The 56,892-nt window shown below is 41.3% G+C and overlaps 1 protein-coding gene and 1 pseudogene across 1 annotated transcript; one reads left to right on the forward strand and one right to left on the reverse strand.

The window, feature by feature from the left end:
• Positions 1-22,617: 22,617 nt before the first annotated feature.
• LOC118855207 (steroid transmembrane transporter SLC22A24-like) lies at positions 22,618-45,315 on the forward strand. The gene is made up of 11 exons (XM_036765292.1): positions 22,618-23,019; positions 25,161-25,264; positions 26,018-26,172; positions 26,269-26,437; positions 32,387-32,504; positions 34,807-34,922; positions 39,989-40,005; positions 40,116-40,319; positions 42,442-42,544; positions 44,367-44,573; positions 45,249-45,315. Exons 1-11 carry the CDS (start codon positions 22,618-22,620, stop codon positions 45,313-45,315), a joined length of 1,662 nt encoding a protein of 553 aa, XP_036621187.1.
• LOC118853250 lies at positions 28,612-30,087 on the reverse strand (annotated as a pseudogene).
• Positions 45,316-56,892: the final 11,577 nt, after the last annotated feature.

Here is a 56,892-nt window from a genome sequence, read left to right on the forward strand (position 1 = left end):
AGCAGCTACCAGCAGCCATAACATCTCTCTCTCTCTCTCTCTCTCTCTCTCTCTCTCTCTCTCTCTCTCTCTCAGCATTTTCTGTGATATAAGTTCCTTTTCCTGTCAGGAAGCTCCTCCCACCACATGTGTCTCAGACTTCCTGTGATGTAATCAGGTCACATGGCCTATGAATGGGCTCTACTACAATTGCAGTAGTAGAGGGTTTTTGTCACCTGGGAGTTCCTTCTCACAGTGAAATCCTAGGTCCAGTCCTTATCTCTAAATTTCACAGGCTTAATTACATAAAGGGGGGCATTTTTGGAGTTAGAAGATCTGCTTTGGATTCTACCTGTGGGTCTCTAGAAGGCTGCCCGCACACAAAAAACCCGAGGACCATTGATTCTTTTTATGGAGACAGGCATGATCAAAATACCAATTTGGAAGAGGGTAGCAAAGACACTATACCCACATCTGATACCTCAAAAAGGAATGTGAACTGGTCTCAAGCCCAAAAAACATTGCTGGAAGAGCTAAAGGAGGATTTAAAAAACCAAATTAGGGATGTGAAAGAAAAAAATGGAAAAAAACCAAAAAAAACATCCACTGATGTAATCAAGTCCCTACAGAATAAGATTGGCAAAATGGCTATGGAGATTCAGAATCTAAATAGAGAAAATGACACCCTGAGAGGTAAAATCAAGCAATCGGAAAAGGAGACTCGAAGGCAAAATGAAGACAGTAACTCGTTAAAAATTAGAGTTGAGCAAGTGGAAGCTAATGACTCTATGAGTCATCAGGAAGTAGTGAAACAAAATGTAAAAAATGAAAAAATAGAAAAAAAATGTGAAGTATCTTATTGGGAAAACAACCGACCTGGAAAATAGATCCAGGAGAGACAATTTAAGAATTATTAGTCTACCGGAAATACACGATGAAAAAAAGAGCCTTGACAGTACTTTCGAAGAAATTATAAAAGATAACTCCTAGAACCAGAGGGCAAAATTGTTGTTGAAAGAATTCACCAATCACCTCCTGAAAAAGACCTCAAACTAAAAACGCCGAGAAATATTATAGGCAACTTTCAGAATTACAAAGTCAAGGAGAAAATACTGAAAGCAGCCAAAAACAAACAATTCAAATATCGTGGAACCACAGTCAGGATCATGCAGGATGTCTCAGCTTCTACATTAAAAGACAGGAGGAATTGGAGTATGATATTCTGAAGGGCAAAGGAGCTGGGACTACAACCAAGGATCAACTACCCAGAAAAATCAAACATAATTTTCCAGGCAAGGAGATGGACATTCAACAAAATAAGGGAATTCCAGACCTTCCTGATGAAAAGGCCAGAACTCAATGGAAAATTTGATCTTCAAATACAAAACCCAAGAGAGACATAGAAAGGTAAACAGGGGGAAAACCCCCCCACAAACCTTATTAATCAATAAGGGCAAATTATTTGCATCTTTATATAGGATTATGTCATCTTCTGTATGTTATACATATATATATATGTATAATATATATATATACATATACATACACATATATATGTCAATCTTAAGAACAGTACAGGTATTATGACAATCGAAAGGGATACACATAGACTGTGAATGTCTGTGTAAGATAATGGATATAAGAATAAAAAGCATAATTAAGAGATGTAAAGGGAGGGTTATGGGAGAAGAGATGAGGAGGTAGTAGAAAAGGATAAATTACACCAAATGAAGAGGCACAAAACCACATTATAGTAGAGGGAAAGAAGGGAGGGAGAAGAGCAGTATTTGAGCTTTACTGTCATCTGATCTGGTTCAAGAAGCAAATAACATACCCTGATAAGTATAAAAATCTAACTTGTTCTACAGGTAGTAGGAGTGGAAAGGGGGAAAAAAGGGAGGGGGTGGTCAGAAGGGAGGGGAGAAGTAGCAAGTGGGAAATGGTAAGATACGGGAGAGGAGTCAAGAGGGAAGGTAAACTGAGGAAGGCAGCGATCAAAAGCAAAACTTTGTTGAGGAGTGGAAGGGGAAAGGGAGAAATTAAAGCATAAATGGGGGGAAACAGGATGGAGAAAAAGACACAGATAGTACTCATAACTGTGAATGTGAATGGGATGAACTGTCCCATAAAATGGAAGCACATAGCAGAATGGATTAAAAACAATAATCCTACAATATGCTATTTACAAGAAACTCATTTGAAACAGGGGGATACACACAGGGTAAAGGTAAAAGGCTGGTGTAAAATATATTGCACTTCAGCTAAAGTAAAAAAAGCAGGTGTAGCAATCCTCATCTCAGACAAAGCAAAAGTAAAGATAGATTTAATTAAAAGAGATGAGGAAGGACATTATATCCTGCTGAAAGGCACCATAAACAATGAAGCAATATCATTGTTTAATGTATATGCACCAAGTGGTATGGCATACAAATTCTTAGAGGAGAGGTTAAGAGAGTTACAGGAAGAAATAGACAGCAAAACTATAACATTGGGAGACCTCAACCTCCCCCTTTCTGAACTTGATAAATCTAACCTCAAAATAAATAAGAAAAAAGTTAAGGAGGTAAACAGAATTTTAGAAAAGGCAAATATGATACACCTCTGGAGAAAACCAAATGGGGATAAAAAGGAATATACTTTCTTCTCAGTGGTACATGGCACATACTCAAAAATTGACCATGTACTAGGGCATGAAAACCTCACAATCCAGTGCAGAAAGGCAGATGTAGTCAAAGCACACTTTTCAGATCATGATGCAATAAGAATTATTTGTAACAAAGAACCATGGAAAAATAAGCTAAAAATTAATTGGAAAGTAAATAATCTAATTCTAAAGAATGAGTGGGCCAAAGAACAAATCAGAGAAACAATTAATAACTTCATTCAAGAGAATGACAATAATGAGACAACATAACAAAACTTATGGGATACAGCAAAAGCAGTTCTTAGGGGAAATTTTATATCCCTAAATGCCTACATGAATAAAATAGGGAAAGAGGAGATCAATGATCTGGGCATACAGCTGAAAAAGCTAGAAAAAGAGCAAATTGAAAACCCCCAATTAAATACCAAATTAGAAATACTGAAAATCAAAGGAGAGATTAATAAAATTGAAACCAAGAAAACTATTGAATTAATAAATAAAACAAAGAGCTGGTTTTATGAAAAAACCAATAAAATTGATAAACCTTTGGCCAATTTGATTAAAAAAAAGAAAGAAGAAAATCAAATTACCAGTATCAAAAATGAAAAGGGTGAGGTCACCTCTAATGAAGAGGAAATCAAAACAATAATTAGGAATTATTTTGCCCAACTGTATGCCCATAAATTTGACAACCTTAGAGATATGGATGAATATCTACAAAAACATAAACTGCCCAGGCTAACAGAGAAGGAAGTGAAATTTCTTAATGACCCCATATCAGAAAAAGAAATTGAGCATGCCATCAATGAACTCCCTAGGAAAAAATCTCCAGGGCCAGATGGTTTTACATGTGAATTCTATCAAACATTCAAAGAACAACTAATTCTTTGTAGACTATTTGGGAAAATAGGTGAAGAAGGAGTCGTACCAAATTCTTTTTATGACACAAATATGATACTAATACCCAAACCAGGTAGAGTTAAAACAGAGAAAGAAAATTATAGACCAATTTCTCTAATGAATATTGATGCAAAAATTTTAAATAAAATATTAGCAAAAAGATTGCAGCAACTCATTACGAGAATAATACACTATGACCAGGTAGGATTTATTCCAGGAATGCAAGGCTGGTTCAATATTAGGAAAACTATTAGCATAATTGACCATATCAACAACAAAACTAGCAGAAACCAAATGATCATCTCAATAGATGCAGAAAAAGCCTTTGATAAAGTACAACACCCATTCCTATTAAAAACACTAGAAAGCATAGGAATAAGTGGAACCTTCCTCAAAATTATAAATAGTATCTACCTAAAACCATCGACAAGCATTATTTGTAATGGGGATAAACTAGATGCATTCCCAATAAGACCAGGGGTGAAACAAGGATGTCCATTATCACCCCTATTATTTAATTTGGTACTAGAAACATTACCTGTAGCAATAAGAGAAGAAAAAGAAATTGAAGGAATTAGAATAGGAAAAGAAGAAACTAAATTATCACTTTTTGCAGATGATATGATGATTTATCTAGAGAATCCTAGAGAATCAAGTAAAAAACTACTTGAAATAATAAACAACTTTAGCAAAGTTGCAGGATATAAAATAAACCCACATAAATCCTCAGCATTCCTATACATTACTGACAAAGCCCAACAGCAAGAGATAGAAAGAGAAATTCCATTCAAAGTTACTGAAGGCACTATAAAATATTTGGGAGTCTATTTGCCAAGACAAACCCAGGGCCTATATGAACATAACTATGAAACACTTTTCACGTGAATAAAATCAGATCTAAATAAATGGAGAAATATCAGTTGCTCATGGTTAGGCTGAGCTAATATAATAAAAATGACAATTTTACCTAAATTAATCTATCTATTCAGTGCTATACCAATCGAACTACCAAAAATTTTTTTTACTGAGCTGGACAAAATAATAACAAAATTAATTTGGAAAAACAAGAAGTCTAGAGTATCTAGGATATTAATGAAAAGGCATGCTAGAGATGGTGGCTTAGCCACACCAGATATTAAACTGTACTACACAGCAGCAGTCATCAAAACTGCCTGGTACTGGTTAAGAAACAGATGTGTGGATCAGTGGAATAGGATAGGTACACAAGTAGGTGAAATCAACAAGTTTAGCAATCTACTCTTTGATAAACCCAAAGAGGCCAGCTTCTGGGCTAATAACTCACTATTTCAGAAAAACTGTTGGGAAAATTGGAAAATGGTAGGGCAAAAACTGGGCATAGACCAATATCTTACACCATATACCAAAATAAAGTCAAAATGGGTTCATGATTTAGGAGTAAAAGCTGATACTCTAAGTAATTTGGGAAAGCAAGGAATAGTTTACTTATCAGATTTGTGGAAAAGTAAAGAATTCATGACCCAACAAGAGATAGAGAGCATTACAAAATGCAAAATGGATAATTTTGATTATGTCAAATTGAAATGTTTTTGTACAAAAAAAGCCAATGCAACAAGAATTAGGAGGGAAGAAGAAAATTGGGAGAAAATCTTTGCAACTAGTATCTCTGATAAAGGCCTCATCTCTAAAATATACAGGGAGCTGAGCCAAATATATAGGAATACAAGCCATTCCCCAATTGAGAAATGGTCAAAGGATATGAACAGGCAGTTTTCAGAGGAAGAAATTAAAGCTATCTACAGGCATATGAAAAAATGCTCTGGATCACTACTGATTAGAGAAATGCAAATCAAAACAACTCTTAGATACCACATCTCTCCTGTCAGATTGGCTAAAATAACAAAACAGGAAAATGATAAATGCTGGAAAGGATGTGGGGAAATTGGAACATTGTTGCATTGCTGGTGGAGTTGTGAGCTGATCCAGCCATTTTGGAGAGCAGTTTGGAACTATGCCCAAAGGGCTATAGAAATGTTCATACCCTTTGACCCAGCAATACCACTTCTAGGGTTGTATCCCAAAGAAATCACACAAGCAGGAAAAGGACCCATATGTACAAAAATATTTATAGCGGCTCTTTTTGTGGTAGCCAAGAATTGGAAATCAAAGAGATGCCCATCAATTGGGGAATGGCTGAACAAGCTGTGGTATATGAAGGTGATGGAATACTATTGTGCCATAAGAAATGGGGATGATGCAGACTTCATAACAACCTGGAAAAACCTACACGACATAATGCTGAGTGAGCGGAGCAGAGCCAGGAGAACGTTGTGCACAGCCACAGATATATGTATTCCGTGAGGACCAACCGTGACATACTGCGCTCTTCTCAGCAACCTAAGGGGCAAGGACAACTCCAGGGGACTCACGATGGAGAATGCTATCTTCATCCAGAGAAAGAACTGTGAAGTTTGAATACAGATCGAGGCGCACTACATGATCGCCTTTTTTTTGCTTCTCTTTTGTTTTTTTGGGTTGGTTTTTTTTCTCTTTTTTTGGTTCTGTTTCTTCTTTCTCATGATTCATTCCATTGGTCAAAATTCTTCTCCACGACTTGACTAGTGCATAAATTAATTCAATGCAAAGTTATACATGACAGTTATATGAGATTTCATGCCGTCTTGGGGAGGGAGGGGGGAGGGAGGGGAGAAAATCTGGAACTCAAAACTATGTAGAACCGTGTGTGGTAAACTAAAAATAAATAAAGAAATTTAAAAAAAATTCACTTGCTGCAGTGTAATACAAATGAAGAAACTTTGGACAGAAAGCATCAAAAAAGTTTGCATTTCCAGTAAAATGGTTCTGAAACCATAGGAGTGAATTCCTGGATTAGCTGCACATTTGGTTTCTGGAAGTGATATTCCAAATCTTTGATTACATCTATTCTAGATCTCCTTTGTCTGGACAACATGCCCTCCCATGCCTCCTTTTGTTTCATTATTTGATATTTCTTGTCAGCCTCCAACTCCTTCAGACTGTGATAGAGCTCCCAGAACTTCTTGTCTATCTTCCCCACAATGAGTTCCTACTGGGCCTTCTCTTTACTCCATAGGTATTGTAGTACTGTAACAGCTTTATTACAAAACATTTGCCAGGTTGTAGTGTTGGGGTCACTCCATATCACACCCCATGTTACAAATGTCTCTTTCTCTCTCCTAAGTCTCCGAACATTCTTTAGACCACGATGAAAAGTTTTCAGCAGTGTCAGGATGTTAGTCCTTAAGTTTAAAGCAGCCACTGCAATGGGCCAATGTTCATGGTACCTATGATCCACTGACTCATAGCAGGTCTCACAGAGTAGGGTATCAGTGTCATTACAGAACAGCTTCTGGTATTCCCCATGTATCTCACACCAACCTTCTCCTTCAGGATACATGACAATGGCAGCCTGACAAGTTCTCAGCTGGGAGAATTTCCAGCATAGAGTGCAGTATGAAGATGCAGAAGCTTTGCTCTTGAGACAAGTTGGCCAAATGAAATGTCCACATTCAAGGGTGATTGCTTAGATACCAAATTGAAGCAGATAGAACATATAAGATACTCATTTTCCCTAAGCCTTTCGTATCTTTCAAAGTTTCTTTCCCGTGGGAGACAAGCTAGGGGAAACATCTCAGCTAAAAGCAGAAACATTTTTGGCCCAACACACTACTTTTCTCTTTTTATTGTGCCAATTTTGAGAGAGATGGGTGGGTGAGGGACAATAGAGTCTGCAAACTATAGGTCAGTGAAGTTGACTCCAATTCTTGAACTGGGCACAAAGAAAGCAGCTTCACTGGTAGAAGATATGGCAGGCATGAATAGAGAGCAGTTGACTTGGACAAAGATCTGGGGGTTTTAGTGAACCAAAAGCCCTACATGAGTGAGGAGTGGGATAAGGCAGCCAAAAAGGTGAACGTAATTTTGGGCTACATGAGATGTTTGTAGCTCTCAGGAATAAAGAGGTGATAGTCCTGCCCTTGGCAGTAGCCAGAACCCATCTGGAGTACTGTGTTTAGTACTGAGCACCTGGGTTCAAGAAAAGCAGAAATAAGTTAGAAAAGATTTAGAAGAGAGTATGCAGGACCTTGAAGGGCCTTCAGTCCATGGCACATGACTATCAGTGGAAGCAACTGACCATGTTTACACTGAAGAAGTGAAGATTCAGGGGAGAAGGGCTAGCTGCATATAAACATCTGAAGCAGAAGCCTGTGCAGAAAGAATTAGTCTTGATCTGTGTGGTTCAAAGGAGAGAACCAGAAAGAGTAGAAGCAACCAAGAGACAAATTTGGGCTCAATGTCAGGAAAAGCTTCCTCCAGATTGGGGCTGCCCCAGGGCTAGTGACTCCCCCTGCGGGGAGGGCTTCAAGCAGAGGTTCCATGATGACTTAGCTCTAAGGGCATTCCTTTCACAGACTGAGATTCTCTTCCAGCTCTCACATTCAGGGATTCAGGGACATGAATGATTTATCATCACACCCATACCCAGAATGCACTCCCTCCTCCTTTCTGCTTTCTGGGCTCCTGGGCTTCCTTCAAGTCCCAGCTAAAATCTTTCATCATACCACATGTGTGCCTTACACACTATTATACTCTGAGGTTGTATCTTCTTCCCTCTGGTGCTGTGTGCAGCCATGGGAGAGTGTGTCCCAGCTTTATGGTTGGTGTGAGGAAAAGTTCAGTCTGTGGAGCCCAGGATACAAAATGCACAGGCTTTGGCTGGGTCTGCACTCATACGGCATAAGACTGGAAACTATTTTATGAATGAGGAAACTTAGGGTAACCCCATAGTGGCTTGTTTAAGGCAACATACTGGAAGAGAAGCCATGACCTCATTCAGGTCCCTTTTTCCTTCTCCCCAAGGAATAGAGGCCCTAGGAAATGCTTTCTTCCTCTGTCCAGTGTTCTGAAGCCTTCTAAAGTGAGATTCTGGGCTCTGGAGAATAGCTCTTCAGGTGTCCCAAAGACCTTTTCCCAAGTTGAGATCAGAGATGTGAGAGCAGAGAACATGAAACAGGCCTTTGAAACATAGTCACAGGATGACATTACCCAGGAGAATTGCCACTAGGTACTTGGACTAATAAATCTGCTTTAGGTGACTGGGAGTCACATATCAGGTTCTACTGGAAGAGAAGGAAAAAATACAATGAAGCATGATATTACGTGGTGGGAATGATTATAGGAAGGTGTATGTGTGTGGCCTTGACTGAGAGAGATCAGAAACCAGCCCAGCTCAATGTCTCGACCATCCCTTCTCCTCTCCAAGCACCTGGAGCTGATGCTTGAACCTCCTAACTCAGTGACAATGGCAGAGGTGAAGACACTTGGATTATAAATCTAATAGTCAATATAATCATTCATATCTCACCCACTGAAATTTAGCACTAAGCCATTTGGCTCTAAGAGCTTCCACTCTGGGTATGGGAACCCACTTGCTTTTTCTGTCTAGTGGGACATTGAAGTTCAGGAGCATTCCAGGCTGAGGTTTCCTGGGCCCTAAAAGAAGACAGTGTCATTCATTGTCAAGAATTTCCATCTCACTGCCTGGGAGCAGTGAAGTTTTCTAAGGGGTAGTTGCTAATGATCAACAGTCACAGAGAGCAGCTGACATCTCCTTAGGCCACCAGCAAGACTATACAGTCCTGCAAATGCCACAAGGTCAGGTGGATTCAAGTAGAAACTTGGCAAAAGCCTTGGCAAAGATGGGATCTGCTTGAAACCATACAAGATCTGCTCGATTGAGAGAACTCACTTTGGTTATCTAAAAGCCTGCTCAGTGAACTGATCTGAGCCCAGAGGCTTCCTGCCACATGCACCTGCTCTCCAGTTAATCAGAAGACACTGGCTTTTGAGACCTTAAGCCAACTCAAGGAAAGGAAAGTTCTTGGATCCAAAGGCAAATATATTCCTCATTCTTCTGGGCTGACAACAAGATTATACTTGGTTTCCTCAGTTAGATTTAATAAAGATTAAGAGATATGGTGCAGAGGTTAACACTGAACTTCGAATTAAAGAGGGTTAAGAGATGACTATTTCAAATGTAGGGGAATTTGTTTTGTAAAATATTGACTTTTGATGACTCAGCTTCTGCTTCAATACTTGAATAGATTAGCTTAAGGTCTTTAGTGACAAGAGGGAGGAAAACTAAGGCTAGCCAGATACTCTAGAGCTGAACTAAGACCCGAGTTCAAATGTGACACTTACTGTCTTTGCGAGTCACTTCACCACTGTTTGACTGAAATGGCAACAATTTCACTCACCTGTGAAGTAAGTACTACAGGTATTGTTGTCCTTGTTTTGTTTTGTTTCCTTTTTTTGAGGGGGGAAGGCAGGGCAATCTGGGTTTAAGTGACTTGCCCAATGTCACAGAGCTAGTAAGTGTGTCAAGTAACTGAGGCTGGATTTAAACTCAGGTCCTCTGACTCCAGAATCAGTGCTCTACTCACTGCACTGCCTGGCTGCCTGTATTGTCCTTGCTTTGCAGATGAAGAGACTGAGGCTCAGAGTGGTGAGGCGATAATGGCAATGGAGAAGACATTAATGTCTTCCTGGAGTATGTGCCAAAATATAACAGAGAATTTCCCAGCATTCATCGAGACAAATGACCCCGACTCCCTTAAGGTGATATCCATGGGACCATGAATGGTGACCAAATAGGTGCCAAAAGTACAAAGTCTTGGACAAGGAAAGGAAGAATATAAGCATACAGATTTGTTCTCATGAGTGCCCACTTGAAGAGGTATTGCCTCTTGAAGGAATTCTGCAAAGCACAGGGAGAGATCTCCAGATGGTTGCCTAGCCCAGGACCAAAGGTTCTCTATGAGTATGCAGGCATAAATCTGTAGCTCCCAAGTCCCCAGAGATGGATTTTTCCCATCAGGATTGAGCCAGAGGACACAATTAGCTCAACAAAAAATACTGACTTGAACAACATATCTAGATTTCATGTAGAACATTTTCTCCCTCCTACCTCCACTGAAGTCAGAGCACATCCTCTTGCAGTCATATGCACCATCCATGAACAAAAGAACAAGTACAGAGATCAGGCAAGAGGGACCCACAAGAGGAGACACACCTGCCAGTAAATGACATCTCTGAAGCTGTGAAGTCCATGGATCCTTTCTGAGATGTCTAGGAATTGTTCTCTCTGGGCAGGATGTGTCAGGCAGGGTTTTCTCTCTGCTGGGCTCACTGGGCCTCTGAAGACTCCATTGCTGTGCTTGCTGGGTGATTGTCTCTTTAGCCTCCAGCTTCTGTGGAGCAGAAATCTTTGGCCAGAGCCTCAGTAGAAAACTAAAGTCCAATGGCCCTAATGAACATCGACCCAAAAATCTTAAGTAAAATGCTAGCAAGGAGAGCACAGCAACATATCACCAAGATCATACACTATGACCAGGTGGGAGTCATACCAGGAATGCAGGGCTGTTTCAATATCAGGAAAAGTGTCAGTGTAACTGACCACATCCACACCAAAACCAACCAAAATCATGGGATTATCTCAATAGATGCAGATAACAAAATGCAATATCCATTCCTATTTTTAAAAAAATGCTAGAAAAATAGGAATGAATGGAGCTTTCCTTAAATTGTAGTGCCCCTTATATGTCTATATCCCAAAGAGATCATAAAAATGGGAAAAGGACCTACGTGTACAAAAATATTTATAGCAGCTCTTTTTGTGGTGGCCACAAATTGGAGATTTAGGGGATGCCCATCAATTGGTGAATGGCTGAAAAAGATGTGGTATAAGAATGTAATAGAATACTATTGATACGTGATAAATGACGAGCAGCAGACTTCAGAAAAACCTGAAAAGACTTACATGAATTGTTGCTGAGTTAATTGAGCAGAATCATGAGAACATTGTACACAGTAACATCCACATTGTATGATTACTACATAGTACAATGAGTTGATAGTTGACGGACTTAGCTCTTCTGAGCAATACAAGAATCTAAGACAATTCGAAAAGACTCATCATGGAAAATGTTATCCACATCCAGAAAAAGGACTGTGGAGTCTGAATGCAGATAGAATCATGCTGTTGGCTCTCTCTCTCTCCCTTTTTTTTGGTTCCTCTTCCTTGTGGTTCCTCCCATTGGCTCTAATTTTTGTTTGCAACATGACCAATGTAAATATATGCTTAATATGAATGAAATGTATATCCTGTATTAGGTGAGATGCTGTATTGGGGTGGACAGAGGGCTAGAGATTTTAGAACTTGAAATTTTATGGAAAAGAATGTTGAAAAAATAATTAATTAATATTTTAAAATTATTTGTAGTATCTATCTAAAAACAACAAAAAACATAAATGTTAAAGGGGATATGGGAAAATTGGGACTCTGATTGACCCTCTTGGCGGAACTGTTAACTTTTCCAGCCTTTCTGGAGAGCAATTTGAAACCATGACTAAAGGGCTATAAATCTGTGCATACCTTTTGACTCAGCAATACTACTACCAGGTCTGTTTCCCAAAGAGATTTTTTAAAAAATAAAAAGGATCTGTATGTACAAAAGTATTTATAGCAGCTCTTTTTTGTGGGTGCAAACAACTAGAAAGAGAAGGGAAGTCCATCAACTAGGGAATAGTTGAACAAGTTGTAATATTAGATTCTGATGGACTCCTATGCACTACAAAAAAGGGCAAGCAAGGGGGCAGAGCCAAGATGGCAACTGGAAAGCAGGGACTTGCTTAAGCTCTCCTTCAAACCCCTCCAAACACCTGTAAATGTGACTGAACAAATTCTAGGGCTGCGGAACCCGCAAAAGAGCAGGGGGAAGCAGGTCTCCAGTCCAGGACAGCCTGGATGGTTGCTGGGAAGGATCTATCACATGGTGCTGGGAGCAGAGTGCAGCCCAGTGTGGGCCATGCCAGGGCAGACCAGAGCTGGAGTTGGCCCAGAGCCATTGAGCTGTGGCAGTTACCAGACTTCTCAACCTACAAATGCCAAAAACCAGAGCAGGTTACTGGGTAAACTGCTAGATTGGGTTAGAGAGCGGTCTGCCCACCACCCCTGGGGATGGTGGAGGTGGTGCGGTGGTGGAGTTCCAGCATCAGCTGCTTCCTGAGTCCCTGGCTCACATGATGGGAGGAACCAAGCAGCAGACCAGAGGGGGAGTACAGGGATTGCTTTGCCCTGCTTGGATCTGGGTCGCACTCCTGGTTGGTGGTTCTTGGTGGAAGAGGAATGCTGCTGTGTCAGAGCTTGCTGTGACAGTGGAGCAGAAGTAGCTCTGAAAATAGCAGCACAGTCCCTAAAGCTTGGGACAAAGCACTCTCTACTCTACAAGCAGTCGTACCCTGACAAAAAAGCTCGAAGCTCAAGGAGTTGGCTGGGAACATGGCCAGGCAGTGAAAAAGGATGCAGACTCAATATCAGACTCTTGAATCTTTTTTTGGTGACAAAGAAGATCAAAACATACAGCCGAAGAAGTCAACAAAGTCAAAGAGCCTACATCAAAAGCCTCCAGGAAAAATATGAATTGGTCTCAGGCCACGGAAGAGCTCAAAAAGGATTTGGAAATGCAAGTTAGAGAAGTAAAGGAAAAATGGGGAAGGGAAATGAGAGAGATGCAAGAAAACCATGAAAAACAAGTCAACAACTTGCTAAAGGAGACCCAAAAAATACTGAAGAAAATAACACCATTAAAAATAGACTAATGCAAATGGCAAAAGAGCTCCAAAAAGCCAATGAGGAGAAGAATGCCTTGAAAGGCAGAATTAGCCAAATGGAAAAAGAGGTTCAAAAAGACCATTGAAGAAAATATCACCTTAAAAATTAGACTGGACCAAGTGGAAGCCAGTGACTTTATGAGAAATCAAGGTATTATAAAACAGAACCAAAGAGATGAAAAAATGGAAGACAATATGAAATATCTCATTGGAAAAACCATTGACCTGGAGAATAGATCCAGGAGAGTTAATTTAAAAATTACTGGACTACCTGAAAGCCATGATCACAAAAAGAGCCTAGACATCATCTTTCAAGAAATTATCAAGGAAAACTGCCCTGATATTCTAGAGTCAGAAGGCAAAATAGAAATTGAAAGAATCCATTGATCACCTCTTGAAAAAGATCCCCAAAAGAAAACAACTAGGAATATTTCTGGGCTTTGGAAAGTAGCTCTTTGGGTGCCCCAAATACCTCTTCCCAAGTTAAGATCAAGGAACTTGGAAACTGAGAACACCAAAACAGGCCTTTGAAACAGCCACAGATAATATTGCCCAAGAAAATTACCCCCAGGTACATGATCTGCTAAATCTGCTTTGGGTGACTGGGAGTCACATATCAGGTTCTACTGGAAATGAAGGGGAGAAATTCAGTGGAGAATGATGAGAGCTAAGAATGGCTATGGGGGTGTCTATGGGTGTGGCCTCGACTGAGACAGGCCAGGAACCATTCCAGCTCAATGTCTTGACCATCCTACCTCCTCTCAAAAGACCTGGGGTTGATGCTGGAACCTTTTCCTTCAGTGACAATGGCAGAGGTGAAGACACTTGAATTATAAGTCTGTCAATATAGCAGTCCAAGTCTGCCCCATTGACATCCAGTGCTAAACTGTTTTGTTCTAAGGGCTGTTATTGTGGGTATGAGAACCCCCTTGCTTTTTAAGTCCAATAGGGCAGAGATGCTCAGGAGCATTCTAGGCTGACATTTCTAGGATCCTAAAAGGAGATGGTGTCACTGGAAAGAATTTCCAGGCCACTGACTGGTAGCAGTGAAATTTTCCAAGGGCTTGTTGCTAATGATCAACAATCAGGGAGAGTAACTGACATCTCCTCAGACCACCACCAAGACCAAAGAGTTCAGCAAATGCCACAAGGTCGGGTAGACCCAAGTAGAGAAATCTACTTTGCACAATCCTTGGCAAAGATGGGCTCTGCTTGAAACCTTACAAGATTGTGCTTGATGGGGAGAGCTGGCTTCGGTTGCCTGATGGCCTGCTCAGTGGACTGATCTGAGCCCAGAGGCCTCTTTCCACCTGCACCTGATCTGCAAGTTAACCAGAGAGCACCAGCTGTGAAATCTTAAGCCACATCAAGGAAAGGAAAGTGCTTGGACTCAAAAGCAAACACCTTCCTGATTACTCTGGGATGACAAGTAGAACACGGTTGGTTTCTTCAGTTATATATAATAAAGATTAATTCCTATGGTGCAGACGTTGACACTGAACTTCAGATTGAAGAGGTTGAAATGATGATTATTTCAAACAGGGGGGAACGTGTCTGGTAAAATTCTGACTTTTGGTAAATCAGCATCTGCTTCCATGCTTGAATAGCTTGAATAGCTCAAGGTGCTCAGGGACAACAGACAGGAACAGTAGGATTCACCAAATACTCTAGAGGTGAGGTAAGACCTGGGTTCAAATCTGACACTGTGTGACTCTTTACAAGTCACTTCACCTCCATCTGCCTGAAATGGTAATAATTTCACTTACCTGTGAAGTACATACTACAGGTATTGTTGTCCTTGCTTTACAGATGAGGAAACTGAGGCTTAGAGTGGTGGGGTGATAACAGCAATGGAGAAGACATTAACATCTTCCTGGAGCACGTGCCAAAATCATAGCAGAGAATGTCCCAGCATTCATCAAAACAAATTACCCTGACTCCCTTAAGGTGAGATCCATGGCACCGTGAATGGCATCCAGATAGGTGGCCAGAGTACAGTCTTGGAGAGGGAAAGGAAGAAGATAAGCATACAAGTTTGTCCTCCTCATGAGTGCCCACCGAAGAGGTATTGCCCTTTGAGGGAATTCTGCAAACCACAGGGAGTGATCTCCATAGGGTTGCCTAACCCAGGACCCAAGGTCTTTTGTGTGTGTGCAGGCATACATTGGTAGCTCCCAAGTCCCCACAGATGGATTTTTACCATCAGGATTGAGCCAGAGGACACAATTAGCTCAAAGAAAAAGTACTGACTAGACTATCATAGCTAGATATAATGCAGAATTTATTTTCCCTCTTACCTCTGGTGAACTTAGAGCACATCCTCTTGCAGTCATATGCACCATCCATGAACAAAAGAACAGCTCCAGAGGTCAGGCAAGATGGACCCACAAGAGGGGACACACCTGCCTGGCAATTTGCATCTCAGAGGCTGTGGGGCCCCTGGGTCCTTTCTGAGAAGTCTGTGAATTGTTCTCTCTGGGCAGGATGTGTTGGGGAGGGCTGCTGCTCTGCTGGGCTCACTGGGCCTCCTCTCTGAAGGCTCCATTGCTGTGCTTGCTGGGTGATGGTCCCTGCAGCCTCCAGCTTCTGGTAGAACAGAAATCCTGGGCTAGAGCTTCACCAGAAAACTACAGAGCAATTTCTCTAATGAACATGGATGCAAAAATCTCAAATAAAGTACTACCAAGGTGATTACAAGAACATACCAGGAAGATCATACACTATGATTAGGTAAGAGTTCTAGTAGGAATTCAGGGCTGATTCAGTATTAGGAAAAGTGTCAGTGAAACTGACCACATCCGTAACAAAACCAACAGAAATCATGATTATCTCAATAGATGCAGAAGAAGCTTTGGACAAAATGCAACACCCATTCCTGTGTTTTAAAAAACACTGGAAAACAGAAATCAATGGAATCTTCCTTAAAATGATTTGTAGCAACTATTTAAACTCATCAACAAACATTATTTTTAATGGGGATAAGGTAGAGTTTCTCAACAAGATCCCAAGTAAGGAGGCCCACTATCGCCACTATTATTCAATATTGTGTTAGAAATGCTAGCTATAAGAATAAGAGAAGAAAAAGAAATTGAATGAATCAGAATAGCAATTGAGGACAAAAAGCATTCACTCTTTGCTGATGACATGAAGGTGTACTTAAAGAATACAAGAGAATCAATTAAAAAACTAGGTGATATAATTAATGATTTTAGCAAAGTTACAAAATATAAAATAAACCTGCATAAGTCATCAGCATTCCTATATACTGCCAACAAAGTTCAGCAGCAAGAGACAGAAAGAGAAATTCCATTTTATGTTACTGTAGACATCACAAAGTATCTGGGAGTCTACTTGCGAAGACAAAACCAGAGCCATAGGAATGCAACAAAACACTTTTCATGCACATAGATCTGAACAATTAGAAAAATATTAATTGCTCATTTGTAGGCTGAGCCAATAAAGTAAAAATGACAATTCTACCTCAATTAATTTAACTATTCAGTGCCATTCCAATCAAAGTACAAAAAATATTTTATGGAGCTAGAAAAAATAACAGCAAAGTCATCTGGAAGAACAAAAGGTCATGCATATCAAGAGAATTCATGGAAAACAAATGTAAAGGAAGGTGGCCCAGCAGAAAGAGATCTCAAACTACACTTTAAGGTTGTAATCCTCAAAACAATCTGGTCCTGGCTAAGAAATGGAGTGGAGGACCATGGGAATGGAGTAGGCACACGGACACAGTAATAAATGACCATAGTAACTTTGGAATCACCTATTATAATCAGGTCAGTTCCAAGTAATATACTGGACCAACATTCATAGTAAATGTAATAGAACCCACCTACGATCTAGCCCAAAATGTGGGTGGACATAATTCCTTCTATCTCTCCATTACTTCATCTATTAACTCAGGTTAGCAAGCCTTTTGCTCCAAGCTGCCTGCTTAAGATTTTCATTCTGCTTTTATCTCAGTCTCTCCTTGCCATAAACTTTAGCACCAAATAGTAAAAATAAATTCTAATTTATCTTAGGCACTAAATTAGGTGTGCCACATTTTCACTTTTCACATTTGTAAATACAACTAGAATTACTTCACTTTCTTTCTGGTTGCGTGCCATTACCAAAAAGCTTTTCTCTTTCAGGTAGGCAGGAAAAGGGTTAAAATGTTTGTCTAACCTGCCTCCCTTTCATCTGAGGGAAAAGATCCTCCCCTCCTTTCTTCCTTATTTCTATAGGATCTGTAACCCTTTCTTTCCTTGAGGCTTCTTTAGTGCAGGGAAATTTAAAAAGAACATTTCACATGCACCTTTAAGTCTTTCTCTGGCCCAGATAACTCTTCCTCTTGAGCAGACGGAATAATAAACATCCAAGACCTGAGAACTTGGTCTAACACTTCTCAGGCTTTCTTTCTTGCATGCCCTGTTTTCTCCCCATTTTCGACACAAATCAATCTCAACCCCCACAACTGGGCTTTCACTGACAATAGCTTGTGGATGTTTTTTTTTCCTCAGAATGATAAACTTTAACTAGACTACAGCACACAAAAGGAAACTGAGTTACCTGCTCTGCTCCCCCACTGTAAAGCCAATCAGTAAGTGAAAAGATCTTTCCTGCCCATTGAGTAGGCTTCAGGTGGGGCTCCAGATGGGGCCAACAAAGGGAGGTCTGATTAGATCTTTGCTCCTAAGTAGGCCCCAAACCCCTACTTAATTGGTGCTAAGCCAATGTGGGTGGGAGGCCCTCAGGGCCCTACTGGGAGTTGCTAAGACCAGAGCCAATGGTAGGTGCCTAAGTTCTGGTCAATCAGATGATGTCTAAGGACTGTATAAAATGAGAGAACAGAGCTTGGAGAACCAGACATGGTGAAAGCAGTGAAAGGAGAAGCAAGAGAAGAAGGAGCAGCAGAAGCAGAACCAGCAGATGCCGGAGAAGTAGAAGCTGGAGGAGCAGAAGCTGAGGAGTGGAAGAAGCTGAAGCAGCAGATGCTGAAGAAGCGGAGAAGGTGAAGCAGCAGCAGAGGCTGGAGAAACTGAGGATGAGGATAAGGAGGAGCAGAAACTGAGGACTGAGGACTGAGGGCAGGGAAGAGAGCCAAGAGTCAGTTTCCAGAGCATACAGACCAGAGGATGCTGAGCAGGGGCTTCAGACTCATGAGTAATCTTCTTACAGGAGGGCCCTAGCATTGGGGGAGCACAAGTATGGCTTGGCTTGCTGCCATAATATTTTTCTGTAACATCCTGGTTACTATTGTGAGATGGGAGTATTGGTTTTGGAAAGTTCTTGCCACATTATTGGATTGGGGGCATTGGTCCTTGGATCTGGTCCTTTGAAATTTAATTAAATCCTTTAATTCCTCTGCCTTCTACTTAGAGAATTCCTTATATCCTGTGATTCCAAACAGTTCAGACATGCTCATAATACTCTTCGGGGTCATGAACTTTGCCTTAATGATATACCCACTAACTCCCTCCTGCTGCCACTGCTCTAGCCCTTCACCTCAGGAATGCTAGTGGGAAGGGAGGGGAAAGGGGGAGTTTACTGACCTCTCCTACTGCTGCTGCTGCTGCTTCTGCTTCCTGACAGACTATACTCTCACTCATTTACACAGACATACAAAAACACAGACAGATAGGTACAGAAATCCAAAACACTTTACCCTTTTTTCCTTCCTCTTTTTTTCTTGCTTTTTTCTTTTTCCTTTTTTTCTTTTACTCTTTTTCTTCCCCTCATCCTGGGAGTGTCCTCCCAGTCTTTCAACATCCTCTCCCAGAGGGTTTCAGGAGGAATGTCTAAGTGTAGATTTCTCTCCCACCCTGGGCCCAGACATCCACCCTTCCACACTTAAGTCATCAATCAATAACCAACCCTGCCACCACTCCCTGAGATATGGCTTCTGCCCCAGCCTGGTGTCAGTCAATCTGACCAACCCTGCCAGCACTCCATGAGTAGTGGCTGCCCTGACCAACAAAGGGTGTTTCTCCCCTTTGCCTGATATATCAACTTATATGGGTTACTGGTCATCTGAGTCTGGCATCAGTCAATGACTGATACACACACACTCCCCCTCCCCAATCCTTTGGACTCCAGGCCAAGACGGCCACCTCAATGTCCATGGTCCAAGTTGAGAGTTCAGAACCTGGTGAGGTTCAACCTCCAGGACTGTCAAAATCAACAGGAGCCCTCTACCTGAGATATCTTACCTTCCTCCATCTGAGATCTGTGAGTCTTTCCTGTGTTTTCGCACCAAATTGTTAGAAATATGCGTGACACTGAAATTCATGTATCAAGGGTAATTTATTATATTGAGGAATCCAAAGGGATTGGTAAACATTCCAGACCAGGAGCAGATTCTGCCCTTCTTTAGGAAGAAGGAGTGGGGAGTACAGGAGTGAGACCAGCTTTTTTCTGTTATACTGACAAAGATTAATGTACCATCAACTCAGTACCTCCCTTCAGAGAAAGGATTGGTCCATTCCAGTCTTCCTAATACATCTCTTCATATGTTCTCTCCTTCATATGTGTAAGCATGTCCCCCTACCCTCATCATAGCACTGTAGTAAGCACCTTAAAAATAGTTATTGACTGACAACTAAGAGAAAATTTTTAGAATACATCTGGCAATTCTATTAAAAGTTTTAAATTGAAAAGGAAGGGAAGGAGGAAGTGACTGAGGACTATCTGCCAAGCTGGACACCATAATAAGTAGTTAAAATGAAGAAGACCAGCAGGAAGGACCCTCATAACTTCACAGCAGACAAAATCCAAGGAAAGGCCAGTAGTAAAATCTTCAAAGGTTTCAGTACAAATGTCCAAAGTTTAGAAAGCAAGAAAAAGGAATTAGAGGTTGCGATGTAAGGAGGCAAACCCAGCTCCCTAAGTGCAGGGCAGTTGGTCTTTGAAAGACCAGGACCTAATGATATCACAGGGTCCAATGAGCAGGTATTAAACTAACTGTAGACTCAACCACTCCTTTCTGATATGCAGCTAAATTCATTGGCTGAAGAAGTCCTAGAGTCAATGAGTTCAAATGAGCCCAGGCAGAAAGCCAGCAGCTTCAAGGGCATGTTGGAGAGGAAGACCCAGGCTGAAGGAAGTCTCAAGGGAAGGAAAGCTCTTTCCACAACATGCCTTAAGTTGTCTGTCTATCCACAGACACCACAATATGGCAGAAATCATAGAATATAGAAAACAGTTCAACTAAACTGAAAAAAGTTTCAGGTCTGATACCCTAAGCAACATTCTCACCCCAAAGTTCCCCTGCCCCCTAAATCTCTATGACTTGGGATCTAGTTGTCTGGGGCCAAGGTTGGTCTTTGAATTCACCTGGGTTTGGCTGCCTGCCAGGGATACTGTCATTTACATTAGTGACTTCATTTTATGTATTGTTGACCTATTCCTGCTCATTCCATTTTGCATTTGGTAAATAACAACTTTTCCCATTTTCTCTGAATTCCTCATATTTTGTTATTTCTTACAAAGTCCAGGGCCCCTGCACAGACACACCTGCATTGAGACAGTGTGCCTGCTGGATTGGGATCAAGTCTTTGCACATAAGCACCCATGCATTTCACCAAGCTGGTTTTTGACCTTCAAGGAACTTCTTCCCAGGAAAGGTGAGTCAGAGAACGCAGGTAGTGAAGTCCAGCAGAGAGATGGCTACATGACAACAGCCTGTCTCATGATCCTCCTTCCAAGCCAAATAGAGTGTGTGAGGTGGGGGTGCAGCCTCATTGGTGATGAGGACAGAGAGCAAGAGAAAAGAATGGGCCAAGCTGTGCAGTGAGGAGCTGGCCACAAATCAGAATGAGAAAGCCATGAGTGGACATGCACAGGGGAACGATCATGATGATGATGATGATGACAGCTATCATTTTTCTAGTGCTTTAAGATTTGTGAAGCACTTTGCAAAAAAATCTCATTTGGTCCTCACAACAACCCTCAGAGTAGGTGCCATTGTTATCCCTATTATAGAGATGAGGAAACTGAGGCAGACATAGGTTCAGTAACTTCCCAAGGTCACACAGCTAAGAAGTAACTGAGGCTTCCTTCTTAACTCAGATATTCTTGAGTTCTCATCTAGCTCTATATCCACTGAACCACTTAGATTCCTCACAAAGTTCAGAAAGAGAGACAGACAGAGAGAGCTGGGGTATATTTCACACAGAAAGAGGGACATGGGCAAAAGCAAACGAGACTGAGACAGGGTGATCAGACAGAGCAGAAGAAAACCAGGACTGAGCTATGTCAGGAAAGCCTTGGTGGGAGACAGCATTCAGGAGGGGGGAGTGGTCAACATGCTTCACAGAGGGAAAGGAGGATGAAGACGGAGAAGTTCCATGAAGAGATCACTGGTGATGTTGGTGGTTAAACTGGTCTTCTGTTTGGACTTAAGCACAATCTGATGAGGCAAATGCAACAGGTATTCTCACCCCCATTTTAGAAATGAAGAAACTGAGTCTCAGAGCATTCAACTGCCTTAATCTTGGTCACAAGCCAGTAATGCTGAGAGGGGGAACTCACAGTCTACCCTGACCCCCTGCTCAGCCACCACATTGCCTGTAAATGCCATAGGACCTGAACCACCATAAATCAGTCAGTGTCTCCTCCTGTGCTTTCCACTACCTCTCAACTAACTGAGCCATGGCAAAGCTACCAATCTTTAACCTGAAGTTGATATTCAACCAATGTGTTCTGTAAATTGATCTTTGTCTGGTTTACAGTGAAAACCCTTCTCTTTCCTGGAAGTATCTGCAGTTCTTTTTATGGGCATTCCTGTTATCACCGTGGACTCTACGTGAGGTTGGAGCTCTACTAGGGATCCTCTGGGCATAGGTGTTCCTATAGACTAAGTATTTAAGTGTCCAAGCTTGGTGCTGATGTATCCTTCCTGTTATGTTGTGCCGAAAAAAAGCGAACGAGATATAAATTTAGATGTGGATTTATTGAAGTGCGGGACTGTTCAGAGTAATTATTCAAATCGAACAGCCAGGAGTAAGGGAAGAGAAAGAGTATTTAAAGGGAAAGAACACAATTAGATTTCTGTGGAGATGGGGACACAAACAGTGGGGTCCGTGGAGATGGGAATACAAAGAGTGGGGTGAGCTGGCGCAAGATGGAGAAACTGGAGGGGGGGGCAGGGCACAACAGTTAGATAGTAAACCTTATGCCAGGTTTTCTTTGTGGATGATCTGAAGGATTTTGGCATACTCAACTGCACAAAGACCTGAGAACACTTCCTAGCTGCATTGCTTCATCAAAGTAAGGATGACGTTTCTGGGGGAGGTGACCTCACTTGTCTAAAAAAAAAAACATCATGTGTTTTGTTGCAGTCAAATGACTACTTTCTTCACTCAGTAGCTCTCAGAAGAAATTCTCTTCCTGGGGCCAGCATTCCAGTTCTGATGGCCTTTGAGGATCTCCTCTCTGAAGTTGGAGATAAGAGGACATTCCAGAACCTACAGGTCTTTTCTTTGGCTATTCCTCTAATATTTATAGCTAGCCATTGTCTTATAGAGAACTTCACTGCCTTTGTCCCTGAGCATTGGTGCTGGGTTCACTTGCTGGACAATACCTCAGCTTCTCTCAATATCAGTGGGAACCTTAATTTTAGTTCCATTCTAAAGCTTTCCATCCCTTTGGATACCAATGGGAAACTAGAGAAATGTCATCGATTCTTTTGGCCACAGTGGCAGTCCTTGGCTCCAAGTGTCACAGGCCAAAACCTGAGCCAGCTGGAGATGGAGCCATGTGTGGATGGCTGGGTTTATGACCAAAGCATCTTCACTTCTTCCATTATGACTGAGGTAAGAAGTTCTTTCTGCTGCCCCTTTCCCATTCCATGAAGATTTAATTTTCCTTTTGAAAAGCTAACACCGATTTGGAACTTAATTGCTTTGGTGAATGACAGAATTAGATTTCTCTCCTCTGCCAGCCCACAGCTCCCTTTGTGATTAAAAAAAATCAGCGAACCACCTCTTGATTAGGACCTGCTGTGAAATACAAATCAACAGTGCAGAGAGTGTTATTCTGCAGATTTTCTTTATGCCAAAGCACAGGCTCACACAGAATAACACAAGATTTAGCAGCTTCTACACTGAAGGATCATAGGGCCTGGAATACGATATTCTGGAGGGTAAAGGAGACAGGAATGCAACCAAGAATCACCTATCCAGCAAAATTGAGCATAATCCTTCTTGTTGAAAAATGAATATTGAATGAAATAGAGGATTTTCAAGAATTCCTAATTAAAACACCATGGCTGAATAGAAAATTTTACTTTCAAATGCAAGACTCAAAAGAAGCATGAAAAGGTAAAGAGAAAAGGGAATTCATGAGGCTCAATTAGATCAAACATTCCAACAGGGGACAATGATATTTGTAACTCATAAGAACTTTCTCATTGTTAGGGCAGTTAGAAGGAGTAGCTATATAGAAAGAGAGCACAGGTGTGAGTTGAATGTGATAGACTTATATCTAAGTAAATAAAAGTAAGGGGTGAGAAAGAGGAACGCACTGGAAGAAAGGGAAAGGGAGACGTAGAATGGGGTAACTTATCTCACATAAAAGAGGCAAGAAAGAGCTTTTACAGTGGAGGGGAACAAGGAGGTGGCAAAGAACCTTTGAACCTTACTCTTATCAGAATTGGCTGGAAGAAGGAATAACACACACTCTGGCATAAGGAAATTAGCTTACCCTATAGGAAAGTAGGAGGGAAAGGGGATAAAAGAAAGGGGATGGGACTGACAGAAGGGAGTGCATATTGAAGTAGGCAATAATCAGAGGTACATTTTGTTGGCTAAAAGCTGCCTCATTAACTTGAGGTTTACTGACTAGATTTCTTTCTCAAAGACCAAGCTTTAAATCCAATTCACTCTGAAGCTCATAGATTGGATAATAGGTCCCTGCCCTCCTAGCACAGACTGAATACAAATAGTAAATAGCAACTGTTTCTCTTTCAGTCAGCAACCCTGAGGATGTTCCCTTTCCAGTTTGATTTTTTTTATTAAGGGCGCCATCCCTTGACTCACTTCTTAAAGAGGTATTCATTCACTGAATGAATACCTCACTCAAAGTAGAAACCTAGAAAGGCCTGAGCCCCAAAGGGCCGGGGTCTCCCATTGCATCCTGGGCCATCTCCAGTCATCCTGATGAATATCAGGCCACTGGACCTAAGTGGCTCTGGAGGAGTAAGTGAGACTGGCAACCTTGCACATTGCTCCCACACTCAAATCCAAGTCTACTGCAAGTCATGTCATCATTCCCTGATGTCACGGTCCTCTCCAAGAATGAAGGACAAACACAATCAGATTTAAGACACTTTGGAGGAGAGATAGGATAAAAGGAGAGAGAGAATAGAATAAACAGGGAGTAAATAGAATAGAGGGAAATATAGTTAGCAAACATAACTGTGAAAAAAATTTGAAGCAAGTTTCTCTGATAAAGGCCTCATTTCCCAAATATGTAGAAAACTGAGTCAAATTTAGAAAAATAAGAGCTATTCCCAAATTGATAAATAGTCAAAAAATGTGAACAATCAGTTCTACTAATTCCCTTTTAAATGTGCTTCTTTTCAGTGTTTTACTCTCTGTAGAAATAAGGAACATTTTAAAAAATTTAAAGCACAGGCTCATTTGTATGGGCAAAAAAAAAAACTGAGAGCCCCAGACCTTCAATGACCTTAGCTGGAATATGTCTGCATCAGGATGGTCAGGGTCAAAATGAGCTTGAAGTTGACATCCCAAGCTTGAATGTATTGATGTACGATATACAAGTATAAGAATGTATGATAGAGGCAGTGTCCTCTTTTTACCATAGTGGAGCAAGAAGCCTGAGCCAGAGTCTCTTCCCTATCATAGTCTTTCTCTTGTCATATTGGCAGCAAGAGTCCTGAGCCCAAATTCTCTTGCCTCACTTTAAGATCTGATGCTCTCATCTTCTCTTTCAGTGGGATCTGGTGTGTCACTCCTGGAAACTGAAGTCCTTCTGTCAGTCAATATTCCTTGCTGGGATTCTGGTTGGATATCTCCTATTGGGCTATGTTTCAGACAGGTCAGTTTCACCTGGACACAGATGTTTCTGAAACCCAGCGAGCCAAGGGCCATGGAGCTAAAAGTTGGAAGATGAAATTATAGATCATTTAGTCCAATCCAGTCATTTCAAAAAGGAGGAAGCCAAGGCCCAGGGAAGGACAGAGACTTGCCCAAGATCACATACCAAGAGCCAAAGCAGAATTTGAACCAATGTCCATGTTATGCCAAAAGTCCACAAGAACAGGGAGAAGATTCATAGCTAGATTTGGAGCTTTGGGTGGAGGTGGGTCTAAGCCTAGAAAAGACCCAGTAAGAAAGGCAAGTTGGTGATGAGTTTGACGTGGGATAAAGGCCAGTCAGTCAACCATCAGTCAACAAGCATTTTTAAAACACTTAGCATGTGCCAAGAACTGGGCTAAGAGCTGGGGACAGGAAACAAAAAAAAGAGTCCTTGCCTTCAAGGATCTCACATTCAGTGGGGGAGACAACATGCAAACAACTCTGCCCCTTCATGAGACAAACACAACAAACTGGGGGTAGTCTGAGGAGGAAGGTGCTGCCCTGGCTTTAAAGACTGAGGAAGGCTTCCTGCTAAGGTGGAATTTTAGCTGAAAGTTAAAGAAGCCAGGGATGCTAGAAGGAGGAGATGAGGGGGCAGGCATTCCAGGGACAGGGAAGGCAATGAAAACAATGCCCAGTGAGGGCTGCAGGTGGGGAGATGACTTTATGCCTCTGCCCTGGGATCACAACCACGTGGTTTCCCATGATGTAGGTTTGGGAGAAAACGGATGTTGCCTCCAAGTTACCTCATGCTGGCTATCTCCAGCACTGGGGCGTCCTTTGCCCAGTCATTCCCAGTTTACTGTTGTCTTCGCTTCCTGCTTGGGTTTTCAATATCAGGAATCATACTTTTCGGTTGGAAGCTTGGTAAGTCTTCTCTGTGGGGCTTCTTCAACATTTGTACATGTTCTTTGAGATCTCACCTGTGTCTGGAATTAACCCTTTGCCGGGGTTTCCTTTCAGTTATAGAATGGACCACCAGCCAGCACCGGCCTCTGGTAACAATTATATTATCTCTGTCTATCAGTCTGGAACATCAGTTTCTTGGGATTCTGTCTCATGGCATCCAGGAATGGCGCAAACTCCAGCTAGTAGTGTCTGCTCCCTGCTTTGCCTTCTTTCTGACCTCTTGGTAAGTGCCCTTGGGTTTCTTTTTCTCTCTCCGAGAGGCTGCAGATAAATGCTGAAGAATCTCAAGCGTCTTTATATTAAAAGCTCATTTCAGGATGTTTCAAATGTCATAAGAGAATAGGAAAGTTTCCCATCAGGGTCTTGGGTGCCAGTCAGGAGTTGAAACCCATGCTTGGATGAGAGAGACCTGAATCTAGATATCTTCATCAAATTATCTCAAGGTTATAAGAAGTAAAGAAAATAAAATGAAAGTTATTAGTGATGAAAAGACTTTCCCCAAGGTACCATGAAGAGTGTCCCAAGACACAGGAGGTGAGATAGAAAAATCCTTAAATTTCAAATCAGAAGTCAGGTGTTCAAATCCCCCCTTTGACCCCTATTAGATGAGTACACATGGACAAATCACTTACCCTCCCCATACCGCAGTTTTTTCCACTGTGAAATGAATGGGTCAGACTAAGTGACCTTTAGGTTCCCTTCTAGCTCAGGGCGGAGGGGGTGGGTAGGGGCTACCTGATGCAGTGCATAAAGTATGAACTTGGAGTCAGGAAGACTCCTCTTCATGAGTTCAAGTTTGACCTCAGACACTTATTAACTGTGTGACCCTGGACAAGTCACATAGCACTCTTTGCTTCAGTTCCTCATCTGTAAAAATGAGCCGAAGGAGGAAATGGCAAACTGCTTCAGTGTTTTTGCCAAGAAAATTCCAAATGACATCAGGAAGAGTCAGAAATTACCAAAATGACTGAACAACAAATATATCCTACTGGAGGAAAAAAATGAATTTAGAATAGAATAGAATAGAAGATTCTCAAGGATTTCTGATGAAATGACCAAAGCTGAGTAGAAATATGTTTATATCTATATATAGGCATTTATGTAAATATATTCTTATCTTTATGTGTTGGCTCCCCATTAGAATATGAGCTCCTTGAGAATGTGCACTGTTTTTGCTTTTTCCCTGTATCAACACTATTAGCACAGGGCCTGTCACATAGCAACTATATTACAAACACTTATTGATTTATTAAAGATAAAGGTTTAAAGAATTATGCCCAAAAAGCCTCTCCACCATCTTTCTGTCTTCTTCAGCTTTGATGGAAAAACAGTCTCTTCAATTGCTCTCAAACCCTCCCACTCAAGAGTCTTTCTCTAGACTCACTCCTCATCCAATTACCTCTATAATGCTGCTTTATAAAGTAACATTTGAACCAAGTTCAACAACAAAGTCGTTTCTCCTCGTCTGATTTCTATCTTCTCCATAGTTTATTTCACAGATGCTCATATATCAAAACTGAACTCACATATGATCTCCCAGACTCCATAGGGAGAAACATCTCCTAGGATGACAATTGCAGCTGTTACTACATATTACATTCTCTGCAGCTAAAGAGAGTTTCAGTTTCTACAGTCTATGTAGGAGATGCTTTTGAAATGGCCTCCCATGAATCCTATAAACAGCTCAGGAGGACTTCCTCTCTGGCGACAGCTTGGCACGATGTTGGTTCCCATGCATGATGCAGGCATCCGACACGTTATCCCTCACTTATGCTACATAACTTTTCTGGTGATACTTTTTGGACCAACTCTTCAGTCTGGGCCCACAATCAATATCTCCATAGCTTTCTGAAGGACTCACAATTTTGATTCTTAAGATGTTATGCCATTCCATACTCTGTATAACATCATGTGCAGAATAACTACATTAAATATGTTAGGTCTTGGTTTCAGAGAGTGTTTGTGTTTATGTAGAATTTTGAAAATCAATTCCACTTCTACTCTGGAAACTATTGAGAAACACATATTCATGGGGCCAACAATGGTGGCAGGAAGCAGGATTCTGGCTTTTTAATGTATGGAGACAGGTAGAAAGGGTAAGGTAGAGCAAACACGTGAGGGGATGAAGGAGTGTGAGGAGAGTTAGGACTCTCAGGGGAATGTGGAATAAAGGTCTTGTCCCCACTTTTTAAAAATAAGTTTGATTAATGCATTTTCTTTTTAATATCATTAATCACTTCCTCCCTTCCAAACCAGAATTGGACCATCCCTTGTAACACACAATCCAATCAAAAATTTCTATTCTTTTCACATTAAACTCTTTTAATGATCTCAAAATTCTGCATTAGATTTTTGGGTTTTTCCATTTAAAAATTACTGATTTTAAAAACTAATAACTTAAACTGCCATGAAATTAATGGTCCACAAAAATATTCCTTTCCTCCTGAAGCTCTTACACTGCTCTGTAATCACTAACCAACCTTTTACTATGAAGCCAAAATTGCCATTTGAGACAAACATTTCTGAGTCCGTTCTTCCATCGCTGATTAAGACTGGGGTGGGAGGTGTTGTACAGAATATCCTTTTAGCCTTCTGGACAGATTTTGTGAACTTCCCAGCTCCAGCAGCCTCCTTGTCAACTGCCTTGATCACACCAACGGCAACAGTCTGCCTCATATCAGGAACAGCAAAATGACCCAGAGGAGGATAATCAGAGAAGCTCTCTGGGCTTGCCTGGACCCATGTCACTGGATTTCAGGAATTTAGGGCCATCTTTCAGCTTCTTACCACAAAGGCCATCAATCAATGTGAGCAGTGTGACAATCAAGAACAGGTGCATGTGGGTCAGGATAATGACCTGTGCAGTGAATCGAGCCATTTCCATAAGTGGGTCATTCTCACTATGCCAGCCATATTACCATGGCAGACATCATGGACAGACACACTGTTGACATAGAAACCAATGTTATCCCCAGGCAGAGCCTCACTTAAAGCTTTATGGGGCATTTCAACAGAATTTACTTCAGTTGTGATATGGACTGGGGCAAACAAGGTTTTAGAACACCAGTGTCCCTTCAGCCAACAGGTACGGCACCAATACCACCAATCTTGTAGACATCTTGGAGGGGTAGGTTCCAAGGCTTGTCAGTTGGTCAAGTTGGTGACAGGAGGCAATCCAAAGCTTCAAGCAGTAGAGTTCCATTAGCCTTGCCATCCTTACAAGTGACTTTCCATCCATTGAACCAAGGCAGATTAGAGTTTTCCTACAGCATGTTGTCACCACTTCAACCTGAAATGGGTACAAAATCTACCGTGTCAGGGTTATGGCCAATTTTCTTAATGTAAGTACTGACTTCCTTGACAATTTCCTTATATTTCTTCCAGCTGTAGCGGGGCTCGGGCAGAATCCATTTTGTTGACACCAAACACCAGTTGTTTCATACCGGTATGTAGGCTAGAAAGCATGCTAAGGAGCCTGTCCATTCTTTGAGATACCAGCTTCAAATTCACCAACAGCAGCATCAACAAGCAGGAAAGAACAGTCAGCCTGAGATGTGCCTGCAATCATGTTCTTGATAAAGTCTCTGTGTCCTGGAGCATCAGCAATGGTCCCATAGTACTTACTGGTCTCAGATTTCCGCAGAGAAATATCAATAATGATACCATGGTCATGGTCAGCCCTCAGCTCATCTAAAAGCCAGCCATGTTTGAAGGAGCCCTTTCCCATCCCAGCAGCCTCCCTCTCGAACTTCCCATTGGTTCTCTTACCAATTTTACCACATTTGTAGATGAAGGGGCCAGTAATGGTGGACTAGCCAAAGTCTATGTGTCCAGTGAAGACACAATGTTAACATGAGTCTTCTCCTTGACCATTTCTGTGGAGGTTTAGTGATGGTTATTACATCACCTGTTTTACGGTTGCAAACCCATTCTGAAAAAAGCCATAAGCTTCTATTTTAGGGGCTAGTCACTCTACTAGGCTAGAAATACAAATACAAAAATTAACTTGCCTTGCCTTCAAGGAGCCAACACTATCAGGGGAGATAAAATGTACATATAAAAGTATATATAAAGCATATATGAAAGACAGTCCTGCCTCTAATAAAACTGTGTGTGCCTGGACAATTCACTATACTTCTCAATGCACTAGGCAACCCACCATGGCAAAATTGCAATGGTAAAGAGATTTTCACCTCTTGGCAGTATCTTATTCCAGTAAAATCATAGATTTAGTACTTATCTCTATCTTTCACAGACTTAATTACGGAAAGGGGGCATTTGGGGAGTCAGAAGATTTGGGTTAGAACCTTAACTGTGGGCTCCAATAAGGCCACCCACCTCCAGGCACCCTGGCTTCTCCTGCCCACTCTCATGGTCAAGTTGGTTACTGAGTGTGCTGGATGGCAACTCCTACATGCAGCTGGGCCAATAGTTCACCCAGTACTTCTGAGTAATGACATCAAGAGAAGTTATTGAAGAAATGCTTCACCTTGTATGTTGGGACCGTCTCCTTTCACACAACTGAGGAAAAGATATATGAATTCTTTGGCAAGAGTGGTGACAAAAAGGAACTCATCATGAGAGTGAAGAAAGCATGTGGATACTGGTTTGTTGACTTCTACTACAAAGCAGATGTCAAAAATTCCACGACATACTTCAATGGAGCTTACTGGGAGAATGGAATCATCTGCACAGATGAGGCTACAAGTTCCTAAGAGGACAGACAGGACAGACAGGGAAGATCCAGGGCCAGCAAGCCACAGGGAAATGGACAGAATCAATGAGTGATGAAAGGCCATCATTTAAACAAGAAAACTTTGGCTGGTTGACAGATCCTGCAAAGAGCAGCACTGAAATTCTGAACACAGTTTACTTTTAATGAGCTCTGCCTCTGCACAAGAATTAAGCCTGAGACTTTGGTTTGGCTTTCCACTCTGTAAATAATTCGATGTCAGAACCTAAGGCAGTGACTTTGGTCCTAATATCGAAGCCTTGAGATCTTGTCTGCTTGTCAGGACTTCCTGTCACATGAAGAACAGTTAGTAATGGAGCAGAGCTATTCATAAATGTTAATGCAATAAAGCACAGCTTTTCTTGCAGCGAGATTAAGAAAGTCATTTTGCATGATTATGATATTGTTTACAACTTCACAAATTGGGGTGACCATTTCATTTGTATGAAATTAATTTAATGATCAATGCTCTAGGATCAATAATCTATAAATTAGAATCCTTTTGTTTCTAAGTGTTTTTACTCTATCTTATCTCCAAGGAGACTTCTAACTCACCAGGGTATAAAAGTTTGTTAGAGAATTCTTAAAATGGTTCTGCCTCAGCACTAATGATCTCATGATTCAAAGGAGAGTCCTTTACTCTGGTGCTCTTTATGGATGGTTTAGAAAGAAATTTGTATTTACAATGTTAAGGGGGATTATTAACCACTTCCTTAATCTATCTAGTAAAGACCATGAAGATGAAATGTTGAATTCAGGAGGTATTTGTTTTAACCTTGAAATTGTGACAAAGTGATGCAAGACTTGCCATCCTTATTTTTTTTCTTTTAGTAGAGTAATAAGGGAATGGAGAGGGTTTAGGAGAAAGCCTGAAAATCAAGGGAAAAAAACATTTGTAATAGAAAAGATGAGATGAGTTTCACTTAGGATTGATGGAAATACCCGCTTCCCTCTGGCAGTGATTCAAGACATCTCCAAATGATATATTTCTCCTATCTACATTTGCATGGCTGATACAAGATCATAATTCTTGCTGAATTGTGCCCTAGGATAGAGGATGAGATATTCTCCCACTTAGACCTTCAAGGAATGAAAGGGTGATTGAAATGCTGTCTATTCTATTGACAATTTCAGAAGTTTTTCCTGATAGGTCCATTTGATCATCCATTGGGAGGAAAGATTTGAGCCAAAATCAAAAACCTGTCCTGACTAATTTAAAGGAAAAATCAAGAAAGGCTCTAGTTGGTCAGTAACTCTGGCCATCTTGTCATAGGTGCGTGCCATAACTGGAGATGAAAGCTTTTACATGTGAACAAGAATGCAAAGTAATTAATTGTAGAGATTTTTAAAAAGAACCCTACTCTACTATATGCAAAAAGTGTGATTTTGAAGAAGGAGAAATTGAGAATTAACTGTATCTGTCATGTACTACTATATTAGGTGGTTGCCAGAATCTGCTAGATGGCTGGTTATCCACAACAAATACGATGATGCCTTAAAGATGCTCAGAAAGGTTGCAAAAATCAATGGAGTAAAGGATAAGATCCTGACAGTAGAGGTGAGGAGGGAAACAGGGCCCAGGGCTGGGGTGTGGGAAATGGTGGCCTTTCAAATGAAGCCCTAGCCAGGGGCCTACCAAGAGGAAAGTCCCATCTCTGATCATGCTCCTCCAAGTCTCAGTGGACAAGGGTAAGGGATTGGGGCGGACACTTTAATCGATACAAGACAAGTACGGTACTTGGTGATTAAGGGTCACTTCAGGATAAAGTAAACTTGTCTCTTCGAATACACCATCTTTGGGGGCTTCCTAGCAATGTCAGAGAGAGAAACCAGAGTTGGGGAAGAGGTACCTGAACTGTGGGAAGGTGTGAGGATCCCCTGGGGGAGGAGACGGGAAGGGGGCAGTCTCTCTCCTTTCCTCTGGTTTAAGAGGGACCCTGCAGCCTTCCACCCTCCTGTCTCCAACACCATTCTTCATATTCCTTCTTGTCTGCTTTTTCTGCTTTTTTTCCTCCTTATGTCCATCTTTCTTCAGTGGATTACCCCTTGCCCTGCATTCCAGAAGGAGGCAATATAAGATGGTTGATGAGAGACATATAAATGAATATTAAATGAGATTTTATTTCTAAAGCACTTAGGACAATGCTTGCCACATAGTCACTTCTTAATCATTGCTCATTCCCTGCCTCCCTCTGGCTCCAGAGCAGTCTTGACTGTGACTAAGGCTCCCAAGGATCACCTACTCACACACGGCAAATTTAGGAAAAGAGACTTAATGAAATTTGTTTGAAATGAATTTAATGATTTGTGCTCTAGTAAATTATGGGAGCACAAGGTAAGCCCAGAAGCCAGCCCCTGAAGGCAATGTGGATAGAACACGGAACTATTCAGTCAGCAGAAATGAATTTGAATCCTTCATCAGCCACATCCTGGCTGGGTCATCATGGGCAATCCCCTCGATGTCTCAGGCCTCACTTTCTTCATCTGTATGGAGTTCCTAGGGGAATTTCCCTAACTCATACATGGGGTACAAAACAGGACCACCTCCGGTTCCTACATTTTGAATTTCTATGGGACTAAATTCAAACAGCAGCTGAAAGAAAAATGCCCTCTGTCCAAGCTAAAGCTTCAGCCTTCTGTCCCGCTGCAAGAAGGAGGGGAAAATACTACAGAAGCATGGCGTTCTCTCTATGGAGCTACAGCCTCTCAAAACCATAGCTCATGAGCCCCCAGTAGTACAGGTACCTTTATTGTTCAGCCAATGAGCACAAAGGCATTTAATGAAACAGCATAATAGGGAAGTACCAATATTTTCCCCAGAAACCTGGCAAACACCTTTAACAACTGTATTATGCAATATCTATATGCAAAGTGGACATGTGTAGGGAACTTAGGGTCATACAATAATAAATCCCTATGTAAGGGTCTCTAAAGGCCACCTAGTCCAGCCCTTCATTTTACAAATGAGGAAACTGAGGTGCAGAGAGGTTTTAAGTGAACCACAAGTTCATGCTGGTATTAACAGAGGGATCTGAACCCAGGTGTTCTCACTCCAGAGTCAGCATTCTCCCTGCTCTACTACTCATGCATGGAGAGGAACAGAAAGAGGGAATGTGCATGATCAGAACATATTCAGGGAGCAAACAATCATAGAGCTGAAGCTGGAAGGGACACAGAGGCTTTCTAGTTCCATCCCCTCATTTTATAAATGAGAGAACTCAGGCTCAGGGAGAATAAGGGACTTGCTTAAGCTTTACCAGGGGTATCAATGGCAAGATTTGAACCCAGCGATTTTGGCTCCAAAGCCAGTGCTAAAGCTGATTTTTCCCCTCTGTTGATTGTTAGATTATATGATGCATATATGTTAGAGGTTAGTAAGTTCTGAAAAACATTTAGCCATCTGATTCAGAGAGTACCTCTGGTATATTTTCATTAAAGTTTTCTCAAAAATGCAGTGATGTTCCATGGAGTACTATATTTGTTTCTAAGCTGAATGCAAGTAGTCCAATGGAGGAGCACCCTCGGTGGAGTTATGGGGACAACATGAATGCCCATAATGCTGTAGTGACAGACATGGGCACTGCCTGTTATCTCTGCTGATCTTGCCTGATCTGAGGGTTCTCAAAGGCAATCCTCTGGTGCTGTGGTTACAGGCATGGCTCCACCAGGCATGATGTTATACAGCTTGTCCCTGGGGTAAGGAAAAGCTTAGCAAGGCTTTGGGGTCATAGCCAATGATCTCTCATTTGGTCAGTACCTGCCTAGAATGTCTTACCAACCCAATCCTTCCTACTCCTTCCTTCTGTTCTTCCATGCACTAACCTCCAGATTGACTGTATTCTTGGTTCTTCTTCCTGAAGGCTTTGAGATCCACCATGGAGAGGGAGCTGACTGCCACACAGACGCGTTATACCATATTGAATTTAGTCCGCTTTCCGATCCTGCGGACAAGAATCCTCTGTATGTCCTTTGCAAGGTAGGTTCCCTATAATGTATGAGGAATATTAAAGCTTACAGGCTCCCCAAAAGAATCTCTCAGACACACACAATAAGTAGCAGGTAGAAGCAGACAGACTGAGCAACCTTCTATCAGCGATTCACAGAAGTGTAGAATCATAGGACTAGGTGGCACTGTGGGTAGAGTGCCAGCCCTGGAGCAGGAAGACTCATCTTGCTGAATTCAAATCTGGTTTGGGACAGTAAGCAAGTCACTTAACCATGATTACCTCAGTTTCCTCATCTGAAAAATGAGGTGGAAAAGGAAATAGCAAACCACTCCAATATCTGCACTAAGAAAATCCCCATGGAATCTGGAAGAGTCAGACACGACTGAAATGACTCAACAACAATAAAGTGTGGGCAAACCTTCAGAGGCCATCTAATTCTACTTGAACTTAAGAAATTTACTCACCAGAATTCTTCACCTTAGCCCCACTAACACTCACCCAGCTTCTGCCTAAAAATCTCTAGGGACGTTCCCACTAAGTCTTGGCATGGCTCATTCTACCTTTAGCCAACTCCAACTATTATGAGATTGTTCTTTACCTAAAGCCTCAACCTGCCTCTCTCTGACTTCCACCTTAGCTCCTCATTTTGCCTCTAGGGCCATGCAGAGGAAATGTTTGCTCTCTTCCTTATGTCAGCCCTGTAGGTCTTTGAAGGCAGGGCTCATGTTCCCCTCCCAAAGTCTTCTCCAAATGAATCATCTCCAGCTTCTTCAAGGGATCTTCATGTGGCAGGAGCATGATGTCCTTCCCTATCCTGGCTCCCCTCCTCTGGGCACTCATCTGAGTTACATTTCAGAGAACAAGACTGGGGCAAACGACAGCCTCCAGAACTTTCTTAAGTGATAATTGACACCTATCTCAAGGAATCCTCTAGCTATCATTATGCTCCATGAATTCAAGACCTCATGGACATGCATTCTCCCTGCACTGATGGGTGTTGAAATTCATTGTCACCTTCTTTCTCATCTTGTGTATTTTTTCCCATTGTTCCATAAATGTTCCTTGAATGATCTATCCAATGAGGTGGAGCGATAAAGCTGATGATGATAGCTACCGTTTATATGGTGTCTTAAGGTTTGCAAAGCACCTGACAAATACTTTCACATTTGTTCCTCATAGCAACCCTTTGAAATGGGTGCTATTATTATACCATTTTACAGAGGAGGAAACTGAGGCAGACTTATGATAACTGACTTGTCCAGAGTCACACAACTAGTAAGTATTTGATGCTCGATTTGAACTCAGGGCTTCCTGACTCCAGTTCTAGCACTCTACCAAATGTGCCACTGAGGTGTCAGTCTTCCTGTAAGTCTCTTCACATACCCAAAATATCAGTGCAAACCTTGGGCTGTTTATTCCTTACTCTTCCCCCATGCCAGATGCAATCCTGCATCATCCTAAAGATGCATTTCACGCCACCTAAAAAACAAAACTCAGGTTCATCCTGTAGAACTTGCCCTATGTGAAGGCTGGAGAATATTTTTCATCTCTTTAACCCACATAAATCTCTCCCTTGTTCTAAAGGGGCCCAGGGGTTCCCCCTCCCACAGCCCTTGCCATTCTTTTTGATATTTAAGTGTTTTCCTTTGGTGACACTTTTTTGTTATTTTCCAAGTGTGATCTAATCCATTAGAAAAGATAGTGCACATGACCAATGTGTTGAACCAAGAAACCAATAGGATGTTATACATGCGTTGGGTTGTCTTCAAAAGAAATTCAAAGGCCAACCTTGATCTCAGACAACTAGATTGCAATTTCATGCTTTCTATAGAGATATTTGGGACAGGGGAACTTTGGGGTCAGAATGTTGCTTAGGGTATTAGTCCTGATCACTTTGTCAGTTTTGTTGAACTGTTTTCTACATTCTATGATTTCTGCCATATTATGATATCTGTGGATAGACAGGCATCTTGAGGGGCAGTTGTGGAAAGAGCTCTCCTTTCCTTGGGACTTCCCTCAGCCTGGGTCTTCCTCTCTGAGATGCCCTTAGGGCCAATGGTTTCTGTCTGGGCTCATTCAGTGACTCTGAGACTTCTCCTTCAGTCAATGAACTTGGCTGCACCTCAGAAAGGAGTGGCTGAATCTCCAGTTAGTTTAATACCTCTTCCTTGGCTTCTTCGACATCATTAGGTCCTTGTGTTTCAACAACCAATGGCCCTGCACTTCTCAACTTCAGAAATTTTTGTATAAACCTTTGAAGTCATGGATTTTACCTTCTCTGTAGTACTTAGTCTTAGAGACTTGTCTGGAGCCCTATCAGGCTTAAGAGACTTGCCCAGAGTCATAGGATGTACCTCAGATCTGGGAGATCTATGCCATAGTCTAAAGCCAGCCCTCTATCCACTGCCCACTACTTAAAAGGAAAATACCCTTTTCTTTTACTGAACCAGCTTCTATTCATCGATTTTTTAAAATGTTGCCAAAGCACTGTTTAGTACCTCTTTTGAGTTCAAATAAATTCTCTTTTCCCCAAGTAATCACCTTCTAATACTTTCACACATTTCATATGTTAGGAATCCAGTGGAGCTCATAATCTTCTAGACAATACAAAGTACTTTTGAGACTACCTGCCACGACAAATCCAAGGACTATATGAACACAATTACCAAACACTTCTCACACAAATAAAGTCAGACCTAAACAGTTGGAAAAATATTAATTGTTCATGTTTAGACCAAGCCAACATAATGCAAATGACCATTTTACCTAAATTAACTTACTTATTCAGTCCCTTACCAATGAAATTACCAAAACGTATAAGTTTAGAAGAAATAATGCCAAAATTCATCTGGAAGAATAAAAGGTCAAGAATATCAAGGGAATTAATGAAAAAAGGAAGGCATCCTAGCCTAGCCAGACCTCAAGCTATATTTTAGAGTGGTAATTATCAAACAATCTGGTACTGACTAAAAAATTCAGTGGTAGATCAGTAGAATACATAAGATACCAATACATTATAGTAAATGACCAAAGTAATTTAGGGTTTGAGAAATGCAGAGATCAAAGCTTCTGAGACAAAAACTCATTATTTGACAAAAACTATTGGGAAAACTGGAAAACAGTATTGTAGAAATTAAGCATAGGCCAAAATCTCACATTGTATACCAAGACAAGGTCAAAATGGGTACATGATTTACACAAAAACCCTGATTCCATAAACAAATTAGATGAGCATGGAATAGTTTTCTTGCCAGACATGTGGAAAAGGGAAGGATTTAGGAATAAACAAGATATAGAGAGCATCACAAAACATAAAATTTTGAATTGTGATTACATAAAATTGAAAAGGTTTTGCACAAACAGAAGCAACGCAACCAAAATTGGAAGGAAAGCAGAAAACTGGGGTGAGGGGATTTACAGCAATTATCGCCTATAAAGCTTTCATTTCTCAAGCATATAGAGAATTGAGTCAAATTTATAAGAACATCAGTCATTACCCAATTGATAAATAGTCAAAGAATATGACTAGGCAGTTTTGAGACAAAGAAATCAAAACTACCTATACTCATATGAAAAAATTGCTATAAATCACTTTTGATTAGGAAATACAAATTAAAACAACACTGAGGCACCAACTCACAGCCATCAGATTGGCTAGTGAGACATAAAAGGAAAATACTATATGGGAAAAGTGGGATACTAACACATTGTTGGTGATCCAACCATTCTGGAAAGCAATTTGGAGTTATGCCCAAAGGGCTATAAAAGTGTGCATACCCCTTGATCCAGCAATACCACTACTAGATCTGTATCCCAAGGAGATTAAAAGTGGGGAAGGATCTATTTGTACAAAAATATCTATAGCAGCTCTTTTTTAGGGTGGTTAAGAATGGGAGACTACTGGGGGCAGCTAGGTGGTGCAGTGAGTAGAGCACTGGCCCTAGAGTCAGGAGGACCTGAGTTCAGATCTGAGCTCACATACCTGACACACTTAGTAGCTGTGTGACCCTGGGCAAGTCACTTAAATCCAATTGCCCTACCTTCCCCTCTCCAAAACAAAAGAATGGAAGACTGTGGAGAATCCCATCAATTGAGGAATGACTGAAAAAGTTGTGGTACATGATTGTGGTGAATATTACAGTGGTATAAGAAAAGATGAGGAGGATGCTTTCAAACAACCTGGAAAAAACTTATATGAACTGATACAAAGTGAAGTGAATAGAATCAGGAGAACATTGTACACAGTAACAGCAATACTGTATGATGAAGAAGTGGTACAAGACAGTCTCCAGGTCCTCATGATGAAAAATGCTATCTGCATCCAGAGAAAGAATTGATGGAGACTGAATGTGGATCAAAACACATTATCTTTCCTTCTTTCTTCCTTCTTCCTTCCTTCCTTCTTTCCTTCTTTCCTTCCTTCTTTCTTTCTCTTTCTTTCTTTCTTTCTTTCTCTTTCTTTCTTTCTTTCTTTTTCTTTCTTTCCTTCCTTCCTTCTTTCTTCCTTCCTTCCTTCCTTCTTTCTTTCATTCTTTCCTTCCTTCCTTCCTTATTTCTTTCTTCCTTATATCTTTCACAAAATGGTTGTCGACATTTTTACATAATTGCACATGTATGAACTTTATCAGATTGCTTACCATCTAAACAAGAGGGAGGAGAGGTAGGGAGGAATAGAATTTGGGACTCAAGACTTTTTTAAAAATTGTTTTTCAATATAATTGGGAAAGAATGAAATATTATGAAATAAAAAATCACAGCCCTTCACACTCTGTATGATATAACCCAAATGACTTTCATGATGTTTCCTGAAGTAGGGAGCCTGTCTCCCACTCTCTGTCTTTGTACGTGAGGTTCCTCATGCCTAGAACACCTAGAAGAGGTCTTCCTCACCTTTGCCTTCTGGTATCCTTGGCTGCCTTCAAGACTCAGTCCCAGGCACAAGCTCCTACTTAAGCCTTTTCTGGTTGCCCCACTTAGTGATCCTCTTGCCCTCCTGAATTTATCTGGCATTCACTTAACGGTATTCACGAGCATCACCACCACAAGCAGAATATGAACTCCTTGAGGAGTTTGTGTCTTTGAGGGGTTTATACAGACCCTGGCACCCAACAGGTATTTAATAAAGGCTCATTGAACTGAAGTGCATTTAATGGTTAGTTCTGGGCTCCAAGTGTAATGGATTCTCTCTGCTTTCCCCACTCTCTGCTACAATTTCACAACAGGGATGCTTTCTTATGGGCTCTCTCTGGATCTTCAGAACTTGGGGAGCAATATTCAAATGCTCCAGGTTCTTTTGGGAGTTTCTGCCTTCCTAAGCAGGGTTGGAGCCTTGTTTCTCATGAACCGCCTTGGCCTTCGAACAACATCAGTGGCCTGCCTCCTTCTTGCTGGATTGTTCATACTTCCCAGTGCATTTCTGCCTCAAGGTAAGAGAGTGGGCTTTGATTAAAGGGGAGAAGGAGGAGTAGGAGTAGCAATAGGATCAGAGGCAGCTAGGTGGCCTGATAGAGACTGGTTCTGAAGTCAGCCTGACTCCAGAGTTCAAATTTTAACTCTTTGAGTTCAAGTCCAGACTCAGATACCTCCCAGCTAGGTGACCCTGGGCAAGTCACTTAACCTATCCCTGCTGCCATTTCCTCATCTGTAAAATGGGGGTAGTAATAGCACCTACCTGGAGGGATTTTGTCAGATAATATTTGTAATGTGCTAGGCCAGTAGCTAGAACATGGTAGGATTTGTGTAAGGACCATCTGTAGTGTCGTTCTTAATTGTCATTTTTGAAGAGAAGTTCCTTCCCCATCTTTAAGGCTGAGTTGGATATGGCCTCCCTGGGCTGGTCAGACCTCCCCCTCTACCTCTCACTTTGGAGCAAAGGGACACTAAAATGAATCTGAGACTTGGGCTCTGGATTCTGCCAAGGGACAAAAGGGGGAACGGCTGTACCTCTGGTTGCCTTCATTAAACCCTCAAACTTACAGCACAAAGATCTTAGAGCATGGATGAATGGTCATTATGGGTTCCTTGGGTGCTAGGATCCTAGAGGCAAAGTAGATGGAAATCTGCTCTCAAAACCAGGAAGTGCCTCCCATTTACACCGTATATCTCTTGTATGCCTGGTTGTCTGCATGTTGTCTCCCTCATTAGAATGTGAGCTCCTTATGGGCAAGGACCTTGTTTTTGCCCTTCTTTGCATCCTGAGCACTTAGCACAGTGCCTGGCATGTAGTAAGTGCTTAATGAATACTCATTGACTGTCTGAGTTCAAGTCTTATCTCATGCCTACTATTTGTGTGACCCTGGGCAAGTCACTTAACTCTTCAGTATGGTAGGCAATTTATAGACTATAGATTGCAGAAAAAGACCAATCTGAGTTGGTAGAGTGAATTTCTTTACCTGGGTGTTCCTTATACATCTGTATAAGAATGAAATAATAGGTCCCATCTCTGTCACTAGTGACAACGAAGACTAAATGTATGAGACCCCTAACTCATAGTATCATAGATCTAAACCAGAAGGAACCTCAGAAATCCCATTTTTACAGATGAGGAAACTGAGGCCCAGGGAATTGAAGCAACTTGCTCAAGGTCACACAAGTAGTGTACCTCAGAAGTGGAATTTGAACTCAGGTACTCTTGTACCAATGGCATTCAATGTCATGGTGACTTCCCAACTTTCTTATTTTAAAGAAGAGGAAATAGGTTCAGAAAGGAGAACCAATATGTCCAGAGCTTCAGAGCTAATAAATGGCAGAACCAGGACTCAAACCCAGGCCAGGACAGATGATTAGGAAAATAGGAATGATAGATAGATGGATAGATAGATAGATAGATAGATAGATAGATAGATAGATGGATGGATAGCTAGAGAGATAGGTAAATAGACAGATGGCTGACTGGATGGGTAAATAGGTAGAGAGATAAAAAGATGTATGGATAGGATGAACAAGTGAATTGAATAAATGAGGAATGAATGGCTGCCATATGTTTTGAATTCAGCTTTACAGAGTTCCTTAAAGGAAGGGATTACTGAATTCTTCTTTACCTTACACCCTTTGCACTTAGCACAGAGCTTCACACACAAGAAGGGCACAATACGTATTTATCTTTGCTAGATGAAATAAATAAATAACAATTCCCATTTAGAGAGCACTTTAAGGTTTATGAATTACATTTCTCATGTCATTTGTTCCTTACAACAAACCAGGTAGTCAGATGCCAAGATCCCATTGTACAGATAAGGAAACTAGATTGCGACAGGTTAAATGATGTGCGTAGAGTCACCCAGTTAGTAAGTTTTAAGGCAGGATTCAAATTCTGATCTTCCTGACGCTAAACCTAGCACTCAATCCCTACACCACTTAACTGCCTCTAATAAGAAATACTATTAGGATAAATGGGTGGATGGGTATGCAGATCAAGGGAATGAATAGAGGAATAAATGGAGAGATAATGGATGAATATTTGAATTGATATGGTGAATATATGAACAAATAGCTCCAAGATGTGTTGAACTTTGAATTAGTGAAGGCTTTTGTTCTTCGGCTTCACAGGAATTTTGCGTGTGGTTTTGGCAATACTGGGGATCAGCTGTATTGTGGTCTGCGTGTCCAGTAACACTCTCTATTTTAATGAGCTCCTGCCCACAAAAGTCAGGTAAGACAGAGAATTAGGGGATAAAGAAGCAGACATTGCCATTTCTGGGGAAAGGGGGGGTGAGGAGAGACTCAATAGACTAGACTCCCAGGTCTGTATCTGGGACTCTCTCTGACATAACCAGGCTCTCACCTTCAAAGTACAGCGATCCTGACACTGCCCCCCCACACCCCAATATCAGCTCCTCTCAAAGTTAGATCATTCTCTCAGACCTACCTTTGGCTCTAGACAAAAACTTTCTGAAAGCAACCTGGTCACTGGCAATCTGAAATCATCTAAGCTGCTTCTCAGACAAAAATGCAGAGATCACCCCCTGGACCCTCACAGGAATTCTTTCTATTCTAGCTCAGCAGGGGCCGCCATGGCTTCTGTCTCCTGTTGCCTTTGCAGACCCAGAATCTCCTCCATGTCACAGGGAGGTCTCAGAGGAGGACTTGGAGTGAAGCACATGGAGCCATTTCTCTAGAAGTAGGATTAGAGCCAACTACAAGAATTAGCCAAGCTAAAACAACAGCAGCTTCATCTACACACAATGAATTAGCAGGATGGACGGGCAATGCCAACAAGCCTGTGGGCATCAGGAAATTCAGTCTCTATCTTACCTAGACCCTGGATTGAACATGGATCTGAAATATGTGTGTGAAGACAAGCCAGGATCCTGGGATAATGGTAGCTAGCATTCATTCAGCACCTTTGCCATTTCACAAAGATTTCGGCATGTCATTACAGTACCATGGTAGTGCAACAAAAAAGCACTGGACCTAGGGTCTGGAAAATCTGAGGTCAAATCTAGCCTCAGATGCTGACCAGCTGTGTGACCGTGGGTAAATCACTTAACCCGTCTTTCCCTCAAGTCCCTCATCTGTAAAACGGGAATAATAAGAGCATCTACCACCCAGAGTTCTTAGGAACATCCAATGAGATAACACATGCAAAGGATCATGGGAACCTTAAAGTCTGGTCATTATTGTCATCATGGTGTGAAAGAAGAGATAATAAACAGGGAATGGCCAATAAGAACCCTGCCCTTATGCGCATGCACAGTACCCTCAGCCTGATGCACCCCACACATGTGAGTGTTGGAGCATGGGCAGTTACTCTGAGACTGCATCCAGATGGCTCACCATGGTTGCCTTCGAATAGTCATCGATCCAGTGGTCAGTGTGTAGGCCAAAGACTCCCCAAAGGGAATGCTTCTTTTCTGGAGAGCTTTTTCCTAAATACTGGCAAGCATGCCACTGGCTGTCCCCAAGAAAAGTAAGGGACATCATGAGCATACCTTGGATGCCCTTGATGAATCCAAGTGACTTGGCCCAGATGACCTGCATCCTGGGGTCCCCAAAGAACCAGTCAAGATAGTGATGGCCGAGCTTAATCAGTGATTATTGAGGATCGCAGATAAAAGGAAAGGTGCCATGAGAGTAGAGGACAAATGTTTGAGTTTTGAGAATGAGAAGGGAACAGAGCTTACAAACACTAGGTCAATGAGTTTAACTTGAATTCCAGGAAAATTCTAGAATGAACCATTAAAAATATGGTTTGTAGATATCTACAAATGGAAACATTGATTATGAAGAGGCAGACTCAGCTAAGAGAAGGGAAGGGGATAATTAATAGGTGTTGAATCTAGGACTTCTACAGAACCACAGAATCTGAGAATCAGATAGAACCTCAATGGCCATCTAATCCAACTGATGAATGAAGGAATTGCCCCTACATTGTCCCCAACAAATGGCTGTCCAGAGTGTTTGAAGAATCCCAAAGAGGAGAAACCTCTTGAAGTGTTGCGTCTAGGACAATCAGATTTCCTTTGCCCTGACAGGAACACATGCCTGGGATTCATTTTCTTGGGAGAGCAAATTGGGTCAGTGCTGGCCCCATTAGTGAATACACTCAGACAAAACATTCCAGCCCTGCCTCAGATCATCTTTGCCGTCATAGCCATCACTGCCAGCTTTGCGGTCTTCTTCTTCCTCCCTGAAACCCAGAACCAGCCAATGCCTGACACCATCCAAGATATAGAATGTGGGTGAGTACTGCCTGTGGAATCTTGGCAATGTCTCTTAACATGTCTCAGTTCCATTTGCCTCATCTGTAAAAAGAGGAAACTGGACTAGATGAATGAATGCATGCAACCACGGATGTATTATTCACCTACTGTGTGCTTAATAAAGCTTTTTGCCAATCACTTGGGAAACAAATATATAAGCAAACAGTCCCTCCCCTGAAGGAGCTTGCATTCTACTGGGAGAAGAAAATATATATGACTGAATCAGGGGCCTGGAGGAATGCTTTGGTCCGGAGATTCACAGGGAGAGTGAATGGAACCACAGGGGAGTCTATTGACAAGGCCTTTCCAGTAGCAATGGCAATACTGTTTTCAGTATCTTTGCAGAGCTGGAAAGTGAATGAAGAGGAGACATGGGGGGAAGCATGTGTAGGAATTGCCACCAGGTGGCACCCAAAGACATAGAGTCATTGTACAAAAAGACATTGATAGCCATCAAATAATCAAAAAGATTCTCCTCACCCTCCCAACTCAAATGAGTTTCCTCCCCCTCAATCAAATTAGGTAATGTTTGTAAAAGCACTTAGCATAGTGCCTGACACACAGTGGGTGCTTCATGAATGCTTATCCCCTTTTCCTTCCCTCCACTGTATGCACTGAAATTTGTTTCTTTTGTTTCCATTCATTCCTGGGAAGACATTCAAGAGAAGAAGCAAGACCAAGAGAGGAGGGTGACCGTGCAGTGAAAATAAGCCAGTTTTAAGATTGTTCCAGGAGTCTGACTGAGAAGAAAACAACTGTAGTCCAATCTGGGCTTTCCTCTCTTCTCCTGGTCCAGCATTGAGAGCACCAGGGGTCCTGCTTAGACTCCAGGCTCTCAGGAGGTTTCAGTAGTGTGACTCAATCAACAAGCTTTAATTAAACACTTCCTAAGTTCTAGGCACCGGAGATACAAAGACAAAATCCCAGCAAGCTTTGCTCTCTAGGAGCTCACAGTGTACCTGGGGAAACGGCACAAACCCCAATAAATAAATACAAAATATAATTAAAACAACGAGTCCCAGAGAATACTTCACATATGCCTTTGCCCGTTTGCTTGAAGCTGCCCTGAGTCCAAAGCTTAATTCCCATGATTCCCTTTATCACGCCTCTGTTCCGGCCAAGCTTGTCTTCCCACCTCCTAATTACGCGCCTTAGCATGTGCTGCGCTCCTCTGCCCGGGTCCTTTTACCAACTTGCATTTTCCTCTAACAATCCTTAGCCACCAACTCCAGTGGAAAAAGTTTTTCACTCTCTTAGTTATTAGTGATCTTTCCTTCCTCAAATTGCCTGCTCTATTCATTCCTTTGTACGCACTCTGCCCGCCATCTTCCCTATAGAATGTAAACTGTTGGAAGGCAGGGACCGTTTTTGCTTGTTTTCTCTCCGCGTCCTCAGCACCCAGAATGGTGCCCTGACTTCTTGGGCCTTAATAAATCTTTATTGCATTGAACTGCTCAAATTGAATTATTAAAAATCAATATGACGAGAAGTCAACAAAATCTGGCAGTTGGCATAAACCAGGTGGAATTCACAATGTAAAACCTCTGGGTTTGGTGTATTCATGTACAGGCCAACGAGACTCTTACCTGTAACAGACACTTGGAAAAATAAAAGAGAAAGCCTCATCGCTTTCTCCAAGGGATATTTCTAATTGATAAATTAACATCAAAGAATGTGAATAAGCAGCTTTCTTTTTTGAATATTTTATTTTTTCCATTAAAATGTAAAAACAATTTTTTTACATTCATTAAAACTTTTTAGTTCTCAGTTCTCTCCTCTTTCTCCCTCCTATCCGAGGGAGTAAGGAATTTGATATCAGTTATACATGTGTGATCCTGCAAAACACATTTCCATCATAGCCGTGTTGTGAAAGAAGACAGAGACCAAAGAAGAAAATAACAGAATCAAATAAAGAAAGTGGAAAACAGCGTGCTGTGAACTGCATTGAGATTCCCTCAGTTCTTCTCTGGAGCTGGATAGCACTTTTCATTATAAGTCCTTTGGAATTGGCTTGGATCATTGTACAGCTGAGAATATAGCTAAGTCATTCACAGTTGACTATTGCACCATATTGCTATTACTTTGCACAGTGTTCTCCTGCTTCTTCTCACTTCACTTTGCGTCAGTTTATATACATCTTCCAAGTTTTCTTTTTTCCTGAAACTACCCCTCTGATCATTTCTTATAGCGTGACAGTATTCCATCATAATCACATACCCAACTTGCTCCAATTGATGGACTTCCCCTCAATTTCCAATTCTTGGCCACCACAAAAAGAACTACTGTAAATGTTTTTGTAAAAATAGGTCTTTCCCTCCTTTTAATCTCTTTGAGAGACAGACCAAGTAGTGCTATTGCTGGATGAAAGAATATGTATGCTTTTATAGCCCTTTGGACACAGCTCCAGAATGCTCTCCAGAGTGGCTGGATCCATTCACAACTCCCCTTACAGTGTGCAATAGTGTCCCAAATTTTCCATATGTTCTCCAACATTTGTCATTTTCCTTTTCTGTCACATTAGCCAATGTGATAGGTGTGAGGTGGTACCTCACAGTTGTTTGAATTTGAATTTCTCTAATCCAATAGTGACTTAGAGCATTTTTTGATATGACCAAAGATAGCTTTGTTTTCTTCATCTGGAAACTTCCTGTTCACATTCTTTGACCACTTATCATTTGGAGAATGATATGTCTTCTTATAAATTTAATTCAGTTCTCTATGTCTTTCAGAAGTGAATCCTCTATCATAAGCATTTGCTATGAAAATTTACCCCAGTTTTCTGCTTTCCTTCTAATCTAGGTTGCATTGGTTTTGTTTGTGCAAAACTATTTAAATTTCATATAATTAAAATCCATTTAACATATTGTAATGCTATCACTTCTTTGTTAGTAACTTCTTTCTTTAGCCATAGATCGGTCAGATAACTTATTTCATGTTCTATTAATTTGCATATGGTACCATCTTTTATGTCTAGATCACATACTCACTTTAATCTTAGGTTGGCATAGGGTGTGAGATGTTGGTCTATACGTAGTTTCTGCAAGACTGCTTTCCAGCTTTCCCAGCAGTTTTTGTCAAATAGTGAGTTATTTTCCCAAAAGTTAGGATTTTTGGTTCATCAAACATTAGATTACTATACCTATTACCTACCGTGTATTGTGCACTCAATCTTGAATAAGCTGTTTTCAAAGGGAAAATAATTTAGCTATCAGAAACCTATTAATAGTGATGATGGTAAAGATAACACCAATAATAAAATCTAGAATTTCCACAAAATTTTATGGTTCACAAAATGCCACCTTACAAATATTATTCCATTTATTCTTACAGGAACTCTGTGCCCAGGGTCACATATCTAGTGTCTATCAAACTCCAAATTTGTGCCCACTCTTCCCACTGGGGGTTTTCTCTCCTAGGAGTGCCTCAGGCAGAGGTTCCATGATGACTTAGAAAGACTTTCTAAGGAGATTCTTTCATGAGATGGGCTGAAATGGAGCCTGCCAAGCTTCCCTTCCAACTCTCATATTAAAGGACTCAGGGATTGGGGATGGTGAGATTTTTTATCATCAGACCCACACCCAGAATGCTCTCTTTCCTCCTATCTGCCTCCTGGATTTTCATGCTTCCTTCAAGTTCCACGTAAAATCTTTCATCACACCATATGTGTTCCTTACATAATACTATTATACTTCAAAGTTGTGCTCTCTTCCCACTGGTGCTGTGGGTAGCAATGGGAAGTAGTGTTCCAGCTTTATGGTTGGTATGTGAAAAATTCTGTCCACGGGGCCAACGATATACAATTCAGTGGTTGGTATTTTGAGGCGTGCAGATTTTGGCTGGCTCTATACTCATAGGACAGAGGAACTGGAAAGGACCTCAGAAGCCATCCAGTCCAATCTCTTCTTTTTACAGTTGAGGAAACTTAGGGTAACCCCAGAGAGCCTTGTCTAAGGCAACAGAGTGGAAGAGAAGCCATGACCAAGTTCAGGTGGCCCTTTCCAGCATGACGCACTGCTTCCTAGAGTATGCTGAGTCCCATTTTCTTTGGCCACAAATGGTAATGAGGCCCTAGGGAGTGCTTTGTTCCTCTCTCCAGTGTTCTGAAGCCTTCTAAACTGAGATTCTGGGCTTTGGAAAGTAGCTCTTTGGGTGCCCCAAATACCTCTTCCCAAGCTAAGATCAAGGGACGTGGGAACAGAGAACACCAAAACAGACCTTTGAAACATAGCCACAGATGTCATTGCCAAGGAAAATTACCCCCAGGTGCATGATCTGATAAATCTGCTTTAGGTGACTGGGAGTCACACATCAGGTTCTACTGGAAATGAAGGGGAGAAATTCAGTGGAGAATGATGATGAGAGCTAAGAATGGCTATGAGGGTGTCTATGCATGTGGCCTTGACTGAGACAAGCCAGGAACCATCCCAGCTCAATGTATTGACCATCTCATCTCCTCTTCAAAGACCTGGAGCTGATGTTGGAACCTCCTACTTCAGTGACGATGGTGAAGGCGAAGACATTTGAATTATAGGTCTGTCAGTATAATAGTCTAGGTCTGCCCTCATTGTCATCCAGTGCTGAGCCATTTTTCTTTAAGGGCTGCTACTGTGAGTATGGAAACCTACTTGCTTTTTAAGTCCATTGGGGCAGAGATGCTCAGGAGCATTTCAGGCTGAGGTTCCAGGGTCCTAAAAGAAGATGATGTCACTGGAAAGAATTTCCAGGCCACTTCCTGGCTGCAGTGAAATTTTCCAAGGAATTGTTGCCAATGATCAACAATCAGGGAGAATAGCTGACATCTCTTCAGACCACCAGCAAGACCAAAGAGTTCAGTAAATGCCACAACCTCAGGTAGACCCAAGTAGAGAAATCTACTCTGCAAAATCCTTGGCAAAGATGGGCTATGCTTGAAACTTTACAAGATCCTTCTTGATGGGGAGAGCTCCCCATTTCCGTTAGCTGTATGAAGGCCTGCTCAGTGGACTGATGTGAGCCCAGAGGCTTCCTGCCACCTGCACCTGATCTCCACATTAACCAGAGAGCACCGGCTGTGAAATCTTAAGCCACATCAAGGAAAGGACTGTGCTTGGACCCAAAGGCAAACACCTTCCTGATTCTTCTGGGCTGATGAGAAGAATATGGTTAGTTTCTTCAATTATATATAATGAAGATTAATCCATTTGGTGCAGAGGTTAACACTGAACTTCGGATTGAAGAGGGTGAAAAGATGACTGTTTCAAACAGAGTGGAATGTGTCTGGTAAAATTCTGACTTTTGGTAACTCAGCATCTGCTTCAACACTTGAATAGATTAGCCCAAGGTCTTTAGGGACAACAAGTATGAAAAGTAGGGCTCACCAGATACTCTAGAGCTGAGCTAAGACCTGAGTTCAAATCTGACACTTACTGTGTGACCCTTTCCAAGTCACTTCACCTCCATCTGCCTGAAATGGAAATAATTTCACTTACCAGTGAAGTTAGTGCTACAGGTATTATTGTCCTTGTTTTACAGATGAGGAAACTGAGGCTCAGAGTGGTGGGGTGATAACAGCATCGGAGGAGACCTTAATGTCTTCCTGGAGCATGTGTCAAAGACATAGCACAGAATTTCTCAGCATTCATGAGGGCAAATGACCCTGACTCCCTTAAGGTGAGATCCATGGGACCATGAAAGGTGCCCAAATAGGTGGCAAAAGTACAAAGTCTTGGGCAAGGAAAGGAAGCATAAAGGTTTGTTCTCATGGTGAGTGCCCACTGAACAGGTATTGTCCTTTGAATGAATTCTGCAAACCACAGGGAGAGATCTCTAGAGGGTTGCCTAAACTAGGACACAAGGTCCTTGGTGGGTGATTGTCTCTGTAGCTTCCAGCTTCTGGTAGAACAGAAATCCTTGTCTAGAGCTTCACTAGAAAACTAGAGACCAATTTCTCTAATAAATATAGATGCAAAAATCTTGAATAAAGTACTACCAAGGAGAGTACAAGAACATATCATGAAGATCATACTCTATGACCAGATAAGAGTTCTACTAGGAATGCAGGGCTGGTTCAGTATTAGGAAAAATATCAGTGTAACTGACCACATCCATAACAAAACCAACAGAAATCATGGTTATCTCAATAGATGCAAAAAAACTTTGGACCCAATGCAATGCCCATTCCTATTTTTTTAAAAAAAAAAAAACACTAGAAAACAGAAATAAATGGAATTTTCCTTGAAATGACTTGTAGCATCTATTTAAACCCATCAACAAACATTATCTTTAATGGGGATAAGGTAGAATCTTTCCCAACAAGATCCCAAGTAAGGAGACCCACTATCATTACTATTATTCAATTTTGTATTGGAAATGCTAGCTATAAGAATAAGAGAAGGAAAAGAAATCGAATGAATTAGAACAGGAATCGAGGACAAAAAGCATTCACTCTTTGCAGAAGATATGATGGTATACTTAAAGAATCAAGTGAATCAATTAAAAAACTAGGTGATAAAATTAATGATTTTAGCAAAGTTACAAAATACAAAATAAACCAACATAAATCATCAGCATTCCTATATACTGCCAACAGAGTTCAGCAGCAACAAACAAAAGGAGAAATTCCATTTTAAATTACTGTAGACATCATAAAGTATTTGGGAGTCTACCTGCCAAACAAAACCAGGAACCATAAGAATACAACAAAACACTTTTCATAAACATAAAGTTAGATCTGAACAATTCGAGAAATATTAATTGTTCATGGGTAGGCTGAGCCAAAAAATAAAAATGACAATTCTAACTCAATCAATTTAATTATTCAGTGCCATTCCAATCAAACTACAAAAAAATATTTCATGGAGGTAGAAAAACAACTGAATTAATCTGGAAGGACGAAAGTTCATGAATGTCAAGAGAATTCATGGAAAACAAATGTAAAGGAATGTGGCCCAGCAGAATGAGATCTCAAACTGCATTTTAAAGTGGTAATCCTCAAAACAATCTGATCCTGGCTAGGAAATGGAGTGGAGGACCATGGGAATGGATTAGGCACACAGACCCAGTAGTAAATGACCATAGTAACTTAGTGTCTAATAAACCCAAAGATCCAAGTTTCTGGGACAAGAACTCACTATTTCACAAACATTGCTGGGAAAACCAGAAAACAGTTTGGCAGAAGCAAGGTACAGATGTTTGTTCTAGGTCAAAGTAGAACTAGCAACACCTCAAACTTCATATGAAGATAAAGTTAGAATGGCTACATGATTTAGACATAAAGAGGAATAGCATAAAAAATTAGGGGAGCAAGCAATAATTTACCTCTCAGGTCTTTGGAAAAGGAAAGAATTTATGACAAAAGAAGAGAGAGCGTTACAAGGTGTAAAATGGATGGCTTGGATTATATTAAATTAAAAAGAGTTTGCACCAACACCACCAATGCAGTCAGGACTAAATGGAAAGCAGAAAGCCTATGGGAAACATTTTACAGCCAATTTCTCGGCTAAAGACCTCATTTCTCAAATATGTAGAGAACCGAGTAGAGTTTTCAAGGATAGAAGTTATTCCTCCATTCATAAATGGTCTAAGTATGTGAACAGGCAGTTTTCAGATGAAATAATGAAAGCTATGTGTAATCATCTAAATCAGAATTGATTAGAGAAATGCAAATTAAAACAACTTCACCCCTGTCGGATTGGCTAATATGAGAAACAAAGGAAAATGACAAATGTTGGGGGGGGATATGGGAAAAGTGGGACACTAGTGCACTCTTGGTGAAGTTGCGAACTGATCCAACCATTCTGGAGAGCAATTTCGAACTATGGCTGAAGGGTTGGAAATCTGTGCATATGCTTTGGCCCAGTAATACCACCTCTAGGTCAGTAAGCTTCAGAGATGTTTTAAAAGTGAAAAGCCATTATATGTACAAAAATATTTATAGCAGCTCTTTTCATGTGGGGACAGAAAATTAGAAAGTGAGGGGATACCCATCAATTGGGAAACGGCTGAACAATTCATGGTCTATTCCTGTGCTAGAACACTATTGTGCTGTAAAAAATGACAAGCAGGATGCTTTCAGAAAAACTTTGAAAGGTTTACACAAACTGATGCAGATTGAAGTGAGCAGAACCAGGAGGACATTATACACAGTAACAGAAATATTGTACGATGATTTCCTGTGAATGACTCAGTTATTCTCAGCAGTACAATGATCAAAGAAAAATTCCAAAGGACTCATGGTAAAAAAGTGAGTCTGAACACAGATTGAAGCAGACTAGTTTTTCACTTTCTTTACTGTGTGTGTGTGTGTGTGTGTGTGCACACGTGGGGTTCACTTTATTTTGTTTTGGGGTTTTTTGCTATATTTTCTTTAACAGCATAACCAATATGGATATGTGTTTTGCATGATTGCACACATATGTTAGAAATATGCTTCACACTGAAATTCAGGTATCAAGGGCAATTTATTATTATTGAGAAATCCAAAGGAATTGGTAAATGTTCCTGGCCAGGAGAGGACTCCGCCCTTCTTTAGGAGGAGGGAGTGGGGAATACAAGAGTGAGACCAGCTTTATTCAGTTAGACTGACAAAGACTGATGCACCATGAACTCAGTACCTCCCTTCAGGGAACAGATTGGTCCATTCCACTCTTCCTAATACACCTCTTCATGTGTTCTATCCTTCATATGTGTAAACATGTCCCTCTCCCCTCATCTTATGTCTCATGTTCAAAAATGGTGGAAAGCTCCTCCCTGTGGGTGTGTAAGGTAATACTCAATTAGCCGATTAAGCATGCATGGTAGCCAAATGACCCACCTTTCTCTTCAACCCTGACCATTCTCTGGCCAGTTTAGACCAGTTTTCCCAACATCCTGAATCTGTGGTTTCTGCAAAACCATCAACTTTATTCCAATTGGCTGGGGACCCTCATCCTGGTTAATTTTTACTCTTTCTTTGTTCAAGCTGACACTTAATTATTCTGTGGAAATTAATTAACTCTTCTGTGGAAACCTAACTTTCCCTAACTTTTACCAATCTCTCACACATATTACCTATATCAAGTCAATTGCCATCTCAAGGAGAGGAGAGGCAAAATAGGGGAGGAAAAAATTTGGAACTCAAATTATTTTTTTTAAATTTTAAAATAATTTACATAAAATTAGAAAAAATTCTTATTCAAAAATAAAATAAAATATGGGGATGAGAGATCCCTGATGAGGGTGGAAGTACAATCTCTCTTGATTCCAAGGCTTTGTCTCTCTTAACGATTTCCTATTTATCCTACATATAGTTTGTTTGTACTTATTTGCTTTTCATCTCTCATTAGATTGTGAGTTCCTTGAGGGCAGGGACTATCTTTTGCCTCTTTTTGTATGTCAAGTGTTTAGCACTTTAGTAAGCACCTTAAAATGGTTATTGACTGACAACTAAGAGAAAATTGTTAGAATACATCTGGCAATTCTATTAAAAAGTCTATTAAAATTTTTAAATTAAAAAGGAAGGGAAGGAGGAAGTGACTGAGGATTATCGGCCAAGATTGACACCATAAGAAGTACCCAAAATAAAGAAGACCAGCAGGTGAGACCCTCATAACTTCACAACAGACAAAATCCAAGGAAGGATCCAGTAGTAAAATCCATGACTTCAAAGGTTCCAGCACAAATGTCCAAAGTTTAGAAAGCAAGAAAAAGGAATTAGAGGTCATGATGCAAGGAGGGAAATCCAGCTACCTAAGTGCAGGGCAGTTGGTCTTCGAAAGACCAGGACCTAAAGATATCAAAGGGGCCAATGAGCAGGAATTAAACTAACTGTTGACTCAGCCAGTCCTTTCTGAGGTGCAAAGTTCATTGCCTGAAGAAGTCCCAGAGTCAGTGAATTCCAGTGAGCCCAGACAGAAACCATCAGCCCCAAGGGCATCTCAGAGAGGGAGAGCTAGACTGAAGGAATTCTCAATGGAAGGAAAGCTCTTTCCCGACACGTCTCAAGTTGTCTGTCTATCCACAGACATCATAATACGGCAGAAATCATAGAATATAGAAAACAGTTCAACCAAACTGAAAAAAGGTTCAGGTCTGATACCCTAAGCAACATTCTGACCTCAAAGTTCCCCTGCACCTTGTATCTCTATAGAAAGCATGAAATTGGCATCTAGTTGTCTGGGACCAAGGCTGGCCTTTGAATTCACCTGGGTTTGGCTGCCTGCCAGGGTTACTGTCATTTACATTAATGACTTCATTTTATGTATTGTTGACCTATTCCTACTCACTCTATTGTGCATTTGGTAAATACAGCTTTTCCTATTTTCTCTGAATTCCTCATATTTTGTTACTTCTTATAAAGCCCAGGGCCTCTACACAGATCCACCTGCGATTGAGACACTACTAGGCTGGCTGGATTGGGACCAAGTGTTTGCACATAGGCACCCACGCATTTTACCAAGCTGGCTTTTGACCTTCAAGGAACTTCTTTTCAGGAAAGGTGAGTCAGAGAAGGCAGGTAGTGAAGCCCAGTAGAGAGATGGCTACATGACAACATCCGGTCTCATGATCCTCCTGCCAGTCCAAATAGAGTATGTAAGGTGGGGGTGCAGCCCCATTGGTGATAAGGATAGGGAGCAAAAGAAACGAATGGGCCAAGCTGCGCAGTGAGGAGCTGGCCACAAATCAGAATGAGAAAGCCATGAGTGGACATGCACCGGGGAACGATGATGACGATGATGATGATGATGATGACAGCTATCATTTTTATAGTGCTTTAAGATTTGTGAATCACTTTGCAAAAAAAAATCGAATTTGATCCTCACAACAACCCTCAGAGTAGGTGCCATTGTTATCCCTATTATAGAGATGAGGAAACTGAGGCAGACAGAGGTTCAGTAACTTCCCAAGGTCACACAGCTAAGGAGTAACTGAGGCTTCCTTCTTAACTCAGATATTCTTGAGTTCTCATCCAGCTCTATATCCACTGAACCATTTTGACTTCTCACAAAGTTCAGAAAGAGAGACAGACAGAGAGAGAGCTGGGATGTATTTCACACAGAAAGAGGGACATGGGCAAAAGCAAAGGATACTGAGACACGATGATCAGGCAGAGCAGAGAAAACAGGACTGAGCTATGTCAGGAAAGCCTTGGTGGGAGACAGCATTCAGGAGGGTGAAGTTGTCAACATACTTCACAGACTTCAAGGAGGATGAAGATGGAGAAGGTCCACGAAATGATCACTGGTGGTGTTTCTGGTTAAACTGGCCTTCCATTTGGCTTTAAGCACAACCTGATGAGGTAAATGCAACAGGTATTCTCACCCCCATTTTAGAAATGAAGAAACTGAGTCTCCGAGCATTCAACTGCCTTAATCTGGGTCACTGTAGTAGCAATTTTGATTTGAAGATCTTTCCAGGCCATGTGACCTGCTTATGTCTCAGGAAGCCTAAGTTACGTGGTAGGAGGAGCTTCCTGACAGAAAAAGGAAGTTATGACACAGAACATGCTGAGAGAAAGAGAGAGAGAGAGAGAGATACAGACAGACAGATAGACAGAGACAGAGAGACAGGGATAGAGAGACAGAGATAGAGACAAAGAGAGACAGAGATAGAGACAAAGAGAGACAGAGAAAGAAAGATGTTATGGCTGCTGGTAGCTGCTAACAGCTGCCCTCATGATGGTTAGAACTCAACAGGCTGACTTAGCTGTACAGTGACTTTGTTTTGGGGAAGACCTGAACCTTCTAAAGTAGTTACTTTGAAACATCATCGTGTGCCAGGTGGGCAAGATGAAATTGCCAATACTATAAGGGAATATGTTGAAGCAGGAGTGTTAGTTCCTACCACAACTCAATGGAATAATCCTGTATGGCCAGTAAGAAAGTCAGATGGAACATGGAGAAAGACAGTGGATTATAGACAATTGAATAAAGTGACTCTGCCCTTGTATTCTGCTGTTCCAGATACCGTTACCTTAATAGAAAGGATACAGAAATACGATGGGGCTTGGTACACAGTTACTGGTTTGGCCAATGCTTTCTTTACAATCCCAATGGGACCAGTTTATTGCCTTACTGTTTCAATCACAAGGCCAGTAATGCTCAGAGGGAGAAGCCACAGGTCTACCCTGACCTCCTCCTCAGCCACCACATTGCCTATAAATGCCCTAGGATCCGAACCACAATGAATCAGTCAATATTTCCTGCAGTGCTTTCCACTGGCTCTCAACTAACTCAGCCATGTCAAAGCTACCCATCCTTAACCTGAAGTTTATATTCAACCAATGTATTCTGTAAATTCATCTCTGTCATACTTAACACAGAAAACTGGCACTGCTCTGTCT

This window comes from Trichosurus vulpecula, chromosome 6 (assembly GCF_011100635.1).
Source record: "Trichosurus vulpecula isolate mTriVul1 chromosome 6, mTriVul1.pri, whole genome shotgun sequence".
NCBI classification, from domain to species: domain Eukaryota; kingdom Metazoa; phylum Chordata; class Mammalia; order Diprotodontia; family Phalangeridae; genus Trichosurus; species Trichosurus vulpecula.

What these genes read in the sequence shown, in the direction of transcription:
- LOC118855207 (XM_036765292.1), top strand. Translation starts at nt 22,618, where the DNA reads ATGGCCTTTGAGGATCTCCTCTCTGAAGTTGGAGATAAGAGGACATTC. An exon ending in ACTTTTCGGTTGGAAGCTTG is followed by an intron (nt 26,173 to 26,268) that starts GTAAGTCTTCTC and finishes GTTTCCTTTCAG; the next exon opens with TTATAGAATGGACCACCAGC. An exon ending in ATCCAAGATATAGAATGTGG is followed by an intron (nt 44,574 to 45,248) that starts GTGAGTACTGCC and finishes ATTCCTGGGAAG; the next exon opens with ACATTCAAGAGAAGAAGCAA.